This window comes from Setaria viridis, chromosome 9 (assembly GCF_005286985.2).
Source record: "Setaria viridis chromosome 9, Setaria_viridis_v4.0, whole genome shotgun sequence".
Classification (NCBI taxonomy): Eukaryota; Viridiplantae; Streptophyta; class Magnoliopsida; order Poales; family Poaceae; genus Setaria; species Setaria viridis.
The window spans coordinates 37587462-37648938 of record NC_048271.2 but is presented as its reverse complement, the minus strand read 5'-3'; the positions used below and the strand labels follow the sequence as shown (position 1 = coordinate 37648938).

Sequence of the window (61477 nt, the reverse complement as noted above, 5' to 3'; positions counted from 1 at the left end):
TTCTTCTATATCTGATGATACCTTAGCCGAGGACAAAAATGACTTCGAGGAAGAAAATGAATGAAGGCCGATTTCCTTTTCCAGGTGGTGGCTACCTCGACTCCAATAACAAAGAAGAACTATCTCCCGTACTGCCAATCTAGACTAGACGAAGAGGTTTCGATTGCCTTGCCAATCAGAGTTCATCAGGGGAGTACTTGTCGGCTATGAAGTCGACCAAAGCCTGAGACTTGATGGCTGTCCTCGGTTTGAAGCTCAAAGTAAGAGCCCCGAGTTCAACTACCCATTTGGAGATTCTACCCGTGGCGTTTCTGTTATAAAGAATTTCGCCAAGCGGGAAGTCGGAGATGACTATGATGTTATGCTCTTGGAAGTAATGGCGTAGCTTCCGGGAGGTGAGCAGAATAGCATATAGGAGTTTTTGGATCGGTGGATACCGAGTTTTGGAGTCCGAGAGTACTTCGCTGACAAAGTAGACAGGTCATTGAACCTTGTAGGCATGGCCCGGTTCAGACCGTTCGACTACTATTGCCGTGCTGACGACATGAGTAGTAGCAGAGATGTATAGGAGCAAGTCCTCGTTCGGCGAGGGAGCGGTGAGTACAGGAGGCTTTGACAGAAAGTCTTTGATTTGTGTCAATGCCTTGTCTGCCTCTTCCGTCCATTTGAACTTGTCCTGTCGTTTGAGAAGCTTGAAGAAGGGTAGTCCCCGTTCTCCAAGTCTCGAGATGAATCGGTTGAGAGCGGCCATGCAGCCGGTGAGTTTCTGCACATCTTTAATGCTGGCGGGAACCTGCATGTTTGTGATGGCAGATATCTTCTCAGGGTTGGCCTCAATGCCGTGATGGCTAATGATGAACCCGAGTAGTTTGCCGGAAGGTACTCCGAAGACGCACTTGGTAGGATTGAGTTTCCATCGAAAAGCGCGGAGACTGGAGAAAGTTTCCTCCAAGTCGGTGATGAGTTCCTCCTGGTGTCTTGTTTTGATGACAACGTCGTCAACATAAGCTTCGACATTGTGATGAAGTTGTTTTTCAAAGCACATCTGTATGGCCCTTTGGTAAGTTGCTCCTGCGTTCTTGAGTCCGAAGGACATTGTTTTGTAGCAGAAAGCTCCAAAGGGCGTGATGAACGCTGTTTTGGCTTGATCTTCCTCTTTGAGACTTATCTGATGATAGCTGTAGTAGCAATCGAGGAAGCATAGCAAGGTGCAGCCAGCGGTGGAGTCGACCACTTGATCGATCCTGGGTAACTTGAAAGGATCTTTCGGGCAATGTTTGTTGAGGTCGGTGTAATCGACACACATTCTCCATTCGTTATTTTTCTTGCGAACAAGCACAGGATTGGCGAGCCAGTCAGGATGGAAGACTTCCTTGATGAATCCTGCCACGAGTAGCTTGGCTAACTCTTTTTTGATGGCGTCGTGTCTGTCCTGAGCGAAGCGGCGTAGTCGTTGCCGTTTTGGAGTGGCTTTGGGATCAACATTAAGGGAGTGCTCGATTAGTTCCTTAGGCACACCTGGTATGTCGGCCGGCTTCCAAGCGAAGATATTGTGGTTAGCCCGAAGGAAACTGACGAGCGCGAGTTCCTATTTAGGATCCAGCCCTGTTCCGATCAGGGCTATCTTGGAAGGATCACCGGTCTGGAGGTCGATCAATTTGAAATCTTGCTCACTGGCGGGTTTCACCTTTGTGGAGCCCGACTTGTTTTCTGGGATCTCGAGTTCAGTTGGATGGAGTTTCTTTGAAGCTGTGAAGACTTGCTGCATGGGACTAGGAGATTGAGTAGTCGCAGCAATTTCCACGGCATCGGTGTCACACTCGTAGGATCTCCGGAGATCTCCTCGTAGCGTGAGCTCTCCTTGGGGACCTGGCATCTTTAGTACCAGGTAGACCTAATGTGGTATGGTCATAAACTTGGCTAGTGCTGGCCGCCCGAGTATGGCGTGATAAGATGTGTCGAAGTCGGCAACCTCGAATCTGATGTACTCGGTGCGATAATGTTCCTTAGTGCCGAAGGTGACTGGGAGGACAACTTGCCTCAATGGTATGGCCGCGTTTCCAGGCACAATACCGTAGAAAGGTGAATCTGTTGGAGTAAGCATGTCCGTGACGTCGAGGCACATTTTCCTTAATGTTTTGGCGAAGATAACGTTGAGACCGCTCCCGCCATCGATGAGTACTTTGGTTAACTTGGAACCGGCCACAACTGGATCCATGACTAGTGGGAAATGGCCGGGTTCTGAAAATTTTATCCATTGATCCTTTCTGTTGAAAGAAATTGGAACTTCCGACCATTTTAGCGGTGTGGGGTCCGTCGGCTCGATAGCCATGATCTCCCGGAGTACGAGTTTGTTGGCTCGCTTGGATGCTGTACCAGGGATGCCACCAAAAATGACGTTGACGGTTTTTGAGGCTGGTTGGAAATCACCATCTTCATCTTCGTCGTTGCGGGCTTTGTTTTTTCCCTTGTCTCTGTTTTTGGCGTACTCTTCAGGAGTTGGTGGTGCTGGTAATTCTTGCATGACACGGCGCATGCTGTAACAGTCCAATGCGGAGTGCTTGCTAGTCGGATGCCATGGGCACTGCTTTTTGAGTAGTTCCGTGAAGGTTGGCCCGTCGTCGTTTCTACGTTGTCCCTTTTTCCCGGAGCTGGTCATGGCGGCAATGGTATTGTCAGGCTTCCTTTTGCGATTATGATTACTTAGATAGGAATTCCGAACATCATTATGACGAGGTTTATCTGAATCATTGTTGTGGGTGTTGTCGCGTCCGCGGTTACGGTGAGAACCGAACCGTTCGCGTTCTTTGTCTTCTTCATCGGCCCACTGTTGCACCATGAGCTTGAGTTCTTTGACATCGGCTGGCCGTCGGCGACCGAAGTCTTGGTAAGTTCGTCGATCATAGAGTCCGTTTTGGAAACACTCGATGATGTCTGCTTCGGAGATGTCTACGATGGTAGCCTTCTTTTCAAAAAACCGTCTCAGGTAGTCACGCAAAGTTTCGCCCTCTCTCTGCTTAATTTGTTGTAAGTCAATCTTGTTGCCTGGTCTAGCCATGGAGCCGGCGAAGTTGTTGGTAAAAGCCTTTGTCAAGTCTGCCCAGGAGTCGATGGACTTGGGTTTAAGTGACTCGAGCCAGGTCAGTGGTGCGGGTTCCATGCATATGGGGAAATGAATGACTTTGGTGTCGTTGTTACCCTCGGCTGCTTGGACAGCTAGCGAGTAACAACGGAGCCATTGAACTGGATCTTGCTTGCCATCGTACTTGGTGATGCCGGTCGGTTTGAATTTTTTGGGTAATTTTGTTTTCATCCCCCGGTTTGTGAAAGCAGGAAAGTGATTGTAGCTGTCGACTTCCCGTTCACGCCGGCTGTTGAGGATTTCTCGTAGATCGCTGATGTTGGACATCCCGCGGTTCTTACGAGTAGGGCGAACACTTTTAACCGAGTTGGTGCAGCTGGCTTCACCTACATCCTTCTGTTGTGTAGGAGTTTTATGCTTGCTTGGACCTTGGCTGTGTTGCCGAGGCTGGTTGACTGCCTCGTTGTTTCGTGGGGCGGCATTTTTATCTGCAGCCCCCCTGCTTCCATTTGTAATGCGAGGAACGGACAGGATTGGTGATTCTTTGTCAAGCAGCTTGTAAGCTTGCTCTGTGAGTTGTGCAATTAGTCCATTGCCACGCTGCACGAGTTGAGCTGTGGCTGTGTTATCATTATCTTGAGGCATCAATGTCATCAAAATGTTGATGGAAGCGATAGCCGCGAGTGGAGTGTTGTGCTCCTGAGCCTGAACTGCGTCGAAAGCCCGTTCAAGGTTTGTAATAGGGATACTTGTAGCCATTGACTGTCGACGCTCAGCTCGAGTAGTATTGCACGCCCTTCGTTGCTTGCGCTATTCAGGAGTTTCATTGTCGGCTGTAGACTCATCGTCAGAGATGTTGTTGACTTGTGCTAGTCGCCCGGGGGTTCTATTCTGGCTAGTTCCCGGGTTGTTAACTGGAGTAATAACGAGTATCTCTCTGTCCAGGTAGTAGCTTCCGGAACTTGATGTAGCAATTTCTGTGTAGCTTCCTTCGTGGTTGGAGGTAAGTGGAACGCCTTCTTGATATGGCAAGTTGTCTATATGGGCGATGAGGCGCGAGTCGTAGTCACGGTCGAGAAAAGATGGTCGCAATCCCGGCCAATGGACGAATCTGCCTTGTGGCGTCGAAGTTATTACCAACCCTTGGGCTGGGCCAGATAATGGTATTTCCAGAGAGTAGGATGAGTCGGAGTCAATGTCTTCATCACACCCGAGTTCAACTCGGGTTCGAGCAAGAAAATCTTGATAGACTTTTGTCGCGTTGCAAAGTCCGTGCGGGAACCGTTTTGAAGTCGAGGCTGATTTCGATGCTGACTGAGGACGCAGAATCCGAAGCGAGTCCGACCCTGAGTCCAGGGGTCGGCCGAGCCCGACCCTGTGAGGGAATAGCTCCACCTCGCCCGACCCTGAGTGGGACTCCGCCTCGCCCGACCTTGAGTTCTGGGGTCGGGAGAGCCTGTCCCTGTGGGAGGGTAGCTCCGCCTCGCCCGACCCCGAGGCCTGTGGTCGGCGAAGCCCGACCCTGCGGAAGGGTAGCTCCGCCTCGCCTGACCCCGAGGCCTGGGGTCGGCGAAGCCCGACCCTGCGGAAGGGTAGCTCCGCCTCGCCCGACCCCGAAGTAGGCTCCGCTTTGCCTGACTCCAGGGCCTAGGGGCCCAACCCTTGAGCGAGACGTTGGAGTAGTCCGAGGCGAAGTCGAGTCCGACGCGTAGTCGAACTTGGGCTTGACTTTGAAATCTTGATTTTTCCTGGTTACTTCTTTTGGTTTCTTCTCCTGAGAGTTGACGATCTGGTGTCGGAACGATCCCGAGCCTTCGGCAATGTAGAGCCAGGATCCGAAAACGAAGGTGACGCCGGCTTCGATGAAGAAGACGGGCCTGATGATGACTTTCGCCATTGAGTTCTCGCTGAGAAACTCGACGAGGACCCCTACCTGGCGCGCCAGCTGTCGGTGTTTTAGACCGGCAACCCGCCTAGGGGTACCCTAGGTGGTATTTTATGCGGTAAGGGTCGTCGAGAATCAAGTAATCAATGGTGATGCAAAGAACACGATTTAGACAGGTTCGGGCCGCTAGATCGCGTAATACCCTACGTCCTGTGTGTTGGTTTGTATTGATCTTGGGGATCTGTTTTGAGGGGGGTCCCTGCCCGGCCTTATATACCCGGGAGGGCAGGGTTACAAGTATGAGTCCTAGTCGGGTACTATTACAGAGTTCTACTCGGAGCCAACCCGAGTAGTTTTCCATAAACATACAAGACTAGTCCGAGTAGGATACGCCCATCCTTGTTCTGATCACGTCCGAGTACGTCCCATAGTGGGCCATCCAAGGCCTACTCGTGGTTCTGGGGAGTAGTCCCGACAGTACTATCTTCCCTTCCGGTGCCATCTTCCTAAACCTATCTTGCTGAGTGGGATTTCTCCTACCCTTCATTGCATTGACCGAACTCGGTTACGCTCTTCCCACTGTTCGCTTACGATCTGATCCTCCTTTCCTTCCACGGATGCGACTAAAAAGAGAGTAGCTTCTCCTGCTTGCCTTGTTGAAACTAGTCATTCTGTTTCTGCTATGGCTGGTTTATCGGCTGCTCCAACTGTCCAATCTGTCCCAACAGAGTTAGGCATTCCTTCTGAGCTAGCTAGGGAGTCAATAGCAAGACCGGGTACAACAAGCCTATTAGAGAATGAAGTAGCTCGAGTTCGGGGTTATCTCTCCTAAATAGAGGTTCACTTCGACTTTACTACTTTCTAGCCAACGCACTCTACTCAAATTGAAGGAAATTGTTTGGCCCCTATTCTATTTATTTATTAAGGGAGGGTAATCATAACATTGAATCACTATTTTTCATTCCTAATGTTCATCTCAAGCTGGCTTCGACATCTGGTTATCGTGTTTCTTTCTCCTCCTTTTCGATCGCTTGCTCTCATGCTTGCAATCGATGATTCACTTGTTTAACCTGACCTTGAGGAATCACTTCGCTCAGATGAAATTATAATGAGCTTTTTGGTCTCCCTCTGGTCGGTGCTCAAGGAAAAGCAAATTCTAAACGATCTAAATGATCTCTCTCTATGAAATTTTATTTCACTTAGGATGTGGCAACCATGCTCAAGTTCAGGTCTTAATTCAATGGTCCAATGCAGCACTAGAGGATGCAACTTGGGAAGATGCTTCTTATATTCATAAATAGTTTCCCACCTTTCTAGCTCAACCCTTTCTCCTAACTCCATTCATTCCTTATTTTAGAAGAACAAAGATGAGTTCAAAAGACAAAGATGAGAGCACTCGTGATTCAGTAAGTTGACTACTTTGTTCGCACTTTCTATTTGCGTAAGAAAAGTATGCTCCTTTCCCTCCTCCAACTGCCAGAGTTCACTAGAGCGAAAGAAAATTAGATGGATTGAGTGACGCGACATTAACCAACTTGGATTTGGCCCTCCTCTCTACTATCTACTAGCTAGACGTCATACTACTGGCTAGACCTCATATTAGACCTAATCCTGCATCTCCACCACCACAACCAAGACCCAATTCAATATCTTAATAGGAAGAATGTCTTGATCTGGAAATTCTTGTACCAAAAGGAAAGAGTAGAGAAACCATACTCTAGCGCATAGTTAGTGGTAGAATGCTTATTGAAAAAAAATAGAGGGTTTAGTAATCTCCTGGTACGATAAATAATTAGTATAGTAAATGGATGTATAAGATTTCTCTCGATTTAGAATTGGATTTGGCGGCATGGCCAAGCGGTAAGGCAGGGGACTGCAAATTCTTTATCCCCAGTTCAAATCTGGGTATTGCTTGACCCACTAAATACTTTGGATTTCTTATTATCATAACATAAGTAGTGTTCGAGATCACAAGGCTACAATGTCTTGTGTGCGAAATAGTGCCATTGGTTAGTGAAGTTAGCTGACAATCATCATATCATAGCCATAGTCTAAGGACTCTAAAGAAGATAGTGAACCTGAGGTTGTCTCCAATCCCACGAGTCCAATAGGAAGAGCTAGTCCTCTAAAGTAAAGTAGGCGAATTCTGCTAAATAAAAGAATTCTTACTTTCACGGCCATCAAACATTCCAAGACATCTCTTCAAGACTATTCGACTCAGCTCTGTGTAGGCAGAGCCAAGAACTAGATCTGTATCCCATGATCAGTAATCTTACAATTACACAACCACCAGATCCTTTAGGTTTGTTCGATCTATCGATAACTGATAGACAGACGCCTTTGACACTTCCTCCAGGTGGAGTTGATTAACACTCTCATGGTTGGTCGATGGAAATAGCAAGACAAGACAGACATGATAATCTGATAAATATATGTGGTGATCCCTTAAGCAATATCTAATAATTAAATGTGTCCAAGATTCAATTGATTGGTTGAAGCCAAGGTCTCGAGCTAGTCCATATTTCTATATGATATTATTAATAATGCGCAGCACCAAGCCAAAAATTGGGGAATGAATTGAATCGATTGCCTTCCTTTCCTGAATAGCTGGACGGACAAGAAAGATATTGGTACTTAATTGTAGGGACACAAAAGCTCTGAATCCTTCATTTGATGAATTTCTAATCGAAGCAAGCGAGAGATAAACAAAAGGTTAGGAGTTTGGAATGACAACTAGTCACTTCTTGCTGAAGATCTGTTCAGTGAAGGAAGCTTCACTATGATGTGTTAATGCCAATGGAGGATATGTTGCATGTTTGGTGTCCAAAGAAATGAGGATACTGGAACTAGCTTCTGGGGTCCAAGGATACCTCCTCCTTTCACTTTCATCTCTTCAAAATTCTCCTAAGGTCTGGCCTTCTACTCTACTTTGATTCAGATTCATTTGTTGAGAGATAGTGGATAGAATGAATAGTAGATGTTCCGTTGTAAGCAGTTACGAATAGGGAGGGTATCATTAAACCCAGTCTTCGCTTAAGACTTATCTAGTTTTGCTCCCTACTCTCAAGTAAGTAGAAGGGGAAGGGATAAACCTAAACTCTGACCTATGCTGTTGGTCAGAGAAATCCTCCTCTTTTAATAGAACTATGCGATTTTGACAACAATTTTGAAAAAGAGGGATGGTAGAAGTCCTTGCGAGGTAGAGCAAGACAAATGGATCTATCATTCCACAAGAAGTTTCCTTTTCAGGGTAATAAGAGGAGTGGTTCCTTTAGATTGATTTTCTTGTCTATCTTTGAATGAAAGATGCATAAACTAAAGAAAAGATATGCCCATCTGGATGTTCCAAATAAAGATATTGTGTTCAAAATAGCATTAATTGCTTGAGTGTTGAGTTGCACACATCTCTCTTTGTCTTTTGACAAGTTTTTGTAGTTGCTCCAATCAACTATAGGAAGAGAGACGCTTGCATCCACAATACGCTCAACAAGAGGATTAATAGTCCTAAAAGCATTGAGTACATGAATTGACCAAGGTAGAAAATTTGAGCTATCATTTTGGAGAAGCACCGGCTCCGACTCGATAGGCGTCAACATCCTTTTCTCACGGCGGTGAAGCTCTTTAGTGAGATCTTGCTCTGATACTACTTGTAAGGACCGAGGATGCCGCCTAGAGGGGGGTGAATAGGCGTTCTGAAAATTAACACCTTTAAAAGCGGAAACGATTAGTAATGAGAGTTTCCGAATGAAAACTCCAAATCAGAGCGATACAACCCCTCACAAGTTAGCCAAAGAGTATATAAAAGATACTAAATGAATCTAGGAGCCACAACCCTGCAACACAAAGATTAGAGTAGTGAATAGATAAAAAACAATGCAGCAGCCGATACTGGACACGTCCGATATAGTTACCGGACACGTTCGGTTAACTCAAATGCTACAGGCAATACCAGACACGTTCGGTAGTGCTACCGGACACGTCCGGTATACACGATTCCAAACTTCAATCCAACCTGTAGGAACCCACTAAAGATTGTGCCACACACAGGTAACCTGCACAAGAGCTGGAGCAACACAAATAGATCACAAATACCAAAAGAAATAGAATCAGGACACGGTATTTGTTTTACCGAAGTTCGGACTCCATCGAGTCCTACTCTCTGTTGAGGGGGCTACGGGCGACCCAGCGAAGGTCAGCCCTAGAGGATCCACGAAGTTCACTCTAGCCAGAGTCTTTTCCAACTCCTTTTCCTCCTTCCACTAGTTGATTCCTTCCCTTGCAGCGGCGGAATCGACCGTTACAAACTTTCGGAGGCACACCACAATCTCCTGGGTGCTCTTAGGCGACGCCTAGCTGTCTAGGACCGAAGAGTCCAAGAGTAACAAATGTGAATCAAGAGATCGACAATATGCACAAGTGCTCAAGTGGATGGCTTAGCTCTCTTTTCAAATTTCACTCAACCCACAATTGGATTTGGCAATTTAATTCAATCACTCACTAAGAGAGGGTTTGGGAGAGTTGGCAAGGCTCAAAAACATGTGAGAGAACTAGCAGAATCAGCAGCCTCCAAAGGTGGAGTCTTGGGGGTATTTATAGCCCCTATGAAAAACTAGCCATTTTCTAGCGTTGGGACATACCGGACACATCCATCCGGTATGCATACCGGACACGTCCAGTGTGACTTGCACTACGCCAAAGGTTAGAGAGTTAAAAGCGTGCGAGGCGTCAGAACTCCCGACTATTGCCGGAACTTCTGACACCCGTTCCTTTTGAAAAACTAGCCATTGGACTCTGGTCGGACACGTCCGGTATGACCAGTACAGTTAACTCTCAACTCATTAAGGTGTCGGGACTCCCGACACTTGTTGGAACTTCCGACCCCCGGAACTCCCGACGATTGTCAGAACTTCTGACTATCTCAACCACTCAAAACCACAGAGACAAAATTATGCACCTTGCTAATACCGGACACGTCCGGTATGTATACTGGACACATTCGGTATTTACTGGCAATGTGCAACAAGTTAGCGATTTAGGTCTCTCTCACGTCCGGTATCAAACTTCCATGGGTTGACTTGAGCACTTATGAATATTTATCTATCAACATGATGCATCCCTCTTTATAGTATGGTGTTCCTATAAACTCAAGATTAAATGGAAATAAATTTTTAACCTCTTGAGTTGATTTCTTTCAATCAATGCCGTGTCTTTCAATCTTCATAAAGTGAGGGTGCCAACATGTCCATTTTGATTTTCTTCATGAGCATAGCCATCTTGAGCACGTGACTTGATTCCATTCATCAAATATGAATAACTCCAAATGCATCAAGTCACTTCCATCAATCATATTCTAATAATCAATTTCCTGTTTGACACTCAACAAACTTCTTAGTTCTTTAATCATTGTTGTCAATCAATCATCCAAAACCCACTAAAGGGTTGGATGCACTTTCAGGCACCTCTATTACCTAATTAGGATCTTTTGTAAGGTGTTAAAGTTATAGATAGAGGGGTGTAGTCTTGGCTAGACCGTTAAGTTTAATTCCGCATTTGTTTTGGTTAGCCGGTGGGATTAGTTTTAGAAAGGACTATTCACCCCCTCTAGTCCGCCATCTCGACCCTTCAAAAGTTAATACCTTCCACTTGAGTATACCTTGTGCTACCAATCTTGCTTTGTTCTCACCACTATGCCATCTTGATCTTGCTTGTTGCGAAAGACCCATTTGATTCCAATCACATTGTAGTTCTTTAGCCTCTCAACAAGTTCCCACACTTGATTTCTAGTGAAGTTGTTCAACTCTTCATGCATGGCATTTACCCAATCAACATCCATCAATGCATCTTCAATCTTGGTTGGCTGAAATGATGATACAAATGAGTAGTGTTCACAAAAGGATGCTAATCTTGATCTTGTTTGCACACCACTTTGAATATCTCCAATAATATGATCCAATGGATGATCTCTTGCAATGTTTGTAGGTTGGAGTATTGGGACTTGATCATTTGCTTGAGATGAACTAGCTTGTTGATCTTGCACTTGTTGGACTTGAGATTGATCATGAAAACCACTTGAGCTATCTTGATTTGTGTCAACTTGCACACTAGGATTGAACATTTGATCTTCTTCATCATCAACTTGTCTTGGCCTTATATCACCAATATACATGTTCTTCATAGCATTGACCAATTGAGTGCCTTTTACATCATCTAGATTCTCATTTTCATCTTGAGGGCCCTTAGTTTCATCAAATTCAACATCATGCACCTCTTCAAGAGTACCACTAGCCAAATTCCAAACTCTATATGCTTTGCTTGTCCCGCCGCAGTCGATCGGGAAGCTTTCCTTGGGCGTGAAGCTCGACGGCATAGGCGGCGTCTCCGCGCCACTATCGGTCACGGGCCGGCCCTGACCGAACATGGTGGTTGTTGTCGCTGCCAGCGCTGCGGCTAGCAGTAGCAGCAACGCCGGCGGGAGCGTCCCTTTCGGCGGTGAGATCGACCGTTACAAACTTCCGAGGCACACCACAATCTCTTGGGTGCTCTCCGACGACGCCTAGCCATCTAGGACCGAAGAGTCCAAGAGTAACAAATGCAAATCACGAGATCAACAATATGCACAAGTGCTCAAGAGGTGGCTTGCTCTCAAATTTTAATTTCTCTCAACCCACAATTGGATTTTGCAATTTGGATCAATCACTCACTAAGAGAGGGTTGGAAAGTGTTCTCAAGACTCTAGAAAGGCTTGGGGAACCATTAGAATCAACAGCTTCCAAAGGTGGAGGCTCAGGGGTATTTATAGCCCCCTCCATGAAACTAGCCGTTTTTTATAGCCGTTGGTGCATAACGGACATGTCCGGTAGGAATACCGGACATATCTGGTAGGACCTGCACAACGCCAAGTCAGTAAGTCAATTGTGTGCCAGAACTCTTGACATTTATCGGGACTTCCGACTCTTGGAACTCCTGACACTTGCTGGAAGTTCTGACTTCCGACACTTGGAACTTCCAACGATTACTGGGACTACCAACGAACCCAACTGAGAACATGGACGAATTCACCCCTGTGACCCTCCTCCTACCGGACATGTCCGGTAGGTCCGACCACAGTAAGTTAAGTTAGACCCTCAAGTCTCTCTCACTAGAACCTCTTATCCTGGCATTACGATCTTTATAGATTCAGTATCTTGTCTCTTATCTTGTTTGACTTTTCATGTTTGATTAAAGCATTGCTTGATACTCCACCTGCAGCATCGCTTTCCTCTCTCTCTCTCTCTCTCTCTCTCTCTCTCATTTTTCAGGGTTATGAGTTAAGAGTTCAGGGTTTCAAAGTTCTAAGCAATGGGGTTCAGAGTTCTAAGCAATGTGCAAGTTCAGGCTTAAAAAATTTAGGTAGAGTGCACTGATTCAAATATTTTAGGAAAACATACAGTGAACCATGTTGTGTTGTTTATCTCCTGGTCATTTTGCAACCTGAAATTTCAAATTTTAAATTTCTTATCCAATTTTTAGTTTAAAACAATGTCATATGTGCATTCTGATTTTTGCAGTATCATACATGAAAATATTATTAGCATGTCCATCCAAGCAAAGAGAGAAAGCAAAGAGGATGAAACAGTAGGTACTTATCCTGTTACAGGCGAATTTTTTTGAAAACCTTAAATGACTAATAACCTTTAGTTTAGATTGATGATTGTTAACCATTTAATACTTATTTTTCTAAGAAGAGGCTTTCTGTTACATTTCGATTTTAGCAACTAATTTTTCCTTTCCTGTTGATTTGATGCAGGGGAGGAATAGCTGGCTGTACGTGTGATCAATGGGGCCATTCTAAATCATGATTTCCCGTTGCAACGCACGGGTATTTACCTAGTGCTATATAATATGCTGGACAAGTGGACATCATAGCTGCTACTCCTAAGTCCTACCTGCTAGCATGCTACTGCTGTAGTATTACTGCATATTCACACAACTAATCTTTATAGGTCTCAATCTCAAGCATTGTTTGTTGTACAAGATTTTAATTGTTTTAATGTGTCCCCAGAGCACGCGGGCTTCTCTGGTGAAGTACCCGTCTTCCTTCATGGTACGACCCCGCTAGGGGATCTTTGCTCGGTCAGGCTCGCCATAGAGCGGCTGGAGCGAAGCGTCTTGGGTTTTGACTGCCTAGTGACAATTTGTCGGCCAGGCCTTCCGAGCAATGGGAGGTCGGTCAACCATCCCGTTGCTCGCAGTATAGACAGAGGCCTAGAGGCTTCGATCGGTACTTAGCGAGGGCGTGAGAGCGCACCCGCTAGGTGTAGCCTCTAAGTCGCTGACCGATCTATAGAATCAGTCAAGGGATTAATTCCTTTGTAAGGGTATTTAGTATCGGGCTTATGTAACCTTGCTGTTTGGTATTTGTCAGTATCTAAATTGGAAATGTAGTTTGTGAGATACTCCCTGCATTATGAAATGGTTATTGTATTTCATACAAGAAAAAGTCAATTTTACAAACTTTGATCAACAATTATTCAAACTACATACAAGTTTAGGACAAAAAACTTACAACAGTAGATTTGTATTCAAGTACCTCTGGTATGATATTGTTTCTTTGGCAAATAATAACAATCTGTTAGAGAAATAGGTGGTCAAAATCTATTATGCACGACTTTTTTCTTATCAAAATACACTTACATTTTTTTGAACGGAGGGAGTAATATGGTTTAAAGATTGTTAGTCACAGAATACATGCAATCATTATTTGGTGCCAAAACAAGGCCAATACATTTGGCCTAAGATCTAGCCCGCACAAGCAATGGACAATGGACCATAGCTGACTACACAAACTTTTTTTGTTGACGAAGGGAGTAGCTTCCAATCAAACCCTAGTCAATTTTTCAAGGAAAAATCAATTTTGTTGACCTACTTCCTCTGTTCGAAAGGAATGTAAATCTCGTCCGAAAAAGAATGTAAATCTCGTTTTACAAGGAGTCAAAGGATCTTTAGTTTGGCTAAGTTTATAGAACATATTATCTACATTTAGATTTTGAGTTAAATTGATCATGAAGATACATCACATGATTAATCTAGAATTTGGAAGTAAAGTAATTACTCCAAAATTGAGACTATGGAGAGGGAGGCATCCTTCATAAAAATCAATGAATAATGCCATAAGGTCTGATTTAATAATTTCCCAACGAAATACATGCCATCATTATTTGGTGCCAAAATAAGGTCAATACATTTGGCGCCTAAGATCTAGCCCGCACAAGCAATGGACAATGGACCATAGCTGGCTAGACAAACTTTTTTTTTGGACAGAGGGAGTTGCTTCCAATCAAACCCTACTCAATTTTTCAAGGAAAATCAATTTTCTTGACCTACTTCCTCTGTCCGAAAAAGAAAGTAAATCTCGTTTTACTTAGAGTCAAAGGATCTTTAGTTTGGCTAAGTTTATAGAACATATTATCTACATTTAGATTTATAGTTAAATTTATCATGAAGGTACATCACATGATTAATCTAATGATACTTCCAGGAGATAGAGCCGGCTGAGGCGACGAAGGAGCAGTGGAAGGTTCTGCAGAGGAGGAGGAGGATTATGATGGAGACCAAGAAGTGCCCGACTTGCTCCGGTTCGCTGTTAGAGGCGTGCCCGACTTGCTTCCGTTCGCTGTTACAGAAGCCCGGGCCCGATGAGGAGGACAAGGCGATGGTAGCGGACCCCGGATCGAAGGCCGGATCGAAGGAGAAGATGAGCTCGAGGGAGGAGGGCAGCGAGTTCATGGCTGTCCTTCCGTCGCAGGGCGGGAAGGAGAGGATGAAGATTGCGACGGAGGACGAGGCGATGGTGGCAGACGCCAGATCGGAGCAGAAGTTGAAGCGATCGAGGGAGGAGGGCAAGAGATCTAGCAGCGGATTGAAGGAGAAGAAGAAGGCGAAGAGCGAGGATAAGGAAGGCAGCGGATCAAAGAAGAAGGCTAAGAGATCGAGCGAGGTATTTCTTTTATTTTCAGAGTATCTTTCTTTGGAATCTTATTTCAAGTTCGATTAGAAGGAAATATTTATTTCAATGAGTTCCCCTTTATGCCCCCTGTCAAGTCTCAATCGAAGGAGGAGGCAAAGATGGAGGACAGCGAATCGGCTGTCGGAAATAGGAAGACTAAGATGGTGACTCAGAGGTTGGACAAGAAGTCCATTGATATTTTGAAGAATCAGCCCCCTCTCAAGCCTCCTCCCATCTGCTGTGAGCCTGAGCTGCGCCGGCCAACGCTTTATTGATATTATTACTCCCTATGTTGAGGTTGATCGTGTGCTCCATGAGTACTTGCAATGCCATTACTCCATCAAGGGGTATGCTGAGGTCCAGCTGGAGGTCACCGATGACGAAGGCGATGACCACAAATTGGTGTAGCACTGTTGTCACGTGTGGTTGGTGTGGTAACGAGTTAAGGCTGCCTAGCATAATAATAATTTTAGTATAAGTGATGAACAACCTTCGCTTGTTTCAGAGATATTCAGCTTTGTTAGCTTGTACTAGTAGTATTTAAGTTGTAAAAGTGGTATCTTTTGTCATATGAGTACCTGGGTACTGATGTTATCATGCATGTTATTCTCACATCTGAAGACTTGAGTTTCTATATTTTCCTAGAACTCAGCTCGATTCAGATGTTATTTAGTTGATGTCTCTGTGTCATTGTCTCAGATCTTAAGACGAGTTGCTATATTTTCCTAGAGGAGCTATTGTATATGTCTCCAACCAGCGCGGTGGCCGTGCTTTTGGTGTTTCTTTTGTTAACCTTCTTTCCTGATTATAACAACCTCTCAGTGTCGTACTAGCTCCTGTATTTCTTTATTTTCTCTTTTTGGTGCTGTCCCATTTTCAGAAAAGAAATTCCACACTGGTATCTACGCCAGTGTGGAGCAAGTAATAACATTTGTGGTTGGATCAACAACTTTCTACTCCAGGAACAAAATACTACAATTTCCGACTTTTCATTTCCTCCGTGACTCTGCCCCATGTTTTCATTTCTGATGTAGCTAGTGACAACTGCTAACTTCCTTTTCATTTCTGATGCAGCTAGTGACAACGGAACCAGATCCTCTAACAGGGACGTAGTTTCCATCCGTCCATTCATCAGCTAACCAACGGCAAGGTCATCAAAACAATCAATACACCAGTCCGTCCAGCTGTTTGTTTATTGGGCCCAAGGAAGCCCAGTTCGCTGAGCTTGCCCGCTGAGTAAGAAAGGGCGCGAGACCGACAGAAAAGGGCGCGAGAGCGGCGGAAAAGAGCGCGAGAGCGGCAGAAACAGGGTGAGGTTGACTGAAAAGAGCGCGAGGAAACGAGTCGATCGCTGAGGAACAGCTTGCTGCAGGAACGATCGACGATTTTCTCTACTCACGTAAGTCTCACGTCAATAGTCTGCCCTTTAATGTATTTGCCATGAATGGCTTACGGGATTCATATAATTGCATCATTTTTTTTTGAAACGAGCCTGCTGCTATATTAAGAAAAAGAAATGCCCGACGGGTCGAGAGGCATCATTATGTTTCTTTGAACTTGAAGGTCTCATTTTCTCGTGGATGAATCATTTGGTTGAGATACTATTGCGATGGATGCAAATCAAGGCAAATCTAACACTCCGGTCATGGGAGAACATAGGTGTGTAATAAAACTTCTTGCTTCTTCGTTACAAAATTTCCGGTCAACTAAAATTATTTGCTTTTTCTCCAATATCTATACAGAGAGGGCTTGATCCCTGGCCTGGTGCCTTACCTTGGCATGGAATTTAAAAATTCTGATGAAGCTTGGGCATTTTGGCTTAGCTACAGTGGGCAGAAGGGCTTTGAGGTTAGAAAAAGGTATACAAATAAAAGGCGTGATGGCAAGATTACATCATGTAGGTTTGTTTGTGTAAATGAGGGTCATCGGTTGCCAGACAAAAGAGATCATTTAACAAAGTGCCCTCGAGCTGAAACTAGAACTGATTGTCAAGTGCACATGAATCTTAAATTGGACCGGGAAAAAGGAAATTTGAAAGTGAGTGAAGTGGTTTTGGAACACAATCACGCATTACACCTGCCAGCAACCTTGCATCTAATGGCGCCACAAAGGAAAATTTCAGATTTACAAGCTTTTGAAATTGAACAGCAGATGATGTAGGAATTGGACCAAAAGCTGCACATGAGTTGGCTAGTTCTCAAGTCGGTGGTCCACTCAATCTTAGTTACACCCTTCGTGATCACAAGAATTATTTGCGGACCAAGTGCCAAAGAGAGATGGCATACGGCCGAGCATGTAGCATGCTCAAGTATTTTCATGATAAAATTGCTGAGAACCCATCATTCCAATATGCACTGCAAATGGATTGTGAAGAACAAATAACAAACATATTCTGGGTGATGCTAAAATGATCATGGACTATGCACATTTTGGTGATGTCATTAGTTTTGACACTACTTTTGGAACAAACAAGGAGAGTAGGCCTTTTGGTGTTGTTTTGGGGCTGCTCCCATGTATGATGAAACCTTTCAATCTTTCAAGTGGTTGTTTGAGACCTTTCTAAAATCTCATAATGGACAACAACCTAAAATATTCATACAAATCAAGATGCTGCAATGGGGAAGGCAGTTTCTCAAGTGTTTACAGAAGCATGGCATGGATTAAGCACCTTTCACATCATGCAAAATGCAGTCAAGCATCTACATGAAGAGAAGAATGGAGAGGAGATCGAAGACAATAGAATGGAGAAGAGTTGAGAGAAGAATAAAGAGAGGAAAAGGAAGAAGAAAAAGGAGGAGAATGAGGAACCCAGTATTCTATCGGATTTTAGTGCATGCATGTTTGAGTATGAAGACATTGCAGAATTTGAACAAAAGTTTAACCTCATGAGGCAAAAGGTGAGCAAGCAAACTTGGTTAGACAGTATTTACAAGTTGAAAGAAAAATGGGCTAAATGTTATATGAAGGATGTCTTCACATTAGGAATGAGAAGTACACAATTGAGTGAGAGTTTGAACAATGACTTGAAAATCCATTTCAAATTGGATTTTGATATCATCCGGTTCTTTAAACATTTTGAAAGGGTGGTGCAAGGGAAAGGAATAATGAACTAAATTCAGAATTTGGTTCAAGGAAAAAATGCCTAAAATATGTATGATGAGGTCACCACCTATGTTGGTGCAGGCTAGCAAGCTGTACACACCTTTATATTTGAAGCTTTTCAAGGTCAATATGAAAGATCCTTGGCAGCTTGCACCAAAGCACTGGATGGTAGAAATGAATATCTAGTAGGGGATTTTACATATGAGGAGGAATATAAAGTTGTCGGTGATCTTTGAAGGAAACGGTTGTATGCAGCTGCAAGCAGTTTGATAGAATTGGGATGTTGTGTAGCCATGCTCTTAAGGTTCTTGATTTGATGAATATCAAGTCACTACCACCACAATACGTGTTAAAGCGTTGGACAAGGAAAGCACGGACTATAACTGTACAAGACAACCAAGGGAGAAACATAATTGAAAATCCTAAGATGGATGCTATGCTTCGGTTCAAATATATGCCCCACAAAATTTCTCAATTTGGCACACCAAGCAGCTAACTCTCCTGAGTGCACAATGTTAGTGGACAGCACACTTGACATCCTTGGTAAGGAAATTCCTGAAAGGGTCAATACAAGTACAAGCACTTTTCAGGTCAATACAAGTACAAGCACTTCTCAGGATTCATGTACAGCACACTTGACATCCTTGATTAATACTACCTAAAGAAAAATGATGTCCAAACAAAAAGTTCAAAACGAAAAAGAAACTGGCTCGATAAGAAGCACAAGGCTAGAAAAAGGATAGAAAACAAAGCTACATCTCAGTTTGGCGATGTTGTACATGGACAAGAGGCAGTTAGTGGTGGAGCACAAGCACCTTCAGGGAGAGCACCTCGGTGATCCTGGGTAATGGGGCTTCCACCTGCTTCTGGTCCGATCACTGGATCGGTTCCACGACCTTGCATTGGCGATGGCCATGCAGGCTCTCTTCTCCCATGCCTTGAGACCTAACCACTCTGTGCAAAATGCTGTTGAGTCTGGTGCGTGGAACCTGCACCTTCAACCCAGGTTGTCCTCCATTGCTCGTGAGGAGCTAGCCACTCTTATGCAAGCCCTCCAAGACGTCCACCTCCTGCCAGATGTTCCCGATCAGCGGAGCATGCGCACAACCCTTACGCCTTTCACCACCAAAGCACTATACAGAGCTCTTTCACCTGCAACACCGCCAGATGAATTCTCGACCTTAATCTGGCACAGCTACGCCACATGTAACACCCAAAATTTAAAGAATTCAAATTCAGTAAAAATTGCTCAATTAGGTCGTCATTTAAATTTCTAGGCATTTAAATTTGCATTTTCTCTAATTAAATTAATTCACCATAGGAGTTTATTGTGCATTGCATGCTGGTGCATTTATTTTGATTGATGGTGTTTGATCAAATTAAAATTTCAAATTCATATTCTAAACTCAAATCTCTTTTGCAAAAAGGTTTTTCCTTTTCTTTTCTCTTAGGCTGCATCTCTTTTTCCCTCAGCCCAGCCGCACAGCAGCTCGCTTCCCTGGCCCAACCTTCTTCGCTTCAGCCCAGCTCCCTCCACCAGCCCACTTTCTTTACGCCGGCCCAGCTAGCTAGCTTGCTCCTCCGCCGGCCCAGCTAGTGCCGCACGTCCCTTTTCCCTCGGTCGCCGACAGGTGGGGCCCGCCGGTCAGCCCCTCCTTCCACCTTCCTTTCTTCTTCCTCCCGAGCCTTCTATCCCACGCGCCTCCTTCCTTTTCTTACGTCGCCGCACCTTCCTTTTTCCCGGCGCCCCCTCTCCGCATCTGCCTCGACCTCGCCCGCCTCCGCCCCTATATAAGCGCCCCCCCCCCCCCCCCCCCCCCCCCGTCTCAACCACCAAGCCAGCGCCTCAAACCCTACCCGCACCTCAAACCTTAGTCACCCGAGCCTCTTCGCCGCCGCAAGCTCGCCGCCGTAAGGTGAGCTCCGCCACCTCTTGGCTCTCCCCGAGGGCTCAAACGAGTTCGCGGTATCCCCCGCGTCCTTCCCGTGCAACCCGCGCTCCAAACCGAGCCCCGGAGCGCGTTTTCGTGCAACTCCGGCGAGGCGCCGCCGCACCTCCGCCACGAGCCGCCTCCAGCCGCCGCTCGCCGCTGCTTACGCCAGCATCGCGTGCGCCGGCCGTTCGATCTCGAATCGACGGTACGCAGCGAGCTTGTGCACGTGTTCACCGCCGGTCGTTCGATCCAGATCGAACGGACCAGATCTGTCCCTGCTCGGTAGCATCGGTCAAAGCCGGCAGTGCCGCGTACTTTTGCATTTAAGCCCTCGCCTTTTCCGCAAATCAACCCGCAATCCATTTTAATTCAAAAGTAATTGCGTTTTGGTCCTGTTTTCTTTCACTTAAGCCCATGAGTTTTTATAAAATCAACCCACCATCCTGTTTTGTGTTTTTGCGTGTTAAACCTTCGGTTTATACGCATAATTATGTATAAGTCCTCGGTTTTTCGCAGATTAGCCCTGAAAGTTTTGTTTTCTCGTAGAAAAGCTCCTGAAACTTATTTTAATAATATCTTTTGCATCTTAACTCCGTTTTTCGCGTTCTTTACATCCACGTGTTCGTTTTAAAGCATAGATAAATCTTTCAAGCTTGTTTTCTCTATTTATTATGATTGGTGTACTGTTTTTCTTACTCTATACCTTTGTTTGCTTGTATGTGCTCGTGTGACGCGTGTAGACGGTCCGCAGTTTGAGGGATTTGAAGATCAAGCTTTCAAGGAGTACGAACAGCAAGAGCAAGGCCAAGAAGGCAAGTTGTGTCCTTGATCACTTCTATAAGTCCTGTCCACCTTTACTTTTGTGTTCCATACAACATTGCTATGCACATAATAGTTGTAATCTTGATGGGTCCCAATTAAGGTTTGCCTAGATTTAATTTACCTTCGCCTTGACCAACCGGGTTTACTTTTATGTTGGGTAGCTCATGCTTAGTGCTTACTTGGGATATGGTGGTTTAACTGAAGTCAATGATTAATCTTGCTTTATTTCTGTTATACCTTTCATTAATACAAGATCATAAATGTTTAATCGGAACATGGAGCGACCACCCAGGAAAACAGTGCTACCACAAGACTAAATGGCTCTGGTCTTGGCTGAATAATTAGAAACTCTAGTCTGGGGTAATCTTACCGAAAGGGCAAGAGGGGCGGTGGCAGATGGGGTATAACACTCGCTCTCTTGGGATGTGGGCTTTGCTAAGACAAGTACTCACTAGGGGATTGTTATGCTCTACTATTGATCCAGGAACCTTAGCGGATTACCACTTACTAGCGAATCTTTATAAAGGCCTCGTAGCGTCCCTATGCAATCATACCTCAAAAGTGTGGTATGGTGCCTTGCAAACACCGCATGGTTGGGTCCAAAGTTCTTGTGAACTTTTACGCGACTTGTGGGTAAAGATGTGCGACCTCTGCAGAGTGTAAAACTGACCGATCAGTCGTGCTCACGGTTAAAAGGGACCTTGACCCTCACATGATAATAATATCGAAAGATGGACTTAAATTGTTGTTACTTCATTCATGCATATGTTGTTTACTTTATTTATGTTCTTGTTTAATTTCGGGTAGTATAAACTTACACTTAGTCAATTGCTAATAAAATTTGACCAACCTAATTAAAAGCTTATGCTGATTTAGCCTTAGCCATACCTTGATTGGCCTTACACTATACTATTTTCCACGACTTGTTGAGTACCAACCATAAGTGTACTCATCCTTGCAAAACCGCTATTTAGACCAAGATAATCTGGTGGAGTACATTGACGACTTTGAGGAGTTCTAGGCGTACGGTTCTTCAGTCAGCTGCCAATGGTGTCGCCGTCGTCTTCGGAGTCCGCCGCGTATTTACTTAAGTTCGTGCTTATTTGAGACTTTTAGTCATGTAATAAATGTTTAATACTCTCTTTATTAGCTTTAGCACTGTCTTTGTTATTCACTTATATCATACATGTGTGTAACTTAATTCTGGCGCACATGTATCGATTTTGTCCTTAAAATCGGATGTGACACCACACCACAAGTCAAACACTTCCTCTGGCTCATTCACCGACGCCACCTCCCTACTGCTGCTCTACTACATCACTGCTCCACTACGTCATCGCAACATCATTGACAACCCACTGTGCTCCCATTGCCAACAAATCGAGGATCACCGACACCTATTTCTATCTTGCCCCAAGGCCGTTGCCTGCTGGAACATGCTGGGGCTGCCTGACCCTAACCTGCTCTCCATCGATCAACTCTGGGAACAGCCGTGCATGCAGGCTGTTGCCCAGCCTCTGCGCTCCACCGTCATCTCTTGCATACTATGGGCCATCTGGAAAGGAAGGAATGCAAGGGTCTTCGATGATGACAACAAGACGCCGGCGGTCATCCTTCGTCAAGCTGCCTCGGACCTCCACACCTGGTCTTTCCGCGCGAAACCTGGGCCTCGCCGGAGAGCCCTGCGACTTTGGAGTGAAACCCTGTTTCATGTAATCGCGTGATTGTAATATGGAGTTCTATTCTATCCCCTTTTCTCAAATCCTGTATGCATTGAACAATCCAGCATTTTGAATGAATGTTCAGGTTGGCGCTTTGCCAGCCGTAGGTTCCTCAAAAAAAAAAAAAAAAAGGTGCGGACAGCGCGGGGACGAGCCGATAGGAAGGCGGAGGATGAGGGCGGTAGAGGAGAGCACCTTCCCGGAGACCTGCTTGCCTACTCCAGTGCCGAGGGAGGTCATGAGCAGCAGTGCAGCCGTCTTCACGGGCACTGCGGCGACGGCGAGTGGCCGGAGCACTCCGTTCCTTTGCGGAGGATGAGGGCGATGGAGGAGAGAAATTTCCCAGGGATCTGCTTGTCTGCTCCAGCACCGGGCCGGCCGCGAGCAGCACGCCGGGGAGGCCGCGAGCAGCAGCAGCTTGCCAGCGGCCATCTTCACGGGTGCTACGGCGGAGGCGAGTGTGTGGAGGCTGGAGCGTTCCTTCTCCCACTTGTGTTTTGTGCTTCCTGAACGTGGGCCGCATCGAGTATATGGGCCGACGCAAGATTTGGTCGACTTCTGCGCTTATCTGCTGCGTGTGGTCCGATAGCCGTCGGATGTTGCAGGAACGGCGCAGCAGGTTTGGACGTCCCTCTTACATAGAGCGGAATACAGTAGAGGATCTGGTTCGAGTGACAACTGCTAACTTTCCAGTCTTTCGAGGAAGCCGTTTTGAAGCGCTAACTCTGGGAAGTGGCATTGGAATACTGCTAGCATATCTACCAAATGTCTTGGTATTCTAACAGATATCCCTTCCTTGAATGATGATTGTTGCCCTACATCCTGTGAGAACAAGGAAGATTACGAGCTTGTTAGATAAGTGTGTCAAGTTAATTGTCAACAGCAAACATCAATAACCATTACATCTGGGCTACCTCAGAAACATTTTGTCGGTGCCATTATTAACTGATGATACAGTATGATGCTTTTCAGATTGCAGAACATGAACAGATTGGTGGATCTGAGGAGCTCAGTGATGCCGACTGACTGGATGCTTGGGTCTAGCAACTTTCCTGTTCCAACATATATCCTGGTGAACCATTGGTAACAGGTTAAGTGATCTTACCATGTTTACCTTTTGCAGATGATACTGGGATTAGTGAATCTAACAAAACTGTATGTGAAGAGGGTCCTAAAGAAATTTGAACAGCAGGTTGCTCTTGGTTCAGGATACTGAAAGTGCACTGGCATGGATGACTGCCTCCAGGTTGCTCTTGGTTCAGGAAAAGCCTTAGAGTAAGTGTAGTTATTGTTCTATTATCAGTACAATAATCCACATGTGGTGTTCTTATTTAAAGTGGTAGAGCTTTCACTCAATTTATTTTCAAATTACTTTTTCCCTGCAGCTATCTCTGTGATAGCTTCCAACCTCCAATTGTGCACCAGAATTTTGAACCAGCTAATGTGCTTCAACTCATATTGGAGAAGTCAAGTATGTTCAATTCATTCCTTAGATTGCAAAATATCTTCTCATCCAATGGCTTGATGAATATACTGGCAAGTTGATCATCGGTGCCAACACTCTCAATTGATATGTCACCCTTTTGATGATTCTTATGAAATGATGCCTAATGTCAATGTGCTTAGTTCTTGAATGTTGAACCGGATTGTTAGTGAGCTTCACCACACTTTTATTGTCGCATAGCAATGGCACTTGTTTGAACTTGATTCCAAAATCATCCAAAGTTGCTCTCATCCATAGCAATTGTGCGCAACAACTACCTGTCGATAGAATATCGTCAGCAGTCCTCCGAGGGGTATCCCACGAAGGTAGATTGATCGGCAGAGGTGCGCGTAATCAAGAGCAAGAAGGCAACAGAGACACAAGAGTTAGATAGGTTCGGACCGTCGGCGCGACGTAATACCCTACTCCTGTGGTCTGTTGGTTTGTATTGGCTATGATATTGCGTGAGTTTTGCGGGGGTCCCCTACCCGCCTTATATAGCCGGGGGTAGGGTTACAAGTCGGTTAGATCTAGGAAATAACTGAAAAGTAATAACATATTACAGGAACCACGGGATCGAGCATATCCTAACAGATCTCGTAGCATCTTCAGGATATCGCCCTTGATGTCTTGCGGTACACGCCAAGCAGTACCGTGCACCGTAAGCCTTTGTCTTATGGGCTAGACCGCCCCTGGCAGCGCAGCCCATGTAGTCCGCCATGGGTATCCGGGGTCGTACCCCCCACACTACCCGTCGAAATGTACTCCGCCTCGACTGTTGAAAGTGCAACACTATTTTGCTTCTTTGATGACCATGATACAAGTGATCTTCCAAGTAGTTGACATGTGCCCGACGTGCTTTTTCTATCAACCTTGCATCCTGCATAATCGAAGTCTGAATATCCAATCAACTCAAAGTTTGACCCATTGGGATACTGTGGGGGATATACCCCTGGCTACCACAAGATCGTAGAAGATGTGATTTACTAGGACTCTTATAGGTATTTTATAGATATTGTAATCCAAATATAATACCTACCATATAGTCGACTAGGATACCTTCTTTGTAACCCTACCCCTCCTGAGTATATACGGAGGGGTAGGGGTCCCCTAGTCGATAGACCAGATCCAGATACAAACCCTAAGCTTAGTCTAGATACACCACAATATCTCATTACAATACAAATTAACCAACAGAACACAGGACGTAGAGTTTTACATCATATTGACGGCCTCAACCTGTCTAATTCTTATGTCTCTGTTGCCATCTAGATCCTGATCACGCGTACCTCTACCATACAATCTACCATCATGGGTATACCCCTCGGTGGACTATCGACCATATTTCGTCAACAGTTAGCGTGCCAAGTAGGGGTGTGCGCTTGATCCTTCAGCGCGTAGGATGGCAGTCGTTCAATGATCAGGTGAGTCGTTCCACATGTTGCTACTAGATTAATCCGGTTTTCTGAAACTAATCACCTGTCGATCTTGATCTTTTGTTTCCAATCCGTACGGGACTCTCTCTCTCTCTCTCTCTCTCTCTCTCTTCACGGCAGCACTCTTTGTCGTCATCACTCGGCGGCCCTCACCGACATCTCTCGTTGACATCCCTCGCCGTCGACTTGTCGTCATCTCTCACCAACATCCCTCGGCGACATCCCTCGCTGTCGACTCATCGTCATCGCTCGGCGGCCCTCGCCAACATCCCTCGCTATCGACTCGTCGACATCCCTCGCCGTCGACTCGTCGTCATCTCTCGCCAACATCCCTCGGTGACATCCCTCGCCATCGACTCATCTTCATCGCTCGGCGGCCCTCGCCGACATCCCTCGCCGTCGACTCGTCGACATTCCTCGCCGTCGACTCGTCATCATCCCTCGCCGACATCCCTCGCCGTCAACTCGTCATCATCGCTTGGCGGCCCTCACCGACATCCCTCGCCATCGACTCGTCGTCATCACTCAACGGCCCTCACCAACATCCCTCGTCGTTGCCGAGCTGGAAACGAGCCGTCCGGGCCACATCCGTCCACTCGGATGCTGCGACTCGCCGACTTTTCCACTCAGCCATGAATCAAGCTAAGTCACGCTTTAATATTTTTCTAAATATCTACGGATATTAATTCATGCTTTAATCAAATATTTCTTCGATCGCCATACATCTTCAAAATTTTTCTTCATGATTCTTTGCCGACCACCCTAAGGGTGCGCTTAGCGTCTAATCATGTTTCTTCGCCTTTTACTCTTGACTGAGTCGCTAAAGTATTCAGGTGGAACACGCTTTCATCGTGAGGCAAAGAAGTGGCCCCGTTTCCCCGATTCAGCACCTAAACGTGCATGGGCAGTAGCGCTCTGCCTCATGGGCTGGTCGGCAGAGGTTCCTTGGTGATGCCTGTACTCTTAAGCGTGTATGGGCAGTAACGCTCTGCGCCATGGGGTATGGGATAGCTGGGGCTTTGTTCTCACGTAAAAGGCTAACCACGTGAGGAATAAAGAAGACTTCAAAGAGCGAGAAGCGAAATTATTTCGCATATGTTATTTCATCAGTGCTGATTTTCTCCGGAGTTCATATATTTTATTTTTACATCATATACTACTCATTCTAAATATTTGTTTTACAGGGGCCAGGTTCGGTCGACGAGCTCATTTTTTACGCTCGGGGATTGGATCAGTCAGGAAGGACAAGAGGATCATCGTCCGGGTGATCGCACCACCTGGCACTCGGACTTCATCGCCGACCAGCTAATCAGATTGCTCGTCGCTTGGTTTTCATCGTCAGCTACGCTGGGGGCTTGCCAGCGATGCTGGGGACTCCTCGGTGTTCGGATTCCTTGTGCAAGAGTCGCCAGCTAAGTTGGGGACTCCCTTGGCGGTCGGATTGATTTTTTGGACCCTGCCACAGGATTTTTTCTCAATCTTCTAGCAGGCTTGGGGACTAAGTGTGCACACTTCACCTTACGGTGAGTGTGCTATATCTTCCCTGTTAAGGGTTATCAGCTAAGCTGGGGACTACCTGTGTGCTCGGCTAGCATCTGGAGTCTTATAGTTTTTTACCCTGGCGCTAGGTTTATTCTTCACCTAATGTCAGGCTCGGGGACTAAGTGGCTACCCTTCACCAGGCGGTGAATGTAGTGCTTTTTTCCTAATTTACCCTCCTTATTGACTAAGTCATAGATGATAATCATCCGACCTCGCAAATGGAGTCTAAGTAGCTACGCTTCATCTGAGGTGAAGAAATCTCAAATTTAATTTTGAGCTCCTTGCATCCTTTTGGCAAATCTTACTTAAATAAGTTCGAGGCTAGCCGAAAAGTTAAACTGGTCGGATGCCTCATTTCTACTGGTCGGATTCAAGTTAAACCGCTCGGACTGATTCAAGTTGACGTTGCTCAGCGGATACAAGGCGCTCGGGGACTAGCTATGGGGGATATACCCCGGGTACCACAAGATCGTAGAAGATGTGATTTACTATGACTCTTAGGTCCTGTTTGGATCCTAGAATTGAATTCATTCTAATAACTATAATTTAGGTACGGATTAATTAAGCTAATATGGTTGTATATGAAATATATCTGTATACTATCGAGCGCGAGGCGGTTCTCGGTGGCGTTGATCACGTACTCCTTCATCACCGGCTTGTTCTCCGGGGTGAAGCTGTGGAGCAGGACGTTGTCGTCGGTGACGACGCTGAAGGTCGCGGACGTACGCCAGGTCCACGTCGCCGCCCTTGATCGGGAAGAGGTAGAGGCGGATGAAGTGCCAGCCCGGGACGGTGAGCGGGAAGCTGTAGCGGCCTCCTCCTTGAAGACCCGCGCGGTGGCGTACAGCGGCGACGGCACGTCGGCCTTGTCGTCGGCGGCGACGCGGATGGCGTCGTTTGCGGAGAGCAGGTGGTTGGCCTGCGCGTCCGTCTTGTACGACTTGCCGTCGGCGGTGACGGGCGCCGTCCCGCCGCAGTCGATCAGGAAGCTGTCCTTGGGCGTGAAGCTCGACGGCGTGGGCGGCGTCTCCGCGCCGCTGTCGGTCACGGGCCGGCCCTGCCCGGACACGGTGGTTGTTGTCGCCGCCAGCGCCGCGGCTAGCAGCAGCAGCAGCGCCGGCGGGAGCGTCCCGCGGCGCGTCATGGCTGGTGTGCTACGTACTCGACCACCACCACCAGCAGAGCGCTTGCCTAGGTGCAGAGCAGCACCGGACGCCGGCACACGCTGCAGGCTCTGACTGGGTGGGGTTGGGTGGGTTATTGACGGTGGCGGGGCCCTCTCACCATTTCTCTTGTTGGTGGGCCCAATCGGAGGGGGGGAGAAGGGAGGGGGTGAAATGGCGGGTTATGGCGCCAAGTTTAAGCCGCCCGCGCGGCCGCCCGCTATGTTTGGGGTGGTGGCCACTGGCCACAGGCCGGCGACCGGGTCACCGCCGAGACGTGCGCTCCACCGCGCATTCTCCGGCCCCCCGCTGCCCGCTGCGTGCCTGCTCACCTGCACATGTTGCTGTGCGCCGACCTGCCATGTGCATGCTGCCTATTCTTGGAGCCGCGTCGCAGTCGCATCGCATCGTTTTGCTTCCTTTCCTAGGGCCCAACCAAATCTCTACAACTAAAAAATACGGAATGATATCGTCTGCCCGGCTACCTTGGATTCACCCTGCGATCCCACCCCCCGCCCGGTAAATCGCACGCTCGCCCGCGCGTGCGCCCCTCCACCTCGCGAGATCCCGCCTCCAATCACGCTTCCTCCCCTCGCGAGATCCCTGTCCCCGCGCTCGCCCTCGCCGCCACGCCCGCGCTCGCCCTGGCCACCACGCCACCGTGCTAGCCCACGCCGCCGACAACAATCCGTTTTGCCTCTCGCGTTCCTCTTCGCAGCCCCGTACGCGGCGCAGCACGGCGCCGACAACGATGCGATGGCCCAGACCTCCTCCGTGCTGCCCTCCTTCTCCGCGGACGCCGCGCACCGCTTCGTGGCCGACTACGGCCTCGCGGTGCACGCCGTCGCGGTCCGTGTCTCCGACGCCGTCGAGGCGTTCCGCGCCAGCGTCGACGCGGGTGCGCTCCTGGCCTTCGAGCTCTACGGAGACGCCGTCCTCCGTCCGTTTCCTGAGCTACCCACGTTGCCTTCCTGTCCGGGTTCGAGAACGTCGCCAACTCGACATAGATCCGCGCAGAGACGATCGTCGTTCAGGTCCTCCCACGGGCTGTCTATCCTCTCCTCCTCCTCGCCTTCGTCGCAGAAGCAGGCTTCACTGGCGCCGGCGTCGTAGTCGCTGAGTGCGTGGGATCACCCAACGTTGAGGCCGTGCTTTCATAAAAAAAAAACGTTGAGGCCGTGCAGGATGAAGCGCTCGTGCAATCCCGTGCCCACCATCCCGCGTCCATGGCAGATGGTACTTTGCTATTTTGCTGCAATAGTCTATTACTGTTCCAAACAAATGTGCAATAGTCTAGACTTCTGATTATGTTTGGTCTGAACTCTGAATTCAAAATGGTTCCTGATTTTCAACAAGAAGAATATGCTCTCTTTTCCATTTTCTATGTTATATATATTTTCTTCTTTTATTTCCATTATTATAAGAAAATATTCCTGTTGATATTTATTTTTTGTCATTACCTACTTATCCAGCACTTAGAACTTCCGATTCAAGGAGAGACTGGAACGTATATCAATATGTTTTTTTTTATAACTGGCTTGCATTAAAATTAACAGCAGTTTATAGACAGTATTTTACATGACTCCCAGAGTACAGAAGAGAGTGCTTGCTGCCATATTGATTCGTTTGCAACAAATAGATTATCAGATATATACGCACTTGAAAATGCCATGAGCAGGCGCGCATCAACAGGTAAAGGCCAATGCCGTGATTTTTTCAGGAGAATCAAACTTGTAGAATTTACCAATTAGTTGTCTGTAATTACGGACGGTGGGCGTGCTATGAAAAAGCGATGTGCTGCTTCAGCTGAAATGGAATTATGGCAACTGATGATGCATGATTGGAGACTTTGTACTGTAGGTGACAAGAATCTGCGAGCTTTGAATGCATCATTGCGCGCCAATTGCTGGTGGACTTCAGTTACTTAATCATACGGAACTCAGGTTTGACCATATCAACTACCTACTAATGGTTTATTTTCTTTGCTTGTAACCAGCCAGAGGCATAGCCTGCTTTAATTAAATGATATATTATATATTCTGTTGTTGCACATACAGTTGGGAAGAACTTCTATTGCTAGCAGTTTCAGTGACATTGTAATTATTTCTCTGCCTAAACTGACACCAGTTCCAAGTCCCATTATCCCTATGTACCATGGTTTATATATACAGACAATCATTCTAAATGTTTGCAAACTCAAAATCTCCCATGCTTGATTCAAATATTTGGCCTAGCAGAGAAAGGGTACAACATGAATATTTGTCTTACTATTAAACTGAATATTTGGATAGCTGTAGATGCATATATGAACTTCTGAATACTAGGATCAAAAGCTTGTTGAGAAGTAGACACATATGAACCACATGATCAGATAGCAATGATGACTGATAGGCATATGGCCAGAGTTACATATTAAGAGATGTTCTCTGAGTAAGGTTAATGAACAGAGAAAGATTGTAATGTCATTTCTTTGAATCCCATGCCTCATGAATCAAAAGGATTTCCATGGTCAAATGTATGCTTCCGAGTAGGTGCTGATTGATTGAATGCTGTTGAGCAATTGGTTGAATTAAAAGGCTTTTTAAGGGACTCATATTACTCACTGACCTATTCTTTGAATAAAAAAGCCTTCGCTTATAGATTTTAACAGTTCTGCAATAAGACTTCTCTGCTGAGAATGGGTGCACGAGCAATTTATTGTTAGTTCCAAAGTTGTGATCACTGACAAATCAGTAGCTGTTAACATACCTCAGCATGGGTGCTACTGATGTAAGGACTGAGGATGTCGCCTGGGGGGGGGTGTGAATAGGTGTTTCTAAAAATTTAACACCTTAAAGAGTGGAAACGATTAGTGTGGGCTTGGAAACTCCAAATCAAAGAATTAAACCCCTCAAGAGTCAAACACAGAGCATATAACAAGTACTAAATAAATCTAGGAGCCACGACCTTGCAACACAGAGATCAGAGCGAAGAATAAATAAAATCAGCAGATGCCGTATATACCAGACATGTCCGGTAGGTTACTCGGACATGTCCGAGTGGTACGGGTTTGCTCCCCTTCGCTGACCTTGCTCCTCCTTGATTCAAAACTTCGACCACAAGTTGCAAGGGTGTACTAGAGACTATCTTACGCACAGTGAACCTGCACACAAGCTAGCGCAACCAAAATGGATCACAAATATCAAATGAAAGCGAATTGAGACACGATATTTGTTTTACCAAACTTTGGACCCCTGCGAGTCCTACTCTCCGTTGAGTGGGCTGCGAGCGGCCCAGCAAAGGTCAGCTCTAGAGGACCCAAAGGCCAACTCTAGCTGTGGTCTTTTCCAACCACCTTTGCTCCTTCCACTAGCTTGATCTCTTCCCTTTCGGCGGTGATATCGACTGTTACAAACTTCCGAGGCACACCACAATCTCTTGGATGCTCTCCGGCGATGCCTAGCCGTCTAGGACCGAAGAGTCCAAGAGTAACAAATGCAAATCACAAGATCGATAATATGCACAAGTGCTCAAGAGGTGGCTTGCTCTCAAATTTGAATTTCTCTCAACCCACAATTGGATTTGCAATTTGGATCAATCACTCACTAAGAGAGGGTTGGAAAGTGTTCTCAAGGCTCTAGAAAGGCTTGGGGAACCAGCAGAATCAACAGCTTCCAAAGGTGGAGGCTCGGGGGTATTTATAGCCCCCTCCATGACACTAGCCGTTTTATAGCCGTTGGTGCATAACGGACATGTCCGGTAGGACTACCGGACATATCTGATAGGACCTGCACAACACCAAGTCAGTAAGTCAATTGTGTGCCGGAACTCCCGACGTGTATTGGGACTTCCGACTCTTGGAACTCCTGACACTTGTTGGGACTTCCAACACTCGGAACTTCCAACGATCACCGGCACTACCAACGAACCCAACTGAGAACGTGGACGAATTCACCCCTGTGACCCTCCTCTACCGGGCATGTCTGGTAGGACCGACCACAGTAAGTTAAGTTAGACCCTCAAGTCTCTCTCACTCGAACCTCACATAGGTTGGCTTTGAGCACTTATGAAACATCATCCATCACATGTTGCATCCCTCTTAATAGTACATCATACCTAATAACTCAAGATTGAATGAAAAACAAATTTGAACCGCTTGAGTTGATTTCCTTTAAAACCGGTGCCCCTCCACCTTTGCTTAGTACCTCGAAGCCTTTCCTTGCTATTTTCACCATCTCAAGCCATCAAGTCACACCTTGTGTTGAATCATCCATTAAGCTCAAAATACATCCATCCGTTTGTATTGTTGTCTTCTTTATTTTAATAGAACAAGCTTCAAAAGGTGAGACCATATTATATGCAATCCTTCATGTCTCATTAATCAACCTCAATGTGCTTGCTTTCACATTGATCATAGAAATCCCACAATAAATAAGCCTTGCATGATTACATTTGCATTGTTGTCTTGTGCTTGAACTAGATTGCTTATACAACAACACATCATTTTGGTTTGATACTCCAACACAAGTGTATGTGAGATAATCAATTTCCTGTTTGACACTTAGCAAACTTGTTAGTTATTTAATCGTTGTTGTCAATCAATCATCCAAAACCACTAAAGGGCTGGATGCATTTTCAACTGATATACCTTAACTCGAACCAATTAAGATAGCTGTGAGAAGTGAGCTAGCCGCTTGGCATTACGATCTTTATAGATTCAGTATCTTGTCTCTTATCTTGTTTGACTTTTCATGTTTGATTAAAGCATTGCTTGATACTCCACCAGCAGCATCGCTTTCCTCTCTCTCTCTCTCTCTCTCACACACACACACACACACACACACACACACTCTCATTTTTCAGGGTTATGAGTTAAGAGTTCAGGGTTTCAAAGTTCTAAGCAATGGGGTTCAGAGTTCTAAGCAATGTGCAAGTTCAGGCTTAAAAAATTTAGGTAGAGTGCACTGATTCAAATATTTGAGGAAAACATACAGTGAACCATGTTGTGTTGTTTATCTCCTGGTCATTTTGCAACCTGAAATTTCAAATTTTAAATTTCTTATCCAATTTTTAGTTTAAAACAATGTGATATGTGCAATTTGATTTTTGCAGTATCATACATGAAAATATTATTAGCATGTCCATCCAAGCAAAGAGAGAAAGCAAAGAGGATGAAACAGTAGGTACTTATCCTGTTACGGGCGAATTGTTTTGAAAACCTTAAATGACTAATAACCTTGGTAGTTTAGATTGATGATTGTTAATCATTTAATACTTATTTTTCTAAGAAGATGCGTTCTGTTGCATTTCGATTTTAGCAACTAATTTTTCCTTTCCTGTTGATTTGATGCAGGGGAGGAATAGCTGGCTGTACGCGTGATCAATGGGGCCATTCTAAATCATGCTTTCCCGTTGCAGCACGGGTATTTACCTAGTGCTATATAATATGCTGGACAAGTGGACATCATAGCTGCTACTCCTAAGTCCTACCTGCTAGCATGCTACTGCTGTAGTAGTACTGCATATTCACACAACTAATCTTTATAGGTCTCAATCTCAAGCATTGTTTGTGGTACAAGATTATAATTATTTTAATGTGTCCCCAGAGCACACGGGCTTCTCTGGTGAAGTACCCATCTTCCTCCATGGTACGACCCTGCTAGGGGATCTTTGCTCGGTCAGGCTCGCCGTAGAGCAGCTGGAGCGAAGCGTCTCAGGTTTCAACTGCCTAGTGACGATTTGTCGCCTAGGCCTTTTGAGCAACGGGAGGTCGGTCAACCATCCCGTTGCTCGGAGTATAGATAGAGGCCTAGAGGCTTTGATCGGTACTTAGCGAGGGCGTGAGAGCGCACCCGCTAGGTGTAGCTTCTGAGTCGCTGACCAATCTATAGAATTAGTCAAGGGATTAATTCCTTTGTAAGGGTATTTAGTATCGGGCTTATGTAACCTTGGTGTTTGGTATTTGTCAATATCTAAATTGGAAATGTAGTTTGTGAGATACTCCCTGCATTATGAAATGGTTATTGTATTTCATACAAGAAAAAGTCAATTTTACAAACTTTGATCAACAATTATGCAAACTGCATACAAGTTTAGGACAAAAAACTTACAACAGTAGATTCGTATTCAAGTACCTCTGGTATGATATTGTTTCTTTGGCAAATAATAACAATCTGTTAGAGAAATAGGTGGTCAAAATCTATTATGCACGACTTTTTTCTTATCAAAATACACTTACATTTTTTTGAACGGAGGGAGTAATATGGTTTAAAGATTGTTAGTCACAGAATACATGCAATCATTATTTGGTGCCAAAACAAGGCCAATACATTTGGCCTAAGATCTAGCCCGCACAAGCAATGGACAATGGACCATAGCTGACTAGACAAACTTTTTTTTTTTGACGAAGGGAGTAGCTTCCAATCAAACCCTAGTCAATTTTTCAAGGAAAAATCAATTTTGTTGACCTACTTCCTCTGTTCGAAAAAGAATGTAAATCTCGTTTTACAAGGAGTCAAAGGATCTTTAGTTTTACTAAGTTTATAGAACATATTATCTACATTTAGATTTTGAGTTAAATTTATCATGAAGATACATCACATGATTAATCTAATAATATTTATTACGCATCGTAAACATCAATACCTTTTTAAATAGATTTGGTCAAAATTAAGAATCTGTGATCTTCCCAGGATGCGAGATTTGCATTTTTTTCTTGGAACGGAGGTAGTACTAAATAAAGCCACAAAACATACTTTGGCACAACTAAACTTTGGCCAAACGCAACTTTATCTTGGCACATGCACCAACAAGGCAAAATAACTTTGCCAATTTTCTTCTTGCTTTTAAGCAAAACTTTGGCAATACAGCACAAATTTTGGCAGGACTTCGTGGGTCATGAACCAAACAGGACCCTGCTACCGAGTTGGGCTTGTTGGCCCATTTGGCACCTAGGGTTTGCGGGGGAATCATATATATATATATCGGGGGCTCCCCTCGGCATCTTCTCCTCGGTCTAATCTAAGGCAGCCGACGCCGCCGCAACCTCTCCTTCCACGTCTAGGAGAAGAGCTGAACCCCGGCCGGAGGTTAGGAGGGCGATGGAAAGCGTGGGTGAGAGGAGGGCGATGGAGAACGGGGGTGGGACGATGCGGAGGTTACCAGACACGGGGTTGGTCATGTGTTCCACATGCTCCGGTTTCTTGCTCAGGATGAAGCGCACATCGGTTCCCAAGCCTGACGAGGAGGTGTTGGAGGTGGTGACGGGAGCCGAGAAGATGCGGGCCTTGATGAAGGCGGTCCTGCTGCACGGGCCCCTCCAGGAGATAGAGCCGGCTGAGGCGACGAAGGAGCAGTGGAAGGTTCTGCAGAGGAGGAGGAGGATTATGATGGAGACCAAGAAGTGCCCGACTTGCTCCGGTTCGCTGTTAGAGGCGTGCCCGACTTGCTTCCGTTCGCTGTTACAGAAGCCCGGGCCCGATGAGGAGGACAAGGCGATGGTAGCGGACCCCGGATCGAAGGCCGGATCGAAGGAGAAGATGAGCTCGAGGGAGGAGGGCAGCGAGTTCATGGCTGTCCTTCCGTCGCAGGGCAGGAAGGAGAGGATGAAGATTGCGACGGAGGATGAGGCGATGGTGGCAGACGCCAGATCGGAGCAGAAGTTGAAGCGATCGAGGGAGGAGGGCAAGAGATCTAGCAGCGGATTGAAGGAGAAGAAGAAGGCGAAGAGCGAGGATAAGGAAGGCAGCGGATCAAAGAAGAAGGCTAAGAGATCGAGCGAGGTATTTCTTTTATTTTCAGAGTATCTTTCTTTGGAATCTTATTTCAAGTTCGATTAGAAGGAAATATTTATTTCAATGAGTTCCCCTTTTTTAGCTAAACTGCTTGAATTCCGGGCAAAAAGGGGTACTCCTTGTATAACTACATTGTATAGTCTCGAAATGCTTTAAGCCGGAAATAGCTAGCGTAGAATTTGTCTGATATAGAACACTTGTATCAATAAAATAGTTTGAACTATTTACTTAGAAGGGCACGCATCCTCTTTTAAAATGCTAAAGCGGTGACCTACGTATAAAAAAGGAGATTTCTTTTTGGATTTGAAGAAAAATAAAAGGAATTCTATCTATTTTTATTTTCCATTTATTTACTTTGTTTTTCTTAATGAAATTGAAATTATTAACTAACAGATGGAGGGCAGTGGATCGAAGGAGGCGAAGATGAAGGGCAGCGGATTGGAGGAGGAGGCGAAGATTGAGTTCATAGTCAAATCCGTCGGCGGAGATAGGAAGACTAAGATGGAGATTAAGAGGATGCTCAAGAAGGCCTTCGAGATTTTGAATGAGCTCCCTGTCAAGGTCGGCGGAGATAGGAGGACTAAGATGGAGATTAAGAGGATGCTCAAGAAGGCCTTCGAGATTTTGAATGAGCCCCCTGTCAAGTCTCAATCGGAGGAGGCAAAGATGGAGGACAGCGAATCGGCTGTCGGAAATAGGAAGACTAAGATGGTGACTTATAGGGTTGACAAGAAGACCATTGATTTTTTGAAGAATCATCCCCCTCTCAAGCCTCCTCCCATCGGCGCCTGTGAGCCTGAGCTGCGCCAACGCTTTATTGATATTACTGCTCCCTATGTTGAGGTTGAACGTGTGCTCCTTGAGTACTTGCAATGCCATTACTCCATCAAGGGGTATGCTGAGGTGCAGCTGGAGGTCACCGATGACGAAGGCGATGACCACAAGTTGGTGTAGCACTGTTGTCACGTGTGGTTGGTGTGGTAACGAGTTAAGGCTGCCTAGCATAATAATAATTTTAGTTTAAGTGATGAACAACCTTCGCTTGTTCAGAGATATTCAGCTTTGTTAGCTTGTACTAGTAGTATTTAAGTTGAAAAGTGGTATCTTTTGTCATATGAGTACCTGGGTACTGATGTTATCATGCATGTTATTCTCACATCTGAAGACTTGAGTTTCTATATTTTCCTAGAACTCAGCTCGATTCAGATGTTATTTAGTTGATGTCTCCGTGTCATTGTCTCATATCTTACGAGTTGCTATATTTTCCTAGAAGATGTTATTTAAACGAGCTATTGTATATGTCTCCAACCAGCGCGGTGGCCGTGCTATTGGTGTTTCTTTTGTTAACCTTCTTTCCTGATTATAACAACCTCTCAGTGTCGTACTAGCTCCTGTATTTCTTTATTTTCTCTTTTTGGTGCTGTCCCATTTTCAGAAAAGAAATTCCACACTGGTATCGACGCCGGTGTGGAGCAAGTAATAACATTTGTGGTTGGATCAACAACTTTCTACTATGGGAACAAAATACTACAATTTCCGACTTTTCATTTCCTCCGTGACTCTGCCCCATGTTTTCATTTCTGATGTAGCTAGTGACAACTGCTAACTTCCTTTTCATTTCTGATGCAGCTAGTGACAACGGAACCAGATCCTCTAACAGGGACGTAGTTTCCATCCGTCCATTCATCAGCTAACCAACGGCAAGGTCATCAAAACAATCAATACACCAGTCCGTCCAGCTGTTTGTTTATTGGGCCCAAGGAAGCCCAGTTCGCTGAGCTTGCCCGCTGAGTGAGAAACGGCGCGAGACCGACAGAATAGGGCGCGAGAGCGGCGGAAAAAAGCGCGAGAGCGGCAAAAACAGGGCGAGATTGACTGAAAAGTGCGCGAGGAAACGAGTCGATAGCTGAGGAACAGCTTGCCGCAGGAACGATCGACGATTTTCTCTACTCACGTAAGTCTCACGTCAATAGTCTGCCCTTTAATGTATTTGCCAGGAATGGCTTACGGGCTTCATCATAATTGCATCAATTGTTCTGTTGCTATATTAAAAAACAGAAAAGCTCGATGGGCCAAGAGGCATCATTATGTTTCTTTGAACTTGAAGGTCTCATTTTCTCGTGGATGAATCATTTGGTTGAGATCCTATTGCGATGGATGCAAATCGAAGCAAATATAACACTCCTGTCATGGGAGAACATAGGTGTGTAATAAAACATCTTGCTTCTTCATTAGAAAATTTCCGGTCAACTAAAACTATTTGCTTCTTCTCCTTTGTCTATACAGAGAGGGCTTGATCCCCGGCCTGGTGCCTTACCTTACCATGGAATTTAAATATTCTAATGAAGCTTGGGCATTTTGGCTTAGCTACAGTGGGCAGAAGGGCTGTGAGGTTAGAAAAAGTATACAAATAAAAGGCGTGATGGCAAGATTACATCATGTAGGTTTGTTTGTGTAAATGAGGGTCATCGGTTGCTAGACAAAAGAGATCATTTAACAAAGTGCCCTTGAGCTGAAACTAGAACTGATTGTCAAGTTCACATGAATCTTAAAATGGACTGGGAAAAAGGAAATTTGAAAGTGAGTGAAGTGGTTTTGGAAGACAATCACGCATTACACCTGCCAGCAACCTTGCATCTAATGGCGCTACAAAGGAAAATTTCAGACAATAGAATGGAGAAGAGTCAAGATAAGAAAAAAGAGAGGAAAAGGAAGAAGAAAAAGGAGGAGAATGAGGAACCTAGTATTCTATCGGATTTTAGTGCATGCATGTTTGAGTATGAAGACATTGCAGAATTTGAACAAAAGTTTAACCTCATGAGGCAAAAGGTGAGCAAGCAAACTTGGTTAGACAGTATTTACAAGTTGAAAGAAAAATGGACTGAATGTTATACGAAGGATGTCTTCACATTAGGAATGAGAAGTACACAATTGAGTCAGAGTCTGAACAATGATTTGAAAATCCATTTCAAATCGGATTTTGATATCATCCGGTTCTTTAAACATTTTGAAAGGGTGGTGCAAGGGAAAGGAATAATGAACTAAATTCAGAATTTGATTCAAGGAAAAAAATGCCTAAAATATGTATGATGAGGCCACCACCTATGTTGGTGCAGGCTAGCAAGCTGTACACACCTATTATATTTGAAGCTTTTCAAGGTGAATATGAAAGATCCTTGGCAGCTCGCACCAAAGCACTGGATGGTAGAAATGAATATCTAGTAGGGGATTTTACATATGAGGAGGAATATAAAGTTGTCGGTGATCCTTTGAAGGAAACGGTTGTACGCAGCTGCACGCAGTTTGATAGAATTGGGATATTGTGTAGCCATGCTCTTAAGGTTCTTGATTTGATGAATATCAAGTCACTACCACCACAACACGTGTTAAAGCGTTGGACAAGGAAAGCATGGACTATAACTGTACAAGATAACCAAGGGAGAAACATAATTGAAAATCCTAAGATGGATGCTATGCTTCGGTTCAAATATATGACCCACAAATTTCTCAATTTGGCACACCAAGCAGCTAACTCTCCTGAGTGCACAATGTTAGTGGACAGCACACTTGACATCCCTCAATTTGGCACACCAAGCAGCTAACTCTCCTGAGTGCACAATGTTAGTGGACAGCACACTTGACATCCTTGGTAAGGAAATTCCAGAAAAGGTCAATACATGTACAAGCACTTTTCAGGTCAATACAAGTACAAGCACTTCTCAGGATTCATGTTCAGCACACTTGACATCCTTGATTAATACTACCTAAAGAAAAATGATGTCCAAACAAAAAGTTGAAAACGAAAAAGAAACTGGCTCGATAAGAAGCACAAGGCTAGAAAAAGGATAAAAAACAAAGCTACATCTCAGTTTGGCGATGTTGTACATGGACAAGAGGCAGTTAGTGGTGGAGCACAAGCAGCTTCAGGGAGAACACCTCAGTGATCCTGGGTAACGGGGCTTCCACCTGCTTCTGGTCCGATCACTGGATCGGTTCCACGACCTTGGCGATGGCCATGCAGGCTCTCTTCTCCCATGCCTTGAGACCTAACCTCTATGTGCAAAATGCTGTTGAGTCTGGTGCCTGGAACCTGCACCTTCAACCCAGCAGGTTGTCCTCCATTGCTCGTGAGGAGCTAGCCACTCTTATGCAAGTCCTCTAAGACGTCCACCTCCTGCCAGATGTTCCCGATCAGCGGAGCATGCGCACAACCCTTGCGCCTTTCACCACCAAAGCACTATACAGAGCTCTTTCACCTGCAACACCGCCAGATGAATTCTTGACCTTAATCTGGCACAGCTACGCCACATGTAACACCCAAAATTTAAAGAATTCAAATTCACTTAAAATTGCTCAATTAGGTTGTCATTTAAATTTCTAGGCATTTAAATTTGCATTTTCTCTAATTAAATTAATTCACCATAGGAGTTTATTGTGCATTGCATGCTTTTGATTGATGGTGTTTGATCAAATTCATATTCTAAACTCAAATCTCTTTTGCAAAAAGGTTTTTCTTTTTCTTTTCTCTTGGGCTGCATCTCTTTTCCCTCAGCCCAGCCGCACAGCAGCTCGCTTCCCTGGCCCAACCTCCTTCGCTTCAGCCCAGCTCCCTCCGCCGGCCCACTTTCTTTACACCGGCCTAGCTAGCTAGCTTGCTCCTCCACGGGCCAGCTAGCACCGCACGTCCCTTTTCCCTCAGTCGCCGACAGGTGGGGTCCGCCGGTCAGCCCCTCCTTCCACCTTCCTTTCTTCTTCCTCCTTCCTCCCGAGCCTTCTATCCCATGCGTCTCCTTCCTTTTCTTACGCTGCCGCACCTTCCTTTTCCCCAGCGCGCCCTCTCCGCATCCGCCTCGACCTCGCCCGCCTCCTCCCCTATGCCTCTTAGCTCTCCCCGAGGGCTCAAATGAGTTCGCCGTATCCCCCGTGTCCTTCCTGTGCAACCCGCGCTCCAAACCAAGCCTCGGAGCGCGTTTTCGCGCAACTCCGGCGAGGCGTCGCCGCACCTTCGCCGTGAGCCGCCTCCCACCGCCGCTCGCTGCTGCTTACGCCAGCATCGCGTGTGTTGGCTGTTCGATCTCGAATCGATAGTACGCAGCGAGCCTGTGCACGTGTTCACTGCCGACCGTTCGATCTGGATCGAACGGACCAGATATGTCCGTGCACTTTTGCATTTAAGCCATCGCCTTTTTCGCAAATCAACCCGCAGTCCATTTTAATTCAAAAGTAATTGCGTTTTGGTCCTGTTTTCTTTTGCTTAAGCCCATGAGTTTTTATAAAATCAACCTGCCATCATGTTTTGTGTTTTTGCATGTTAAACCTTCGCTTTATACTATAATTACGTATAAGTCCTTGGTTTTTCACAGATTAGCCCTAAAAGTTTGTTTTCTCGCAGAAAAGCCCCTAAAACTTGTTTTAATCATATCTTTTGCATCTTAACCCCGTTTTCCGTGTTCTTTACATCCACATGTTTGTTTTAAAGAGTAGATTAATATTTCAAGCTTGTTTTCTCTGTTTATTATGATTGATGTACCGGTTTTCTTACTCTATGCCTTTGTTTGCTTGTATGTGCTCGTGTGACGCGTGTAGACGGTCCGCAAGTTGTGTCCTTGATCACTTCTATAAGTCCTATCCACCTTTACTTTCGTGTTCCATACAACATTGCTATGCACATAATAGTTGTAATCTTGATGGGTCCCAATTAAGGTTCGCCTAGATTTAATTTACTTTCGCCTTGACCAACCAGGTTTACTTTTATGCTGGGTAGTTCATGCTTAGTGCTTACTTGGGATATGGTGGTTTAACTGAAGTCAATGATTAATCTTGCTTTATTTTTGTTATACCTTTCATTAATACAAGATCATAAATGTTTAATCGGAACATGGAACGACCACCCAGGAAAACAGTGCTACCATAAGACTAAATGGCTCTGATCTTGGCTAAATAATTAGAAACTCTAGTCTGGGGTAATCTTACCGAAAGGGCAAGATGGGCGGCGGCAAATAGGGTATAACACTCGCTCTTTTGGGACGTGGGCTTTGCTAAGACACGGTACTCACTAGGGGATTGTTGTGCTCTGCTACTGATCCGGGAACCTTAGCGGATTATCACTTACTAGCGAATCTTTGTAAAGGCCTCGTAGCGTCCCTATGCAATCACACCTCGGAAGTGTGGTATGATGCCTTGCAAACACCGCATGGTTGGGTCCAAAGTTCTTTTGAACTTTTACGTGACTTGTGGGTAAAGATGTGCGACCTCTGCAGAGTGTAAAACTAACCGATCAGCCGTGCTCACGGTTAAGAGCGGCCTGGACCCTTACATGATAATACTATCGAAAGATGGACTTAAATTGTTGTTTACTTTATTTATATTCTTGTTTAATTTCGGGTAGTATAAAGTCAATTGCTAATAAAATTTGACCAACCTAATTAAAAACTGATGCTGATTTAGCCTTAGCCATACCTTGATTGGCCTTACACTATACTATTCCCCACGACTTATTGAGTACCAACCATAAGTATACTCATCCTTGCAAAACCGTTGTTCAAACCAAGATAATATGGTGGAGTACATTGACAACTTTGAGGAGTTCTAGGCGTACGATTTTTCAATCAGCTGCCTGTGGTGTCATCGTCGTTTGCGTAGTTACTTAAGTTCGTGCTTATTTGAGACTTTGAGTCATGTAATAAATGTTTAATACTCTCTTTATTCGCTTTAGCACGGTCTTTGTTATTCACTTATATCATACATGTGTGTAACTTGATCCTGTGCACATGTATTGAATGCACGATTTTATCCTTAAAATCGGGTGTGACACCACACCACAAGTCAAACACTTCCTCTCGCTCATTCACCGACGCCACCTCCCTACTGCTGCTCTACTACATCACTGCTCCACTACATCACCGCAACATCATTGACAACCCACTGTGCTCCCATTGCCAACAAATCGAGGATCAGCAGCACCTATTTCTATCTTGCCCCAAGGCCGTTGCCTGCTGGAACATGCTGGGGCTTCCTGACCCTAACCTGCTCTCCATCGATCAACTCTGGGAACAGCCGTGCGCTCCACCGTCATCTCCTGCATACTATGGGCCATCTGGAAAGGAAGGAATGCAAGGGTCTTCGATGATGACAACAAGACGCCGGCGGTCATCCTTCGTCAAGCTGCCTCGGACCTCCACACCTGGTCTTTCCGCGCGAAACCTGGGCCTCACCGGAGAGCCCTGCGACTTTGGAGTGAAACCCTGTTTCATGTAATCGCGTGATTGTAATATGGAGTTCTATTGTATCCCCTTTTCTCAAATCCTGTATGCATTGAACAATCCAGCATTTTGAATGAATGTTCAGGTTGGCGCTTTGCCAGCCGTAGGTTCCTCAAAAAAAAAAAAAAGGGGAGACCTGCTTGCCTACTCCAGTGCCGAGGGAGGTCATGAGCAGCAGTGCAGCCGTCTTCACGGGCACTGCGACGACGGCGAGTGGCCGGAGCACTCCGTTCCTTTGCGGAGGATGAGGGCGATGGAGGAGAGAAATTTCCCAGGGATCTGCTTGTCTGCTCCAGCACCGGGCCGGCCGCGAGCAGCACGCCGGGGAGGCCGCGAGCAGCAGCAGCTTGCCAGCGGCCATCTTCACGGGTGCTACGGCGGAGGCGAGTGTGTGGAGGCTGGAGCGTTCCTTCTCCCACTTGTGTTTTGTGCTTCCTGAACGTGGGCCGCATCGAGTATATGGGCCGACGCAAGATTTGGTCGACTTCTGCGCTTATCTGCTGCGTGTGGTCCGATAGCCGTCGGATGTTGCAGGAACGGCGCAGCAGGTTTGGACGTCCCTCTTACATAGAGCGGAATACAGTAGAGGATCTGGTTCGAGTGACAACTGCTAACTTTCCAGTCTTTCGAGGAAGCCGTTTTGAAGCGCTAACTCTGGGAAGTGGCATTGGAATACTGCTAGCATATCTACCAAATGTCTTGGTATTCTAACAGATATCTCTTCCTTGAATGATGATTGTTGCCCTACATCCTGTGAGAACAAGGAAGATTACGAGCTTGTTAGATAACTGTGTCAAGTTAATTGTCAACAGCAAACATCAATAACCATTACATCTGGGCTACCTCAGAAACATTTTGTCGGTGCCATTATTAACTGATGATACAGTATGATGCTTTTCAGATTGCAGAACATGAACAGATTGGTGGATCTGAGGAGCTCAGTGATGCCGACTGACTGGATGCTTGGGTCTAGTAACTTTCCTGTTCTAACATATATCCTGGTGAACCATTGGTAACAGGTTAAGTGATCTTACCATGTTTACCTTTTGCAGATGATACTGGGATTAGTGAATCTAACAAAACTGTATGTGAAGAGGGTCCTAAAGAAATTTGAACAGCAGGTGCTTGACAAAAAAATATTGTGGATTTAAAATACACATAAATTGATAGTATGTGTACATGGTTCGAGGTGATTATAAAAATATATAGTTCAACTTCAAGGTGATTAAGGAGTAGAAATGATTGTGTAAGCACCAGGGTCAAGCAAACCTCAAACACAGGTGGAAAACAGTATCACAGCCAACAACGCTTGCCATTGGAGCTAATTAAGGATTGGCATCAATATACTTCGCTTTTTGCTTGGCCAAAATGAACTCGCAATGTATAGAACCAAATAACAATCGCTCTGAAATTGTTCTACACGAACCACTGCTCTTGTTATCCCCAAAAAAGGAGTATCTTCACAAAGCATTATCACCAGGATTCAGGACATATATCAAGGTTAATGGTGTCCCCAGAGATCAAATTTGGTTTAATAAACAACTTATAAAGTTAATTTGGTGTAATAAATAAGTTGCAGAATTATAAGGCAAGTGGCCTCAGAGATCAAATTTCATTAGAGAAACATGTGCTCTGCAGGTTTGGATTGCTAAGAAACATGTGCTTAACTGAGCGTGTTTGTTGACTACATTTGATGGTGATGAATATGGTAAAGGTGTGAAACAATAGAGTGCCTTATGTAAATAGATCTCATCTAAGAGCCTTTTTTTTTCTTTCTCTGCAGCTCCTTTTTCTACACGAATAACTTCATTGCATTAAGTCTTCTGTCCTGACAGATGTCCATCTTAAGAACAGAAGCATCTGAATCACCTCCCAGTGCTCATGCTGACACATATGCATCAGGATGATCCATCCATGGAACCAAATGTAACTAATCGACAAAGTATTTGATACAGATCAAAACTGAAGAAATGACAAGTTATGGCATTCTTCCAGTTCAATAGTTTTTGACTTTTAGTAAACTAAAATGGAAGCATACTTTAGAACATGTATCATGAGAGTTTAAGTCAAAACAGCACTGAATATTATATTCACCAACTAAAAATGTCCGAAAGTTTGCATGTTGTTGTTTACAGCTCTTCCAAAGAAGTCTCCTGAAACCAAAAGGAGCACATTATTAATTTTGATCGAGCAGACTACCACCAGTCCCTCCACCGTCACTACCCCCAATTGAAAGAGTTGTTGCAAATCCCATTGTTCCACCAGAAAAGCAATAGGGTCCTCCACCGAAGACAAGTAACTCGACTTCTGCCACACCATTCTCTGTTGCATCTCTTCAGCAATGTACAACTAGTTTCAGAGAGGAGAATGTGATAAGAGAGAGTAGAATAAGAAAGGTTTACCTAGCAGAGGTTCCTGATGGCAAGGTATGAAGTATTACCTGTCTTGATGAAAGAGCAGCCAGAGTTCAGTTCAAGTATTAAGCTAGTATAATTGTATTTTGTGGAGTTGTTGGAGGTTATGAAGATTCACAGCGCTAATGGAAGAATATCAGTAGATGACTTCCTAGAACTGTAGAACATGTTGAAATTATCTCAGAGATCAAGCATCCTAACATTCTTGAGTTAGTTGGCTACTGTGCTGAATATGGGCAGAGGTTACTCGTGTACAATCACTTTAGCAGAACGGCCGGGCACTAGATGATGCACTTCATGATATAGGATACTGAAAGTGCACTGGCATGGATGACTGCCTCCAGGTTGCTCTTGGTTCAGGAAAAGCCTTAAGAGTAAGTGTAGTTATTGTTCTATTATCAGTACAATAATCCACATATGGTGTTCTTATTTAAAGCGGTAGAGCTTTCACTCAATTTATTTTCAAATTACTTTTTCCCTGCAGGTATCTCTGTGATAGCTTCCAACCTCCAATTGTGCACCAGAATTTTGAACCAGCTAATGTGCTTCTTGATAAAAATAAATCTCAGTGTGTGTTGCTGAATTTGGACTGGTAGAACTGATGCCATCAAGTTCCGTCACTCAGGTAAGTATAATATATTTATATAGTTCATGTTTTTAGAATGCCTAAAAATGGGGACGATGCAATCATGATTTTATTTACATCTTTTTTGTCATGTCCAATATGTTTGAATTGCTCACATTACTATGGCTGAAATAGCTCAAAATTTGAATATCATCTTGATCCATTGGTGTTAATGGTTAACAATGAGTTATCAGGCATAACATTTACTTGCTCACTTTAGGATAATTTGTGTTGAAAGCCAGGGATTTCCCATGTTGTAAATTGTAATCAACTTAGCTATTGCAGTTGCCTATTACCACATTTCTATCTTCTTGAAGTTCTCTTAAAGAAGTATATGCTAATCTTTTAGCTATTCTGTTAATTATAGTAAGCTAATATGCTTTATTGATGGTGGGTGCAAAGCCCCTGGGAACTTCCAGGGCTAGGTCTAGTCGCTGTGGCTGTGTTAGATATTGATTTAAACGGCACAAATCGGCGAATATATTTACCTTTGCTTTGTTGAAGGAGAGGCGTGTCATATAAGTGGGGATGCATTCAACTCATATTGGAGAAGTCAAGTATGTTCAATTCATTCCTTAGCTTACAAAATCTCTTCTCATCTAATGGCTTGATGAATATACCGGCAAGTTGATCATCGATGCCAACACTCTCAATTGATATGTCACCCTTTTGTTGATGATCTCTTATGAAATGATGCCTAATGTCAATGTGCTTAGTTCTTGAATGTTGAACCGGATTGTTAGTGAGCTTCAGCGCACTTTTATTGTCACATAGCAATGGCACTTGTTTGAACTTGATTCCAAAATTATCCAAAGTTGCTCTCATCCATAGCAATTGTGCACAACAACTACCTATTGACAGAATATCGTCGGCAGTCCTCCGAGGGGTATCCCACGAAGGTAGATTGATCGGCAGAGGTGCGTGTAATCAAGAATAAGAAGGCAACAGAGACACAAGAGTTAGACAGGTTCGGGCTGTCGGCGTAACGTAATACCCTACTCCTGTGGTCTGTTGTGTTATATTGGCTATCGTATGATATTGCGTGAGTTTTGAGGGGATCCCTACCCGCCTTATATAGCTGGGGGTAGGGTTACAAATTGGTTAGATCTAGGAGATAACCGGAAAGTAATAACAGATTACAAGAATCACGGGATCGAGCATATCCTAACAGATCTCGTAGCATCTTCAGGATATCGCCCTTGATGTCTTGCGGTACACGCCGAGCAGTACCGTGCACCGTAAGCCTTCGTCTTGTGGGCTGGACCGCCCTTGGCAGCGCAGCCAAAGTAGTCCGCCGTGGGTATCCGGGGTCGTACCCCCCACAGCTAGTCCCCAAGCGCTTTGTATCCGCTGTGCAACGCCGTCTTGAGGTTATCCGAGCAGGTGTAAACAAAGCTGAGCAGTCAGACTCATAGTCCGACCACCCTAATGAGTCGCCGAGCAATTGTAGAGTGTAACCGACCAGCTTAGCTGTCCGGCCGAGCCCGGGCTTACCCAAGTAAGGCTTGCCAGAAGGATGTAAGGAGCTCAAGTTCAAAATCAAAAAATTTCCTCGCTGTGAACTAAGTGTGCCCACTTAGAATCCGACCATGAGAAAGGGAGATAATCTTCTTCAACTTCGGGAGGCACGGAGTCTTCCAATGAACAGATTAAAGAAAACACACTCACCGCAAGGTGAAGTGTGTCCACTTAGTCCCCGAGCCAGGTGACACGTGGTGCCAGGGTCAGAAACAACAGTAACCAGAAAAGAAAGTCCCCAGTATGGTGAGAAACCAAATTTGCCAGAATCGTCGATGCAAGCTCGCCGGAGTTCGTCGAATCGACGATTCCGAGCATCATTGGACCCGGGGAAAAGCACAGGGAGGAAGAGTAGATGAAGACGAGCTCACCACAGGTGGTCACGAGGGCGGAGACGGAACGAGGACGGCGAGCGGCTTCGTGAGGCGGACGTCGGCATTTCTGGAAGTCCGGCGTTGAACAGTCAACCGAAAAAGGAAGGAAGGCGAAGGTGGTTATGTTACGGTACGGCGGAGCTCGGCAGTGGGTCGAAATCAACAGCGAGGCAACGGAGCGACGGAATGAGCTCGGCGACGGCTTAGGGTTACGACGGCGCTGCTAGTTCGGGACGAGGCGATAGCGGTTCGTAGATCGGAAAAGGGAGCACGGAAGGAAGGCGGCGGCTTATATAGAAGCCTGGGCGTGCGCTCCACGTGGAAAATCCCGTGGAAATTGGGCGAATTTCCCCCCAGGCGGTGACCTTCTCGGCCACGACTTGAGGTAGAAGCAGACACCGACACGTGGGGCCACGGTGTCTGTGTGAGAAGGGGGTGGGCCTCGGCGGTGAGCCACTAAGGGCACGGGGCTGTGGCGTCAGCTGCTCAGAAAGGGAGAAAGGGGGCCAGCACAACGCAGGCTTGGCCACTGGGCCGCTGGCTGCGCTGGCTAGGCCGTTCGGTTGGGCCTGCGGCAAATGCGCTAGGCTGCGGAAGGCAAGGCTTTCGTGTCGAAGTCCACTGCTCCAACTTCAAATGAAGATTTGCTCTTATACATCGCCGCAACTACTCACGTTAATTCTCAGCACAGCTGTAGTAGTTGAGAGGTCTGAACCAGGCCACATCTACAAAGTTCAGAGACCTGTTTACTTCGTCAGTGAAGTACTCTCGGACTCCAAGACACGGTACCCACCAGTGCAGAAACTGTTATATGCCATACTACTCACTTCGCAGAAACTACATCATTATTTCCAGGAACATAGCATCTCTGTCATCATCGATTTCCTACTAGGCGAAATCTTGCACAACAGAGACACCATGGGAAGAATCTCAAAATGGGCAGTGGAACTCAGAGCAACATCACTGGAATTTAAGGCAAGAACCACGATCAAGTCCCAAGCTCTAGTTGACTTCATGGCAAAGTGGAGGGAAAACCAAATACCAGCACCAGCAGAGCGGCCTGAACACTGGGTCATGTACTTCGATGGATCATTGAGACTTGAAGGTGCTGGTGCAGAAGTTCTCTTAATATCGCCAAAAGAAGAACAACTCAAGTATGTCTTTCAGATTTTCTGGGAAGCATCAAACAACGAAGCTGAGTACGAAGCATTACTGCATGGCCTGCGCCTAGCCGTCTCACTAGGCATCAAAAGACTACTAGTCTACGGCGATTCTCTAGTCGTCATCAACCAAGTCGAGTGGGACAGGAATAAAGAAAATATGGACGCATACTATAAGGAAGTACGCAAATGGAGAACAAATTCTCAGGCCTCGAGTTCCATCAAGTTGTACGCGACAACAATGTCGCTGCGGATGTTTTGTCCAAAATGGGCTCAACCCACGCTCAAGTTCTAGACGGGATTTTTATCCAAGAATTATGCAGACCTTCCATAGCAGAACAGCCAACTCCGGTCATCATTAACCATGGTCCAACAGATCCAGATCGAGAGATCATGATGATTGAGGTGGACTGGAGGACTCCCTTTATCGGCTACCTCAAGGAACATAAGCTACCCTCTGACAAGACACAGTCAGAACAAGTCTCACGACGAGGCAAAAGCTACGTTCTAGTTGGCAACAAGCTTTATAGAAGGGGCGCATCCTTGGAAATACTCATGAAATGTGGCACCTATGAAGAGGGCAAGGATATCTTAGAAAAAATGCACAAAGGAGTTTGCGACAACCACGCATCCTCACGAACAATAGTAGGCAAGGCATTCAGAGCAGCTAGCCAACCGCACTAGCAGACGCAGAAGAGCTAGTCCGCAGATGTCAGGGTTGTCAATTTTTACCAAGCAGCAGCATGTCCCTACCTACAAGCTCATCACCATACCTCAGATATGGCCTTTCACTTGCTGGGGGCTTGACATGATTGGCCACTTCCAACAGCGCCAGGAGGGTTCAATCGAGTACTTGTCGCCATCGACAAGTTCACCAAATGGATTGAAGTAAAACCTGTCACCTGTCCTAAGGCAGACAGGGTACTTGACTTCCTCGACGAGATTGTTCATCGCTATGGATTCCCAAACAGGATCATCACAGACCTGGGCTCAAATTTCAACAATCATGAGTTTTGGGAGTACTACGAGAATAGTGACATTGACATTTCGTTATGTATCCATTGCTCACCCAAGGGCCAACGGCCAAGTAGAGAGAGAAAATGGGATGCTACTCGAAGCTCTCAAGAAAAGGCTACATGACATTGGCAACTCCAAAGGGGGCAAATGGCTCAAGGAGCTACCAAACGTACTCTAGGGGCTACGTACTCAACCGTGCAAGCCTACTGGACACTCACCTTACTTCCTGGTCTACGGATCAGAGGCCATATCCCCTGCGGATGTCATGTGGAAGTTCCCTGCTGTTGAACAATACGATGAAGGAGCAGTAGAGGATACAAGGTGTCTGGACTTAGATAGTCTGGAAGAATCACGCTGCCATAGCACTCGTTCAATCTGCAAGATACCTTGAAGGGCTACGCAGATACCACGATCGCAACATCAAGGAACGTTCATTCAATATCGGCGATATGGTACTCAAGCGTATACAAGACACTACGGGGCTGCACAAGCTCAACTCGCCGTGGGAAGGGCCTTACATTGTTTCCAAGGTCACATGCCTAGGATCTTAAAGGCTTCAGCGCCTCTCCGGTGAAGACGTCGAGAACTCGTGGAACATCGAGCATCTCTGCCATTTCTATCCGTAGTCAGCAGACTACTACATACTGTACTTAGGCTACTAGCCTCCAACCCTTTATTCAATAAAATTTATTTTGGCAACAATTGACTACTCATCCCTGCCTCACCTAGTGGCCTGTAAAGGCGGGTCAGCTGCAACTCAAGCTACTCAGCTCTGCGAGCCTCAGCGCTCCATCTCTGACTTGTCATAACAAGTCTCTTCGAGTTCTTCTCAACTCACCTAGCGGCCTACAAAGGCGGGTTAGCTACAACTTGAGCTATTCAACTCTGCGAGCCTCAGCGCTCCATCTTTGACTTGTCATAACAAGTCTACTAGCGGCCTGCATAGACGGGTCAGCTGCAACTTGAGCTACTCAGCTCTGCGAGCCTCAGTGCTCCATTTTTTGACTTGTCATAACAAGTCTACTCGAGTTCCTTACAACTCACACAGCGGCCTCCAATAGTAGTTTGCCGCAACAAATAGACAGAGAGTACTCAAAACTACTCAATTTATCTCATTTATGCATTTTTCGTGTTGACGAAACATTGCAGGATTACAACAAATTACTCCACTATAAGTAGTCGGAGTGTTAAGAGTACAATTGAAGTGCTCAACAACGACCACAAGCAACTACCTACGGGCAGTTACAACAGAAGTCCCAGGCTTTTATTATATCACAAGGATACACTTGAGCCTGGTGACTTCTCCCAGATTAGGAGCAAGAAGCACCAAGGAGCAGGGAGAGCATGCAAGGAAGCTGCGTACTAGGCAGTTGTACCCTTCTCCTTCCCTCGGTGGTGACCTAGATGGAGACTGGAGCACAAGGCACCCCTGTTCTCTCATCCAGCATCAACACCCTCTTCCTTCCACCAGTACTCAAAGCAGGACTTCAAGTACACATCGTGTACTTGAGTCTTGTCCCAGGACGTTGTGAAGGGAGGGAGAAATCTGTACCACGCCTCCATCTTCAACCAGGCAGCTCGATAAAGACTGTGCCGTCCATTATCCAATCCCCACTACCTCCCGCGTGGACTTAGCCAGAGAGCAGGGGAAAAGACGGACCACACGGTGAATCCTCCTACGAGGATTCTTCTAGCATCGCAGCCATTTTTTCTAGCGTAAAGATATATGGAGGGAATGTGGCACTACATTACGAGGAATCTTCTAGCACCGGGGCACTCATTGGAAGCTCGCTACTATAAAAGAGAAGCAACCTAAAGCAAACCATCGCTACAATTGAAGCCATGCCTTCCCAGAGGCACCCGGGGGCTCTATTTATAACCTAGTGATCAGGCTAGCAACCGAAGGCAACATCAGTGCGCCCATGATCACACAGTACAAGATCTGCCCCACGGACCGCAGCAAGGACAAACTTCACATGAGTAACTGACCAGGTGGATTCAAGACTCGCATGTGACTCACCTTGATTACAAATGACAAGCTGCGCATAGTACACTCATGCGTCCTTCTGGGTACAAAACGTAATAAAGTTGGGTCAGACGATAAGGAAACAGTACTCCCGTGCGTGCCACCTACCGCGTTCGCAATAATTGAGGGTCCTTACAATGAGTACCCACCAACACAAAGGACTACGAGCGGCGGCCTATGACTAGTCATCAGAAACAAGTTCTAAAGGCAAATCAGTCAACAAAAGGGTCACATTGACATATAAATCAAATTCAGCAAAAGAACTTTCAATTCCATACAATGAAGACTTGTTCAAAGCTACAATTTCTATTACAAGCAGAGGAAGCCCAGCGACTACTCGAAGCTAACAAATTTGGCTACTTCCTCTACCACGGGATCCATGTCTTGCAAATACTATTTATATGCCTCATCTGAGCAATCACCAGCCATACCCACGGCGACTACAGACAAGTCATGCTCGGGGTAAAATGACTTCACAATGGCCATAAATGCTTGGATATGGTTTTTGCCATGCCGTGGAGCATATTATTGAAATTACTAGCCGCATCCCTCAACCTTGCGACCAAAAGACGGCTCTCATCTCCCTCTTCAGGATGCTCCACGACATCTACTAGCGCTATTGCTGCATCAGTCAACTCCTAGAGACGCTCTTGATGGTTCTTCAGACTGACCACATGGCTCTTGACAGCTAGCATAACCCCAAAACCTTGCCACTTGCCCTTTTGTTTTTCATAGTCCTTCTCCACCTCCTCCAAGCGGGTCTTGAGTTGGTCGTTCTCATCAGACAGACGACTGTGGGCATTACTCCAGTCGAGTACTTGACTACTCAATTTGGCCCCCTTAGCCTTGAGCTCTACACAGGACAACAGAAAATTATCAGAAAAGACAATTAAATACAATATGACGGACGAATAGTCCATGGGTATGACTACTCACCTTCAAGATTCTGACGCAACGACTCGTTGCACGCTGCGGCACGACTCTTCTCAGCTTTGAACTCCTGTTGCTCTATTCGAAAGAATGCCACAACACTTTCATACTTATTCAAGTACTCAGCAGTGCGGTGGCGCTCTTCGACAATATCCCTCTCCAATTGTGCTACATGATGCGCAGCTTCACTCCGTTGTTGGATGATCTGGAGATTCTTGCGGATTTCTCATGCAAGCCCTGCGCATCATGAAATTAGTATTCAAGCACCAATAGCGCCAAGAAACAGAAAAGAGTACTCATGTTGAGCAAAAAAACTTACCTGAGTATAAGTGATCAACCTCTGAGTCAACTCCGTAAACTCAGAGATCACGGGTAGTTCCTCTGGGGGGCTCACAACAATTTCAACCTTTCTCATCCCTGGATTCCTAGGCGCCAGACTAGCTTTCACGACAGGCGACAGAACCAACACTTGGCTAAATGAGGCCCCCGCCTGAGACAAGTCCTGCCACCACCTGATCAGGCCCAGAAGATTTGGTAGTCTCCTCCCCAGACGACTTGGTGCCCACCAATTCCACAGAGACAGTAGCATCAGTACTCGCTACTGGAGGAGTCTCAGTGGGCTCAGACTGAGGAGGCAAATTACTATCGACAACATCAGGGGTTGGTGGCGCCAAATCAAGATATCCAATCACATCTTGCAGCAGCGCAACTATCGGAGACACCGTGTTGGCATCATCAACTTTCACCTGATCCCCCTCTGTCAAATCTAAGACAGGTGCTGAAGCAGAATCTGGGACTGGGGGGGCTTCTACATTTGCCGTCCGCCCAATTACCGCAGCATCGCGGACTACTTCAACAGACGTCCTGCAAGAGACAAGGTGTAAGACTAAGAGACAAACTATTCAACGACAAATCAGTACTTAAGGAATCACGAAGAAAGTACTCACTTAGCGAACCGGGGAGAGACCACAGCATGTCTTCTCACCCGCGGAACTTGCCGGGCACTCAGGGCTGGCACATTTGTTGGTGGCGGTGGTAGATCTTCTACATTTGCACCAAGACCTACAATAACCAACTCAGCAACGACATATGCTCGACTACTACCAGTACTCGCGTACTAACCACCATCAGAGGTTTCTGTCAGCGTCGCATCAGAAACTGCCTCCAGGGTCTTTGCTGCTTCGCTCAAGGCAGTCTTCGATGGCCCACCTGCTCCATCACCTGCAACCGCAGGATCATTGACTACCTGTGGGGTAGTCGTCTCATGCGCCATGGATGCATCTTGGGCAACCGTCTCCACCACGGTACTCACACCGGCAATCGCATCTCTTGCTATCGAGACTACCTCATCAGTAGTCATCTCAGCAATATCAAATATTGCATCTACAGCCGCCTCAACATCTTCAGCCGCATCATCAACAAGCTACAAAACAAAGTGTCAAGACGAGTCATTTCGACTACTCAAAATCACTCTACGAGTACTCATACCTCAGTACTCTGCCTTTTCGCGAAATTGATTACCGACGGAGGAGCTTTGAAGATCTTCGAATGCTTGCTGGCAGATAGCTTCCGCACCACGGTCCGCTGCTTCTTCGGTTCTGGAGCCGGGGGCTGCCCATCGACATCACTATCTTCAACTGGGCGTTTGGAGGTAGCGGGCGCGGACTTGCCTCCTTTAGAGGCACTAGGCTGCACAACAAAGTGATCAGACAACTCCGAGTCAGATGATGCAATGTCAGAATCACCAAGAGGCTCAGTGTCCTCATCTTCTTCCTCCTCCTCCTCAATGACTTCATCCACCTCAAAGGAGTTCCCAAATCGATCCATGGGATGATTTGACATTGCATTTTTTAAATCTTCGATATCAGGGGGAGGAGGAGGGGAGAAATCCAAAAGAACATCTTCCTGCATAAGGAAACAAAAATCAGCAAACAAGACATTCTCCAACTAAAAGTACTCAAAGGGAACAGGAAAGGGTACTTACTTCTCTAGGCTTATTCCAGCTATCAAATGCTTGAATGAACTCGTCAACTTCAGGTACTCCTTGGAAATCCTTGAAGAAGCAGCCTAGTAACTCATCCACCGCCTCGTCAGAGAGGTCTTCTGCTGACATCCACGAGGGATCATCCAACCCAGAGTACTCATAACCCGAAGTGGGGCACAACTTCAGGGGCTGAATTTTCCTCTTAAAAAAGCTAGCAGCGACATTGATGCCTGTCAGCCCAGCTTTCTTCAACTCTACGATCTTCTTCAGTAGATCTTCAAAGTGAATGCTCTTTGTAGTAGTCAGTTCGTCAAGCCACTTGGTCGTATACTTAGGATGGTACCTAGTGATCACAAGCATTGAGGGCTCGTGGTTCTCAATGTAGAACCACTTCTCCTTCCACACTCCATGAGACTACGGCAGCTCGTACTCAATATACAGATCCGAGTACTTCTCTCACATCTAGAAACCAGCAGCCCCAAGGACAGCCATATTCTCTTGACTCAGCAGCGGCTTGCAACGGAACATCTTTCAGGAAAGATTGAAATGCGGTTGTATTCCCAAATATGCCTCACAAAGATGCACAAAGATTGAAATATGCAGTATCCCATTGGGGTTAAGATGCACCAGCTGCAAACTGTAGTAGTCGAGAATACCTCCGAAGAAATCTGAAGTCGGAAGCCCCAAGCCACGCTCAACAAAACGAGCCCAAATAACTGTCTCCTTGGGATGGGTCTCGAAGTTCCAAGCATTACCGAGTGCGCACCTCCAGTTGACCACATTTTTCTCTTGCCGCAACCCGGCGTCGACCAGATCTTGGATCTCCTGCTCCTTCATGGTCGATTTCTTCCAAGCACAAGCTTGATTGGGTGGCGCGGTTTGATCCATCGGGCCACACTTGGGTGGTGGCAACTTAACTTCCTTGCCGTTCCTAGCACCCTTCTTCTTGGATCCCTCAAACTTCTTCACCATCCTGATTGATGCAAGGGTCTTCACACGCATACACTTGGGGGCTGCGTGAAGGGGGAAGATGGAAATCACAGGCGCTCAAAGGGCAAAGAACAGCACTAGCAATCTAATGGCGGTGGTGGCGGCGTGCAAGGGAGAGCTAGGGTTGCGGTGAAAATAGTAACAAATGCAATTGGGGTACGTAACCAACGGAAGTGACCAACCCTATTTTTTACAAAAGTGCCAGGGTAAAAGGATCTAAACGGCTCCAAGATTTTGGGAACATAGCCGGTAATTTCACAACGGCTCAATGGTTACAAGATTCAACGGGAGGATAAATGCGGGTTACAACCTAACGGTCACGTTGACCAAAGGTTGACCCCTTTATTGCCTGGGACTAGTCGATTAACGGCTCGGGGGCTGCGTACTCCGTGCCCATTGGACAATTTTTTTCAAGATTAGGAAAGAAAAATGAAACAATTACAAGTTTGACCCTTAGCCTAATTCTTCAATTCAACCTAAGGCTCGGGGGCTACTCCATATGGAGTGCGACTGTCATCGCACTACCATATAAAGATTCAGAGAAAGACTACTCGAAACAAAGTCAGATGAGGCTAGAGTACCTTCCAGTCGCATGTCAGCGCTTAAGTACTTGATGACTAGTCGCGACAGAAGTACTCAACAAAGTACCAACAACTAGTCAGACGTTATCTACAAAGTACTCAAGGCTGTCACATTTGACTACAAAGTACTCGGGGGCTTGTCGGCCAGGCATCCCCTGGCCCACAAAGGATTCTGTACGGACCCACACAAGGAGACGTACTAGGGTACGTGTCAGGACATGAAGACTACCAGACAGGAAGCGTAGAGTAGATGGACTCCTAAGAACTAGTCGGAATACAAGGAAACTACTCTGCTGAGGACTCTGTAGTCATATCCAACTAGTACCTTTATATAGAAACTACCCTGTAACCTTGCTCCCCTGATATATAAGGGTGGGCAGGGACCCCCTCAAACAGGTTCAACGCAATACAAGCATACAACACACAAGACGTAGGGTATTACGCGATTTAGCGGCCCGAACCTATCTAAATCGTGTCCCTACGTGACCATCGAGTTCCTAATTTTGATGACACCCACCAACCAAAACTCCACCTCGGGTACTCCCGTGGTGGGTTGCTGGGTATAAAACATCAATAGACATGCAACAGATTTTTTGCAATCTTCCGCCCTACCTACTCTAGAAGAAGGTTTTGTCGTATGATGTCCTCATTCATCTACGGCACATTGCCCTCGCCCTCATTGGGGCTGTCTTCTCCTTCCAGTGATGGTGGCTCGGGGCATGACGGGAACCTAGACCGGGGTTACGGCGAGTCTCGCGGAGTTGGACCGCGCTTGCATGGGTTCTTCACCCAAGGAGTTGAAGATGGGAGCACCGGGCTAGTAGTCGGAACAGGGCCGTCTGGAGTCCATCTGCGGCGTGCTGCGTCTCAGCAGCCGCCACAAACAATGGTGCCACTGGCTACCACAGATGTGGTTCCAACAAGCACGCCGACGGCCACATTCACACAGTGCGACGAGAAAGTTCTATCGGAGGCTGAGGAGGAGGCGGCACTGCCGTGCACACCCTCCGGGACAGATCGGATCAAATGGCGCAGTCGCAAAACCGAAAACTGGGGGGCGCTCATGAACGGTATGCAAGTGCATGGGATCAACAACGACGTGCACGCCTGCCAGTTGTGCCCGCCCGTGACCTGCCCATACCCTAACGCAGATATTGCAAGCGCACGCCAGACCGACAGCGGGTCACGGGCGCGTCGCACGCCAATGGGCGAAGGAGCAACTGCACGGGAGTTGACTTCCGACCACCTATTGCCAATGCGGGGATGTCACATCAAGCACATGGTGGAACCCATGCTCATTGAGTCTGTGCTACCCTCCTTTTCAAACTCCAGTGCCCAACTGTCCCGCCAAGCAATGCCAACTGCTACGCCGCTGCGCACGTACTCTCGCCGTGTGAGGAGCTGGCCCGAACGTGTGCAGGATGCCGCAGGTGGGCAACTCTCCCTGTCCAGGCCCGAGTTTGATCATGTGGGCCATGATGATTCATGGCGTCGGTGGCCAGAAGATGTGCCACCTCCACACGTGGGGAACAGTGCATCCAGAGCTCAGCATTCACGACATAGAAACATGGGATCAAAAGCACCAGTGTCACTAACGGCGCCATCATCCCAACTGACGGCTCCGCGGCTGCAAAAGGGAAGACGGTGGCTTTTCTGGCCTCTGTACGATTGACACTACAAGTTCTATTAGCTACAGGGCCACCAAAGCAAGCTATCCCAGCTGGGACGGCGCAAATGCCCAGGCGCAACAACAGGTTGGCCAGCAGGCCACTGAACACGGCAGTCAGACTGTCCAAGAAAGGTGAAGTGCTGGCGATGAAGAAGCTGAGGATTATAACCCAGGAACATGAAGTCGCTCAAGTCACTAACAAGGAATTTGACAAGTTCCTAGTGACAACTATGCAGCCATGCCACTTCGCCGCTCTTAGGGACATCTTCCCAGCAGCCAACAATCTTACTGATCACGAGCTCTTGCAGAATACCAGCCAGGCGGCGGCAGCAGCACCGCTTGATCATGCATAGCACCTTCACCTATTGTTGTAAAGCGTCATGGATTTGAACAACCACAACATTCTAGTTTGGAACGTCCGTGGGTTCAAACGCGCATTGCCGTAGAGATTCCTTGCGAGCGATGGTGTGCGACGCGAACATTTCTATTGTCTGTTTCTAGGAAATGAAGCTGCATGTAATTTTCCAGTACCTTGTTTGTGAAATGCTCAGCCACAGGTTTTCAAGCTTTGCCTACCTGTCATCCAGCAGAGCTAGTGGAGGCATTCTGGTTGCTTATAGAGGGCCTAAGATCGCCTGGACCACGTTGCACGTCAGCCGGTTCTCCATCACGTTCACCATCTCCATGGGCGCCCCATCTGAGCATTGGTGTCTCACTGTCATATACGGGCCACAACCAAACACTTACAAGCTTGAGTTCCTTAACAACCTCCGTTCCATCTAGAGCATCGCCACACCCCAATGGATGATAGCCGGAGATTTTAACCTCATCCTTAACGCCACGGACAAGAACAAGGACAATATAAACCGTAGAAATCTAGGAAATTTTTGGAGGTTCATTGATGATTTGCAACTCAAGGATGTGTACCTCCAAGGCCGTTGCTACACGTGGAGCAACGAAAGAGCGGACCCAACCATGGCAAAGTTAGATAGAGTTCTGGTCTCTGTTGATTGGGAGATGAAATTCCCCTTTGCCTTCCTACAAGCTCTTTCATCTGACATCTATGATCATTACCCACTTCTCTTAGCGACCAATGCGAGTTTTAGTGTCAAGAGACACTTCCATTTTGAGGCGTGGTGGCTAAAACTACCTAGGTACATGGACGCGGTCACACAAGGTTGGACATGTCCTCAACTGATCTCTAGCCCTTTCACCAGAATTGATATCAAGATAAAGAACACAGCTCGGGAGCTACAAAGTTGGAGCCAACGCAGCATCGGCCAAATCAAAACCCAATTGTTGGTTGCCAAGACACTGGTCTTGTGGTTGGACAGAGCGCAGGAAGAGAGACAACTCACCATGGAGGAGAGTGTCGGTGTTTTGTACTGGCAACCTACCACAGGGTACCCGGGGCAGAGTTTAGGTTGGTGGGTGTCACCAAAATATAGAACTCAATGGTCACGTAGGGACGCGATTTAGACAGGTTCGGGCTGCTAGATCGCGTAATACCCTACGTCTTGTGTGTTGTATGTTTGAATTGAGTTGAACTTGTTTGGAGGGGTTCCCTACCCACCCTTATATACTCGGGAGAGCAGGGTTACAGGGGAGTATTGATACAAGAATACTAGTCGGATACAAATTCAAAGTCCTATTCCAACTCAGTAGAGTAGTTTCCTTGCCTATCCGACTAGTCTTTTGGGAGTCAATGTAGCCTATGTCACCTTGTAGCATAGTCTTCATGTCCGATGTGATTCGAGTATGTTTCCTTGAGTGGGTCCGCACAAGTCTTCTGGTAGGTCCGGGGATGCCCGGCCGACAAGCATTCGAGTACTTTGTAGTCAAATGAAGCACTCTCGAGTATTTCAGCAGACATCGCCCGACTAGTTCCGGGTACTCGCTGAGTGTTCATGTGGCGGCTTAGTCTTTCGAGTACTCAAGCACTGTTATGCAGCTGGAAGGTACTCTTAACAGCATTTGATCTTGCTTCAAGTAGTCTTGTAATCTTTATGTGGAGGTGCGATGAAAATTGCACTCCATATGGAGTAGCCCCCGAGCCTTAGGTTGAATCGAAGAATCAGGTTGAGGGTCAAATTTGTAATTTCTCCATTTTCTTTTGGTCTTTGAAAAATTTTGTCCAATGGGCATGGAGCATGCAGCCCCCGAGCACTTGATCGACTACTTCCAGGCGATGAAGGGGTCAACTATGGTCAACATGATTGTTGGACTTCAATATCGTGATAAATCCTGTGAGAATTGGACCGTTCCGATATTACCGGTTGTTTCCCAAAATCTCAGGTCCATTTATATCCGTTGCACTATTATAAAAGATAAAGACAAAAGCTTCCATGGGTTACGCCTTCAGCCATTCCCATCTGCTGCTCTGCATCTTTTGGAAACCCTAGCGGCGCCACTTGCACCGCTACCGCCACCATTAGCCGCAACAAGCGATCTTGAGTGTCAGTGTAGCCTCCCCTTCCTCTCCCTACACAGCCCGCGCTTATGCGCGTGAAGAAGATGGGGAAGAAAGCCAACAAGTCCAAGGGGAAGGCTGTGGAAGCATCAAAGAAGGATTCCAAGAAGGGGAAGGAACCATAGCTTCCTCCGCCCAAATGTGGGCTTACTGATCAAACTGCTCCACCGAATCAGGCTTGTGCGTGGAAGATGTCCACGATGAAGAAGGCAGCCATCCAAGAGTTGGTGAACGGGAAGTTGCTACAGGAGGAGGCCCTCGTGAATCGGAGGTCCGCGTATGCCAACGCTTGGCAATTCGAGACCCATCCAAAAGAGACGGTCATGTGGGCTCATTTTGTGGAGAGAGGACTCGCAGTTCCGACATCAGAATTCTTCAGAGTATCCTCAATTTCTATGACATTCAGATTGTTCATCTTAATCCCACTGGGATTTCGCACATGTCAATCTTTGTGCATCTTTGTGAGGCCTACTTGGGGATACAGCCCCATTTCCAACTGTTTCATACTCTATTCCGCTGCAAGCCTCAGC

At 46.1% G+C, this 61477-nt stretch overlaps 1 protein-coding gene and 2 pseudogenes across 2 annotated transcripts; all 3 read left to right on the top strand.

The window, feature by feature from the left end:
• The first annotated feature begins 16704 nt into the window (after positions 1-16704).
• On the top strand, positions 16705-19134 carry LOC140221501 (protein FAR1-RELATED SEQUENCE 5-like; annotated as a pseudogene).
• Positions 19135-35160: 16026 nt separating this feature from the next.
• On the top strand, positions 35161-37042 carry LOC117837142 (uncharacterized). 2 transcript variants are annotated; one of them, XM_072290924.1, is made up of 3 exons: positions 35161-35915; positions 36321-36488; positions 36573-37042. In XM_072290924.1, the coding sequence occupies exons 1-3, from the start codon at positions 35235-35237 to the stop codon at positions 36879-36881; spliced, it is 1158 nt and encodes a 385-aa protein (XP_072147025.1). In that variant the 5' UTR covers positions 35161-35234; the 3' UTR covers positions 36882-37042. The 2 variants fall into 2 exon arrangements, with proteins under 2 accessions (XP_072147025.1, XP_034572618.1); XM_034716727.2 differs by having other exon boundaries at positions 36321-37042.
• A 1452-nt stretch (positions 37043-38494) lies between these two features.
• Positions 38495-39871, top strand: LOC140221197 (protein FAR1-RELATED SEQUENCE 5-like; annotated as a pseudogene).
• Positions 39872-61477: the final 21606 nt, after the last annotated feature.

Coding starts and splice junctions, on each gene's coding strand:
- LOC117837142 (XM_034716727.2), top strand. CDS start 35,235: ATGGAAAGCGTGGGTGAGAGGAGGGCGATGGAGAACGGGGGTGGGACG. Junction 35,916..36,320: donor AGGCTAAGAGATCGAGCGAG/GTATTTCTTTTA, acceptor ATTAACTAACAG/ATGGAGGGCAGTGGATCGAA.